The sequence below is a fragment of the Lampetra planeri genome, chromosome 59 (assembly GCF_965212315.1).
Source record: "Lampetra planeri chromosome 59, kcLamPlan1.2.h2, whole genome shotgun sequence".
NCBI classification, from domain to species: Eukaryota; Metazoa; Chordata; class Hyperoartia; order Petromyzontiformes; family Petromyzontidae; genus Lampetra; species Lampetra planeri.
This window is the reverse complement of record NC_136165.1, coordinates 3105435-3177523: the sequence shown is the minus strand read 5'-3', so window position 1 is coordinate 3177523 and position 72089 is coordinate 3105435. Positions and strand designations below refer to the sequence as shown.

Sequence of the window (72089 nt, the reverse complement as noted above, 5' to 3'; positions counted from 1 at the left end):
CACACACAGCAGTGGGTAGAGACTGTCATCACCATCACCACGTGACACACACACACACAGCAGTGGGTAGAGACTGTCATCACCATCACCACGTGACACACACACACACACACAGCAGTGGGTAGAGACTGTCATCACCATCACCACGTGACACACACACAGCAGTGGGTAGAGACTGTCATCACCATCACCACGTGACACACACACACACAGCAGCAGTGGGTAGAGACTGTCATCACCATCACCACGTGACACACACACACACACAGCAGCAGTGGGTAGAGACTGTCATCACCATCACCACGTGACACACACACACAGCAGCAGTGGGTAGAGACTGTCATCACCATCACCACGTGACACACACACACACACAGCAGCAGTGGGTAGAGACTGTCATCACCATCACCACGTGACACACACACACAGCAGCAGTGGGTAGAGACTGTCATCACCGTCACCACGTGACACACACACACACAGCAGTGGGTAGAGACTGTCATCACCACCACCACGTGACACACACACACAGCAGCAGTGGGTAGAGACTGTCATCACCGTCACCACGTGACACACACACACAGCAGCAGTGGGTAGAGACTGTCATCACCACGTGACACACACACACAGAGCAGCAGTGGGTAGAGACTGTCATCACCATCACCACGTGACACACACACACAGCAGCAGTGGATAGAGACTGTCATCACCATCACCACGTGACACACACACACACAGCAGCAGTGGGGAGAGACTGTCATCACCGCCACCACGTGACACACACACACACAGCAGCAGTGGGTAGAGACTGTCATCACCGCCACCACGTGACACACACACACACAGCAGCAGTGGGTAGAGACTGTCATCACCGCCACCACGTGACACACACACACAGAGCAGCAGTGGGTAGAGACTGTCATCACCATCACCACGTGACACACACACACAGCAGCAGTGGGTAGAGACTGTCATCACCGCCACCACGTGACACACACACACACAGCAGCAGTGGGTAGAGACTGTCATCACCGCCACCACGTGACACACACACACAGAGCAGCAGTGGGTAGAGACTGTCATCACCATCACCACGTGACACACACACACAGCAGCAGTGGGTAGAGACTGTCATCACCATCACCACGTGACACACACACACACAGCAGCAGTGGGTAGAGACTGTCATCACCGCCACCACGTGACACACACACACACAGCAGCAGTGGGTAGAGACTGTCATCACCGCCACCACGTGACACACACACACAGAGCAGTGGGTAGAGACTGTCATCACCATCACCACGTGACACACACACACAGAGCAGCAGTGGGTAGAGACTGTCATCACCATCACCACGTGACACACACACACACAGCAGCAGTGGGTAGAGACTGTCATCACCATCACCACGTGACACACACACACACAGCAGCAGTGGGTAGAGACTGTCATCACCATCACCACGTGACACACACACACACAGCAGCAGTGGGTAGAGACTGTCATCACCATCACCACGTGACACACACACACAGAGCAGTGGGTAGAGACTGTCATCACCACCACCACGTGACACACACACACACACAGCAGTGGGTAGAGACTGTCATCACCATCACCACGTGACACACACACACACAGCAGTGGGTAGAGACTGTCATCACCGCCACCACGTGACACACACACACACAGCAGCAGTGGGTAGAGACTGTCATCACCACCACCACGTGACACACACACACACAGCAGTGGGTAGAGACTGTCATCACCACCACCACGTGACACACACACACACAGCAGTGGGTAGAGACTGTCATCACCACCACCACGTGACACACACACACACAGCAGTGGGTAGAGACTGTCATCACCACCACCACGTGACACACACACACACAGCAGCAGTGGGTAGAGACTGTCATCACCACCACCACGTGACACACACACACACAGCAGTGGGTAGAGACTGTCATCACCATCACCACGTGACACACACACACACAGCAGTGGGTAGAGACTGTCATCACCACCACCACGTGACACACACACACACAGCAGTGGATAGAGACTGTCATCACCACCACCACGTGACACACACACACACACAGCAGTGGGTAGAGACTGTCATCACCACCACCACGTGACACACACACACAGCAGCAGTGGGTAGAGACTGCGAGCACCATTACCCCGTGAGAGTCGAGGCGCTATCGAGGAGGATGAGAGTCGCCGGCTCCCATCATCGTCTCGCTGCCGATGTCACCGCCCCATGACGCCATCCTGGCCTGCTGCTCAACATCATCATCACCACCATCCCCTCCATCTCCATCCCCTCCCTCCCTCCTGGTCCAGACCACCTCTCGCCGATCCTGTCCCCCTGGTCTCCTTCGGAGCGATGGGACAGCCTCGCTGCCGGGCTGGGAGAGGGAGCAGAGGGAGGGAGCTGGGGAGAGGGGGAGCAGGTTGGGAGCAATATCTGACAGCTCTCTCGCTCTCTGTCCCCTCTCACTCCCTCGTGTCCATCTCCAACCCTCTCCCTTGCTCCCCTCCCCTCCTCCATCTCCTCCTCCCACTCCACCCCATCGCATCTCCCCCTCCTCCCCGCATCTCCCCCTCCACCCCCACCTTCCCCTCCTCTCCTCCCCCTCCTCTCCTCCCCCTCCTCCCCCTTCTCTCCCCATCTCTCCTCCCCATCTCTCCTCCCCCTCCTCTCCTCCCCCTCCTCTCCCCCCCCTCCTCTCCTCCCCCTCCTCTCCTCCCCCTCCTCTCCTCCCCCTCCTCTCCTCCCCCTCCTCCCCTCCCCCTCCTCCCCCTTCTCTCCCCATCTCTCCTCCCCATCTCTCCTCCCCCTCCTCTCCTCCCCCTCCTCTCCTCCCCCTCCTCTCCTCCCCCTCCTCTCCTCCCCCTCCTCTCCTCCCCCTCCTCCCCCTTCTCTCCCCATCTCTCCCCCTCATCTCCCCCTCCTCCCCTTCCCCATCTTTCCCCCTCCTCCCCGCATCTCCCCCTCCCCCTCCTCTCCCCTCACCTCCCCCACCTCCCCCACCCCCCCCTCCACCCCCTCCTCCACCTCCCCGCATCTCCCCCTCCTCCTCCACCTCCCCCCCACCGCATCTCTCCTCTCCCAGCCCCCCCCTGCCCCCGGGAGTCTCCATCATCCTCCCCACCGCTACCCTCCCTCGCTGACCACACAGCACGAACACAACACCATCACCACCATCACCACACCATCATCACCACCATCACCACCATCATCACCACACCATTATCACACGGTCATCACACGACCATCACCACACCATCACCACCATCACCACCACCATCACCACACCATCATCACACCATCATCACACCATCACACCATCATCACCATCACCACCATCACCACCACCATCACCACCATCACCACCATCATCACCACCACCATCATCACCACCACCATCATCACCACCACCATCACCATCATCACCACCACCATCACCACCACCATCACCATTATCCCGTCCCAGCCACGACGCATCCTAAACACGCGTTAATATTTGAGAAGAGGTTTTTTCCCCTTTTTTTGGCAACAAAAAAACACATTTTACAAGGAATCACGTTTGCGTTAACAACAATGCTTGTGGTCAGAATGCAAACAAAACACGTACTCTGATAATAAATGCATTGCCTTTGAAACTGATTGGTCCACACCAGAGACAGCTTTCTTTAGAGCCTCGTCTCAAAGCGGTGTTAGACCACCAGAGGACGCTCACCCCGAGCTCTCATTACTCTGATAGTATACTCTTCGTTTTTTTCGGTAAATTCTAGATTTGCCTCCGAAACGTCGTGATTTTTTATTTTTTATTTTACTTTTATTAATTTAAATTTTTTACCTACGTGACTTTACCGAAAAAACCTAAGAATATTTTTTGGTAAAGTCACGTAGGTAATTTTTTTAATAATAATAGAAATAAAATAACAATGAATGAAAATAAATCAATTAAATCACGACGTTTCGGAGGCAACACAAGTCTCCGTCTTCAGGTGGGACCGTCACAGCTAAATTTACTGTATCAAGTGAGGAAAAATCCAAGAGACAAGATCTTAAATACAAGTTAAGGGAAGAAGGCTTATCTGAATATGGTAGTCAGGAAATGGAACGGTGGGGGGGGGGGGCTAGAAGGGAGGGTACAATTGGTCAGAGGTCGCAACCGGGTACCCGATACCCGTACCCTACCCGATACCCGGCTACCCGTACCCGGCCGGGTACGGGTACGGGTAGCCGTTTGCGACCCTGGTGCGGCCGGGTACGGGTAAGGAATCAAAACCCGTTTGCAACCAATACTGTGAGGGCGGGCAAAAGCCGGCGTGAGTAGGTTAAACGTTGAGTTTTATAAGGGCACCACGGGGTGACCAGCCCCTCCCCACCCAGCCCCACCCCTCCCACCAACCACTCAGCCCCACCCTCCCCACCCAGCCCCTCCCCACCCTCCCCTCCCCACCCCAGCCCCACCCTCCCCACCCAGCCCCTCCCCACCCAGACCCTCCCCACCCAGCCCCTCCCCACCCTCCCCACCCCACCCCAGCTCCAACCTCCCCACCCAGCCCCTCCCCACCCAGACCCTCCCCACCCTCCCCACCCCACCCCAGCCCCAACCTCCCCACCCAGCCCCTCCCCACCCAGATCCTCCCCACCCAGCCCCTCCCTGCACGACGGACGGACGGACACAATAATCCCCTGTGGGCTGGTGTAACCAGGAGGTTCCTACCATTATAAAGTGTCCTATACATCTTCAAAATCTGAATCTTTATTTTCACACTGGAGGAATACGATGAGCTATAAAGCGCTTGTTCACACGTGCCCAGTCAGGGCCTGGGTCAGAAAGCTACAACAACAAACCTGATAATTGGTTTTTTACCCTTCTATCTGGCAACAAAACTGACACATTTTTTACAAGGAGTAATGTTTGCATAGACCACAATACCTGCAGTCATAATGCAAACAAAAGACATAACTCTGATAATGTATGCACTGTCCTTGAAGTTGATTGGTCCACACCCGAGACAGTTTTCCTTAGAGCCTAGTCTCACATGGTGTTGGACCAGATGACGCCAAAAGGTGCACTGTGTGGACCAATTAACTTCAAGGACAGTGCATATATTATCAGAGTTGTGTTTTTTGTTTGCATTATGGCTGCAGGTATTGTGGTCTATGCAAACATGACTCCTTGTAAAAAAAGGTGTCAGTTTTGTTGCCAGATAGAAGGGTAAACAAACAATTATCATATTTTTTACTGGCAAATGAGATTCCAATGGTGTAAACAACAACCCTGTCAACCTCTTATCACAGTGCCCTCTACCTTATCACAGACCACTTCAGACCGTATGGGTCACCCCGATCCCCTTGTGAATCTCAACGTTCATCCGACAAAGTCACCATGTTTTTGTTTTTTCGTTTGTTGCGGTTGCACCCGATTCAAGAGCCGAATTGCTCACAGGGCGATACCAAATAAATTAAACTGAAAAAAAAACTGAAAAACCATCACAAGGAAGAAACACAAATAGACAAAAACTTTGCTTATGTCCGTATTGAAACGGCTGTACGCCGTATGGACCTCAAAACTCAATGTCCCTGCACAAAAATACGGGGTAATAAACCGTGATAGGTTGTCAGCTATACTACAACAACAAACGAAAACACGATATTAGTGTAAAATATAGGAATGATGAGCAATTAACTCGAAAGATACATTCTTTTCTAAATCATTTATATTAAGTTCACTTGCTTGCTTGCGCGCTTACGACCGTGCAAATCTTTCGGTCGTTTTTTAACCCACTTCCCGTGATCCAATCGAGCTGACATTTTGCACACAGACTCGTTGTGCGTGACAATTTATTTTCGTGAAATTTTTTTTCCATAACTTTACACTTTTTAGGAAAAAATAAATTATATTTAATTACCAATTGCTTAATGGTGGCAGGCAGCCATCTCAAGCCAGAGGACGAGAGGACTCTAGCCGCCACGCATATAAAGGATTTATAGTGAAACACTTTGTTTTTACGGGTTAATGTTTTTATTTTACCCGGTGAAACTCGCTGCTAGCTTCTTTTTCAGAAGCGACCTGCCCACAAATGATAGCTCGACGAATTGGCTTATCGCGAGGACATTTATAGCAGCCAAAGAATCTGAACGAGTGTTTCGGACGCGTCGTTTTATTTATAACTCCATCTCCCCCCCTGGACACCCTTGCGGACGCATTCCAATCTTGAGCTGTCGTCCCGTTATTACTCTTGACCCATCGGCCATCATCATGATCACCACCATCATCATCACCACGATCATCACCACCATCATCATCATTACCACCATCATCACCACCACCATCATCATGATCATCACTATTATCACCACCACATTCATCATCACCACCACCACCACCATGATCATCACCACCATAAAAACCACCATCATCATCATCACCACCATCATCATCATTACCACCATCGTCATGATCATCACCATTATCACAACCACCATCATCATCATTACCATCATCATCATGATCATCACCATCATCATCATTACCACCATCATCATCATTACCATCATCATCATGATCATCACCATTATCACCACCACCATCATCATTACCACCATCATCATGATCATCACCATCATCATCATTACCACCATCATCATGATCATCACCATCATCATCACCATCATCACCACCACCATCACCACCACATTCATCATCATTACCACCATCATCATTACCACCATCATCATGATCATCATCACCACCACCATCACCACCACCACCTTCATCACCATCAGTAGTGTAGTAATGCACGCGCAGCTGATGAGAGTCACGTGTGCAATGGAGTGACGCACGCGCAGCTGATGAGAGTCACGTGTGCAATGGAGTGACGCACGCGCAGCTGATGAGAGTCACGTGTGTTAATCGAGTGACGCACGCGCAGCTGATGAGAGGCGCCTGTGTGCTGGCTGCTGATTGGCTGTCGGGCGGGTCCTGGAAGGTGGGCGGAGTCTAGCTGGGGGTATAAAAGCCGGCGTGCTGGAGTGCACGGGGGTCTTCTTCGTGTGTTTTGGGGCCGTCCATAAATGACGTCACGCACCTAGGGGGGGGGGTGTTTTAGAAATGTGACGTCACGCACCTCAAGTTCATTTATTAGGTATAGCCCTGTGAGCCATTCGGCTCTTGAATCGGATGCAACCGCAACAAACAAAAACATGAACAAAAAAAACATCTTAAAGTGAATATGTGACTGAGTATTTGCTAAGTAGTGGAGTTTGTCTTTGTATCATCCGTGTAAGGGGCTCGATAATTGATGTGCAACGTTGCGGGATGCAATCGCATGAATGACGCTCTATGAAATTACATCATTATTGTTCTTTAGGTAAAGTCACGTAGAATGGAAATAAAAAAATAATAAAAATAAAACATAATAAAATAATTCTCACGACGTTTATTATGTTTTATTTTCATTATTTTATTATTTCCATTCTACGTGACTTTACCGAAAGAACCAAGAAGATGAATCCCTGCAATCACGAAAGCTTTAAATCGAAATCATTATTGGTGGTGAGTCGTCGTGCAGTGCACTAACCACTGCGCCACCGCTCCCAACGCTACCCTAAGCCCCTCCCACACACCGCCGATGACTCCGCCCCCTTTATTATTTGACTCCACCCCCCTTCTCGTCTGGCCCCGCCCCCTCGAGTCACTCCCCCTTCCCCCCTCCCCTCCCACACACCATCGATGACTCCCCCTTCCCCCCCCTCCCCTCCCACACACCATCGAGTCACTCCCCCTTTCCCCCCTCCCCTCCCACACACCGCCGATGACTCCGCCCCCTTTATTATTTGACTCCACCTCCTTTCTCGTCTGACCCCGCCCCCTCGAGTCACTACCCCGCCTACCCCTCCCATCCTCCCCTCCAATTATTCTTTGGTTTTCTTGGTTCTTTCTGTAAAGTCACGTAGAAGGAAAATAATAAAAATAAAACACAATAAAATAATTCTCACGACGTTTCGGCCTTTTCGACAGACCTGTTCTCCACCTGAGGACGGCTGCTTGCGTTGTGGCCGAAACGTCGTGAGAATTATTTTATTATGTTTTATTTTTATTTTTTCCCTTCTACGTGACTTTACCGAAAGAACCAAGAAGATGAATCCCTGCAGTCACGAAAGCTTTAAATCGAAATTTATTCTTTGGTTCTTTCGTATGCTAGTAGTTAATTTTATTTATTATTTTATCTTGATACGTGACTTTACCGAAAGAACCAAATAATAATTCCTGCAGTCACGAAAGCTCCAAATTAAGTTTTTCTCCCCTCCAATGCCAATGCTCGCCATTCGCCACCAAGTGACGGTGACGTCACCACGGCGCCTGTGCCAGGCTAGGTGCACATTGAGGCCACGTGAAGTGTCCGAAGGCTCGCTTAGAGGAGGAGGTCACGGGACAGACCCAGCAGGTGCCATGGGTCGACTGCCTGAGATGACCGGTAGATGCACCACCAGCTGTACCCCCCTACTGTGCAAACGTGCTGCACTTTAGCCGCCCGGCGCTCCGCTCGTTGTTGTGAGCGTCGCTCCACTCTGCCCCTCCGTTGTTGCTGGAGGGCGACTGCCTCCAACTGCCCAGTAGCAGCGTCCTTCACGATCCTCCTACGCAGAGGTCGATCTTGACACCGCTGGTACCGCTCATCGGCAAGTCCGCTCAGCTCCACGTCCTCCCGTAACCGCATCAGCTCCATCTCTTCTCTAGCCCGTGTCGTGCCCCTCTATTCGGTCAAACAGAAGCTGCTTTGGGCACGCGGTGGCCGGGCATGCGGGCTACGTGACCCAGCCAACGCAGCCTCGCCTGCCGGAGGCGCTCACCGATGGGAATGTGTCCAGATCCGTCAAAAATTTGTGAGCGCCTCCACACACGCACAACCGATGACTCCGCCCCATTTGTTAACTGTGACTCCGCCCCTCTCTTGGCCACGCCCCCCTCAACTTCTCCCGGCCCCGCCTACCACTGGCCACGCCTACTTCTGGCCCCGCCCACTCCTGGCCACGCCTACTCCTGGCCCCGCCTACGCCTGGCCACGCCCCTCTCCTGGCCACGCCTACTCCTGGCCAAGCCTACTTCTGGCCACGCCCACTCCTGGCCACGCCCCCCTCCTCCTCGCCCCGCCCCCACCCCTCCGTCTATAAAAGGGTGGCTATCGCCCCCGGACCCATTTGGCTCTGCGCGACACCAAATCACAACGGCGCTACCTTGAGCGCGAAATTCACCGGTAGGTCTAGGGGGTTCACCAACACGTCTGTTATCTTGTAAAAAAAAAACTTTTTTTAATGAAACTATATATTTACTTTTATAGTTAAAGCTGTTTCGTTAATGAGAGCAAAACAACAACAAAAAAACAAATGAATAAAAAATAAAGATTTTTTTTCCTTCTATTAATGTAATCAGCTTGTGTGTGCGCGCGAGAGCGAGAGAAACAGAATAAAACATCGTTAAAATGTAAAACATATACAATGGTTTAACGAAGTTTATTTTCGCTATGACAGAATGTCTCTCTCGTGCGTGTACGGGGGGGCAGAGGAGGTTGAGGGTGCAGCCCTGCAAGTGCATACCTCACGCCACCGCTCACGGATTGCCTCCCTCCGCTAGACCACAATGGAAATAACTTTTTCGAAAAAAAAATCCAGAGCCGTTTTTTTGTTCACGGATGGAACGATGGATGGACTTGGCCCCGTCGTAACAACGTGGAATTACACGTCGGGGGGCGATCAGTGGGCCGGCCACATTCAAATTTTGTGGACCGAGTGGTTTGGAGTAACGCGTTACAAACGACGCATTCATGTAATTGGATTACATAACGGGAACCCGTATTACTGTGCAAGTTACATTACAGATGCTTGCCATGGGGTTATTATCTTAATATATAAAATGTTTTAAGGACTATAATTGTTTTACTACGATGCACGATTTCAAATGATACAACACAGACGCCGTACGGACACACACGCACACACAAAGACAAAGATCCCCCGTATAGCGTCAACAGACTGTCGGGGCAAGTGCTGTTGGCGAGTAGCACCTACGAAGGCCGGAACGGCACACGAGGTGGATGGGTGGCCAGCACCACGCGCGACCGCCTTTGTCTTCCCCGAGTGGCGATGTTTACACACCGCACCGGGGTTCTCATTTGAGGCCGAGTCGACCTAGGGGAGGGTCCAGGTACCGGTTCTGTTGGCCGTGAGCGGGGAATCGAACTCGGGACACACGGACTCGTACACACGGCCGCACAAAGACACTCAAACATGCAGACGCATCAACAGGCACACACACACTCACCGACTCACACACTCACTGACCTACACACACACACCAATCAGACACGGTGTTGCAAGACAGATACCATGCGTACAGACGACGCGTGTACGCACGTTCACACGCGTATACACGCACAACACCACACACGGACATGCGTACACTTTATTACACCCCTTGAACACACAGTCTTGTACACACACTCATCAACGCATGAAGACAAAGATCACCCGTATAGCCTCAACAGACTGTTGAGCACCGCGCCCGGCCGCTTTTGTCTCCCTCGTGCCGATAGTCACACACCACACCAGCTACTTATTTGAGGCTGAATTGACACACTTTCGAATACACACGCGCGCATCAACACGGATACATACACAAAGACAAAGCTCCCCCGTATAGCCTTGGCAGACTGTAGGGGCGAGTGCTGTTAGCGAGCACATATACACACACCCACACACTCTATCACACACCAACATATAATAAGCAGGTACCATCAATACACGAAACACGTACTAGCAAAACACACACACCATTGGAACCTCATTTGCCAGTAAAAATATGATAATTGTTTTTTTACCCTTCTATCTGGCAACAAAACTGACACCTTTATTTACAAGGAGTCATGTTTACATAGACCACAATACCTGCAGTCGTAATGCAAACAAAAAACATAACTGTCAAGAACAGTGCACATTATCAGAGTTATGTGTTTTTTGTTTGCATTACGACTGCAGGTATTGTGGTCTATGTAAACATGACTCCTTGTAAAAAAAGGTGTCAGCTTTGTTGCCAGATAGAAGGGTAAAAAACCAATTACCACACACACACACACTTTCAGTACGCTTACACGGACCCTGTATAAGCGCCCTTTAGCACGCTCATAAATAATTTAATTAGTCAAACGTCGTATTTTTAACCTGTCCAGGAATAGGCGACGGTCAGGCGCCGGCTTCGTCCTTGCCTGGGTCAAACCCATGGGTTGGACCCTTAAAGGATCGTGTCCTAATAGGGTCTTTGTGCAGGAGCTCACCCCTAACAGTCAACGCAGGAGGGCACGTGTGCTACGTACTACATCCGATGGCCGCTGTTTCAAGTCATTGCCCGTGGTAGTGTTGTTGTTGTTGTTGCTGCAATTGGCACGGCTATTTACTCTCCGTATGTTGAACTTATTTGGCTCGGTACGTAGCTAACCGTGCTGGTCGACGGTGCACGGTGGGGGGGGGGGAAGGCCAACAAACGAACAGGGCCTGACGTGCACCTGAGTAGTAGCAGCAGCAGCAGCCCCCCCCCCTCTTCGCCAACCGTCCGCCCCCCCCCCCCACGACAAAATTTGTGGCCAAATTTTTTAAACTAAAAAATTGGGATTCAAAACGGGCAGCAAATGTGTCGTCCCGTACGGCCTCAAGTTCAAGTTAATTTATTTGTTTAAATTTCGATTTAAAGCTGCTTTCGTGACTGCAGGGATTCATCTTCTTGGTTCTTTCGGTAAAGTCACGTAGAAGGGAAATAATACAAATCAAACATAATAAAACAATTCTCACGACGTTTCGGCCACAACGCAAGCAGCCGTCCTCAGGTGAAGAACAGGTCTGTCGGAAAGACAGCGTTTGAATGAAACACCACCAGGCTTGGAGCGTATAAATATGCTAAAATCCTCTTGATATGCAAATTCTTTTGTCAAGGCGCTCTTCCCCCTCCAACGCAGCTTAAATATACGCTCCAAGCCTGGTGGTGTTTCATTCAGACGCTGTCTTTCCGACAGACCTGTTCTTCACCTGAGGACGGCTGCTTGCGTTGTGGCCGAAACTTCGTGAGAATTATTTTATTATGTTTTATTTTTATAATTTTATTATTTCCCTTCTACGTGACTTTACCGAAAGAACCAAGAAGATGAATTTATTAGGTATAGCCCTGTGAGCCATTCGGCTCGTGAATCGGGTGCAACCGCAACAAACAAAAAACAAGAAAACATCTTAAAGTGACTATGTGACTTTGTGCAAACAGAAAATCCAAGAAAAGACAGCAAAACATCGTGAAGGACTTTGCGAGGAGCGATCGAGCGGTGGTCTTCACTCGTTTTCAGTGACAGCGGCGGCGGCGAGGGGGAGGGAGAGACACTTTGGCCGATGAGACATCGTCAGTAGGGCGAGGGTGCCCGGCACGCCACGTCAAGCCACCGTAGGGGGGGAGGGGGGGGTGTAACAGCAGCACGATAATGATGATGGGGAGGGAGGGGTCGTCCTTTTTTTGGCCCCCTCCCCCTCCCGATGCGTTGTACTTAGCACTCCGTGCTGTCTTTGAGCCCCGCCCCCCTCCCTCCCTCCCGATACGTTCCATTCATTGGCTACCACATTCTGATGAGCTCCCCCCCCCTCTCCTCCCCCCTTCAACTTGCTTATAAGGGATTACATCTTGAATCATTGCCTCACTTGATGCAGCTAATTCGGCTGTGACGGTCCCACCTGATGACGGAGACTTGTGTTGCCTCCGAAACGTCGTGATTTTTGTTTTATTTTATTTTATTTTCATTAATTTTGATGTTTTACCTACGTGACTTTACCGAAAAAACCTAAGAATAGGAGGGGTGGGTGTCACATTTGTGTATCGTCGAGTGCAGGGGGGGGGGGCACGCCAGGGGGCACCAGCTGCCCGTGGGACGTTACATTGAAGAAGGACCACTGGGTTAGGCCAGCAATGAGACAAAGAGCTTGAGAGAACAACAGCTGATCATGATTTGTAAGGCTTCACAGCGAGCAACGGGAGCACGAATTCAGTGGAAATAAAGTTGACGATTGGGGGGGAGAAAGGTGATGAGATAAGAAAAACGTGGAAATATTCGTGGGAGGAGGTTATAAGTTTTTGTTTGACCATGTAAGGCCCACTGAGCTATGTAGCCCGCTTTTGGAAGCGACCTAAACACAAATTATAGCGCGATGAAGTGGCTTGTCACGTGGAAATGAACAGCAGTCAAATACTCTAAACGTGTTTCTAAATGTGGATGGAAAAACCGGAGGGCCTGAAGAAAAAATCCACGCGACCACGTGGAGAGAGAGACACGCAAACTAGAAATATACAGCAGCAGGCGTCAGGGTCTGGATTGAAACCCACGACCTCCTGCACACCAGGCGAGGTAGTTAACATCTCCTAGCCACCGTGATGATGATGAGAGAGAGACACACAAACTCCAAATATACAGCAGCAGGCGTCAGGGTCTGGATCGAACCCACGACCTCCTGTACACCAGGCGAGATAGTTAACATCTCCTAGCCACAGTGATGATGATGAGAGAGACACGCAAACTCCAAATATACAGCAGGCGTCAGGATCAGAATCGAACCTACGACCACCTGTATACCAGGCGAGGTAGTTAACATCTCGCCACCGTCAGATCTCTATGGCAAGCAATCGTATATATCCGATTGATGCTGATAGAATATCACACCTGCCAACCCATCACGGTTTACCCCTAATTCTTGTACAGGGAAATTGAGTTTTAGGTCCATACGACGTACAGCCGTTTCACTACAGGTACGAAAAATTGTCTATTTGTTTGTGTGTCTCCCTTCTGATGGTGACTTTGTGGGATGAACGGGGTGACCGATAAGGTCTGAATTGGTCTGTAATGAGGTAGGGCACTGATAAGGGGTTGACAGGTATGTAGTGGTGAGTGTACTAGTGGTGAGTGTAGTAGTGGTGATTGTATTAGTGTAGTGGTGAGTGTAGTAGTGGTGAGTGTAGTGGTGAGTGTAGTAGTAATGAGTGTACTTGTGGTGAGTGTCTATTCGTCTGTGTTTCTCCCCTTCTGACGGTGACTTTGTGGGATGAACATTGAGATGTAATAAGGGGCACGGGGTGACCAATTCGGTCTGAGTTGGTCTGGGGGCGTCTCCGAGAAAACCCGTGTCTCATCTCAACACATCTGAAAGTGGACCCCCCCCCATGCCCCCCCCCTTCCCCAGTAGCGTGTCCGGTTTGCTTCTACGTTTGGAATTACTGTACAGGATTCCCTTTCGAATGGTCTTCACAGCTTTCGTGCTGTGACGGTTCTTCACCTGAAGACGGAAGCTTGTGTTGCCTCTGAAACGTCGTGAGAATTATTTTATTGGTTTATTTTTATTATTCTATTATTTCCCTTCTACGTGACTTTACCGAAAGAACCAAGAAGATGAATCCCTGCAGTCACGAAAGCTTTAAATCGAAATTTAATGTTTAATTTTTATTATTTTATTATTTCCCTTCTACGTGACTTTACCGAAAGAACCAAGAAGATGAATCCCTGCAGTCACGAAAGCTTTAAATCGAAACGAAACAAAGTGTTACGTGCGAGCCTTGAAGTTGGCGCACTATTTTTAGTCGGGGGGGCGCTGTGCCCTGTCCGGAATGCACTCGTGGAGGGATTCCTGAGTGATGCGTACCCTGAGTGGGGAGCGCTCCTGATTGGCCGAGACAACCGGGAACAGCGTGCACACGCACGTGCGCAATTTTTGTTATCGTCACCTCCATGTCCACTGCTGGATGATGAACGCCACCACATGTTGTGTCAGTCACGAGGGTTGTTTGGCTGGCCATACTTCATCACGCCAACGAGTGGTGCAGGGAGACAGCTCAATGGCTGGTTAGGATATCGCCTTGCCACTGGTGTTAAACATTGCCAGGAATATAACTGGAAAAGAGTCGCTGGGTATGTAGGGCACTGGGCTAACTGACCACTGCACCATCATTCTACCCCACCACGGACATATTGACTCGTCTGACTTTTCGATACGTACATTAGATGTTCTCATGTAATATCATACCCGTCAATCCGTACGGTTTACCCGTATTTTTGTACAGGGAAATTGAGTTTTCAGTTCAGTTTCATTTATTTGGTACGAGCTGCCTTTGTCTCCCCAGTGGCGATGTTCAAACAACAGAGCAGTTACTCGTTTGATGCGGAGTCGACCTAGGGGAGGCCCAGGACCGGTAAAAAATAATCGTCACCGGTGGTGGCCGTAAGCGGGAATCGAACTCGGGTCGCCGGGTTTCGTAGCGCGGCTACAATGCGTTACGCTTCCACGTGCGCGGGTCACGTGACAGATGTGACGTCACAGCTCACTTGCCGTGCAAAAAAAAAACATTGAGCTCCCCCACCCCCCTAAAAAAACAAAAGTGTATTTTTATATTTTTTGCATGGTGTACAGTCTGGAAAGTACCCACATGGCAAATTTCAAGTTTGTTGCATGTCGGGAAGTACGCTAAACATTTAGAACAGGTGGGGAGGCGGCGGGGGGGGGGTTACAAACTTGGAATGGCACTGGCTAGAAACATGCAGGGTCACGTGTGCAGAATAATGGACATGTTACCAAGACAGGGGTTGGAGGGACACCGAGGTCGGAAACAATAGGGGAAGACAATGGCAGATCGTGGTGGTGGTGATGAACAAGGCTCTATACAAGACTTTGAACATCATGCATCAACTATGCAAGATGCAGGAATCTGGGACGAGGCAGAATGGTGGTAGCATCAGTCTGGGTGTGACGTCTTCAGCTTGATGTTTTACGTTTACATTAAAGACCAGTTGAAGATTTGGATAACCCAAATTTTGGGGCAATTTCGTGTTTGAATGTATTACATTGGAATAATTGTTTCTCAAAAGTAATTATACAAGTTAAATATTTGAATTATACTAAAAGCTCCATAAAAAACAATGGTATTTATTGGTTTTACAATTTGCAAAAGCAACGCCTATGATCAAAACGGATGCCACGCGACTTCCCTTTTGGCAGGAAGTGACGCCATAGAAGCGACATCACTTCCCGTGATGCCACATCTTCCACGCCTCTCTAAAATTTTGTTTCATTAATCTGAACAGAGAACTCATCCCTCGTGGTCACACGATGCAAACACTCGTCTCGTCTCCTTGCCCAAGCGAGTGCGGGGCATTGCATCTTGATCGGGGGATTCTGTGCCAGTGGTGACAATTCCACATTCCTATGGCAGAATTCAACCAGACTTGAGTGAAGTGTCTTCTTGGTTATTTCGGTAAAGTCACGTAGAAGGGAAATAATAAAACATAATAAAAGAATTCTCACGTTTCGGCCACAACGCAAGCAGCCGTCCTCAGGTAAGGAACAGGTCTGTCGGGACGGCTGCTTGCGTTGCGGCCGAAACGTCGTGAGAATTATTTTATTTTTATTATTTCCCTTCTACGTGACTTTACTGAAAGAACCAAGAAGATGAATCCCTACAGTCACGAAAGCTTTGAATCGAAATTGAGTGAAGTGGTTTCAGTGCAAAGTATAGTATACAGACCTAACTTAGGATCAGCAAAAACAAGAGTCGATAGCATTGATTGGATGACTTTAACTTTAAACATAACTTCCATCAACATTTATATACAAACATTTTCCACTTGTTCAAGCAGGGTGTGACTCATCTCTCTGTTGGCAGACCAGAGTGTCGTGGTAATTCCACATTCATATGGCAGGGACAAGTTTATCCACAGGACACCCTCAAGTGGTGTTTCGATGTTATCTCCCCTATTGGCATGATGGGTTTGTGACCCTCGATGAAAGATTTAACCTCACAACCTTCCTACTGTGCTAGCGGAGAATTTTAAACACAGCAACATGGGCCGATAAAAACAAAGCATTTACAACGTACATTACAGCGACAAATGTAAAATATATCAATAGTGTACGAACATAACTTAAAACAATAACTTTATCGTAAAGCTGGAGTTGATGTAAAAACACAAACTAAAAACACGGAAACAATGACAATAATGGCCGTATCGTGTTCAAATTAATATCATCTTCGGCAGGCTTGTTTTTGCCGGGGTTTTTGGGCCATCACTTTTTCGTACAAATCCACCTGTGAACAGAGAAGATAAACGTTGTGGCACCGAACAAGGATAAGACACCAATAAATCCGTTGTCTGTGTGCAGATTAATAATCGATCATTGAGCCCATTGGCCTAAAAAAAAAACATCGGTATCACCCAGGGTAGAGAAATTGGCAACAGTGATTTTCTCGACACATTTCATCTCCAAATGTAGGTATGTTATGTTGAACATCTTTCGCACCACACACAGCCGATCGTGCTAATCGGAGGTGACGCTGATGTATTCTGTTATGTTGAATTTATTTCGCACGGCACACAGCCGACCGTGCTAATCGGAGGCGACGCTGATGTATGTAGAACTTCTTTCGCACCGTACGTAGCCAAGCGTGCTAAATCGAGCGGCGTCAGCCCGGCACAGCTCGGCAGTAACACGCGATGAACAAGTTCGCGAGATGCGCGTCGGTGTACGTATGTTACGTTGAACTTCTTTCACACCGTACGTGGCCAACCCTGCTAAAAACGGAGGTGCAGAGGTGACGTGGCGATGTTGCTTCCTCAAGAGTGTGCGTGAGCTCGCATCACGCGCGGCGAACTTCTCGTTAACCCCCGGTTCTACTTAGGCCCCCCACACCCCCCCTCGCCGTGCCCCCCACACCCCTCGAGCCAGATTCACTGATAATGAGGCCAGCAACGGCATCATGGTTGGTCGGGGGCTCGGCGCAGCAAAACAGACAATGAAAATACTGAGGTTTTTTTCGGTAAAGTCATGTAGGTAAAAAATTAAATTAAAAGTTAATAATGGAAATAAAATAATACATCACTTGATGCAGTAATTTTAGCTGTGACAGTCCCACCTGATGACGGAGACTTGTGTTGCCTCCGAAACGTCGTGATTTTTTATTTTAGTTCCATTATTAACTTTTAATTTTATTTTTTACCTACGTGACTTTACCGAAAAAACCTAAGAGTATGAATCCTTGCAGTCACGAAAGCTTCAAATCTAGAAGACAATGAAAAAACCACTACGCGTACGGCTTGAATGTCGACGTCGGAAGGGAGGTATGAAAACACTACTCGCCTGCCCCGGAGACGATTCAAACGTCGTGTGTGTGCAGAGTCAGTCTTTGTTTGGTGAGCGCGCTGCACAATTTACCCACGGCGCCTCAAAGCAACGCGTTGAGTCTCTCTTGCACGGCGTTGAACACCTCCGTGAAGAGCGACTCGCGGGAGCTTTTGCCGTCCAAGTGAACTACAAAACACATTTTTTTTTAAGTCACAACGATGCAAGCAAATACATTTTAAAAATTAACCCGTAAAAACAAAGTTTTCACTATAAATCCTTTATATGCGTGGCATCGGTTTTATTTTGTTATTCATTTCTGTTTTTCTTGAGTAAGAGTTTCATTTTTATTACATTGGTATTTTAAATTAAATATGAAAAACAAATTTTTCCTAAAGTGGAAAATTTAGGAAAATTTTTTTCACGAAAATAAATTGTCACGCACAACAAGTCTGTGTGTGAAAATATCAACTCGATTGGATCACGGGAAGTGGGTTACAAAACGACCGAAAGATTTGCACGGTTGTAAGCGCGCAAGCAAGCAAACTTAATATAAAGGACTTAAAAATCACACCGCTGACGGGGGCAACTCTGGAAGTGACTCATCGATTTCGAATGATATTCCAAGGCTCGTGATGCACGGAAAAAATCGTGCGTGCGACGATTATTTTTGGTTTGTGCAAATGTCACCTCTGAGCAAATGGAGCAGGACAGGACAGACACGCAACGCAGTTGGACAAAATAAACAGGGCAAATGTGACGGACATTAATCAGCGCGGTTAACGTGGGATGCCAAGGTGTTTTTTTTTTATGTGGTTGCCTGCCATTTGGTATTTGGATGTCCTATCAGCCCTCTGCAAGGGAGAGGTTGCTCACCCTTACTCTAGATGCACACACCAACATCCCTTTATAGATGTACAGTCTGTTGGGACGAGAGCTGTTAGCAAGCGCCGAATGAAGGTCAGCACCACGCCGGCCACCTTAAGTCTTCCCCATGCCGGTGTTCACACCGCACCACGTACTTATGAAAGCCCGAATCGACGAACTTGGACTCGACTTTTGGCGTCATCTGGTTCAACACCATGTGAGACTAGGCTCTAAAGAAAGCTGTCTCGGATGTGGACCAATCAATTTCAAGGACAGTGCATACATTATCAGAGTTGTGTTTTTTGTTTGCATTCCGACTGCAGGTATTGTGGTCAATGCAAACATGACTCCTTGTAAAAAAATAAAAAGTGTCAGTTTTGTTGCCAAATAAAAGGGTAAAAAAACAATGATCATATTTTGCTACTGGCAAATGAGGTTCCAATGGTAACTTGGACTCGTACATCACAAAGTCCTTGCCTATGTGTATGCATGTTGAACTTCTTTCGCACCGTATGTACGCCAACCGTGCAAATCGGCATTGGTTCAAGCCAAGCCCAGAGGTCGCAAACGGGTTTTGATTCCTTACCCGTACCCGGCCGCACCAGGGTCGCAAACGGGTACCCGTACCCCTACCCGGCCGTACCCGTACCCTACCCATACCCGGCCGGGTAGGGTACGGGTATCGGGTACCTGATTGCGACCTCTGGGATGAAGCCATGTTGCGGGCGCGGGTGGGTTGATTCTAGGAACTTGAATTGTGAGAAGAGACAAGACGTTGGGAAACGAGTGACAAACAGTTACTCACCAGTGATTCACCGTCTACCCGTACCCGGCCGCACCAGGGTCGCGGCCGGGTACGGGTAGCCGGGTATCGGGTAAGGTACGGGTATCGGGTACCCGGTTGCGACCTCTGAGCCAGCCCGAATGCCGACGAGAAACTGAACGTCAAAACCAGTGCAGAGTGCCCAGGACAGGTTCAAATATTCGTCGCCGGTGACGGCTGTGAGCGGGAATCGAACGCGAGTTGCCGTGGTTTTGAACTTTGTAGCGTAGCGGCGCTAACCAGTCCAAGTGTACACGCACGCGTGCACTCAAACACACGAGCCCACGTACCAATATTGGCGTCCAGTACATTCATCTGAGCGCGGTTTTTCAGGTACATGGGCCACACGTGAGCGTCGAAGAGTCCCGGCGGGTCCGGAACAGTGTAGTTGCGAGTGCTGCACGCACACACACACACACGGGAATCGCACAATTGTGATTATACACAGCAATCAGCCTCCTACTGGCAGATTAATACCTCGTGCTTGATGTGTCCCGCGTTCTTACCAAGTTGAACTAAATTGACACTTGAAGCGTATTCTAGATTTGAAGCTTTTGTGACTGCCAAGGATTCATATTCTCAGGTTTTTTCGGTAAAGTCACGTAGGTAAAAAATTTATGAAAGTAAAATAAAAATAACCGAACCTCACAAAAATAATATTCAGGGCCTACCTTGGCTCCTCCCACCCTCAACCAGTATATATACAAGGACTGTTTTCTTGGAATTTCTCACTTGATACAGCAATCGTGCTGTGACGGTTCCACCTGAAGACGAAAGCTTGTGTTGCCTCCGAAACGTCGTGATTTTTATTTTATTTTTATTAATTTTTTACCTACGTGACTTTACCGAAAAAACCTAAGAATATACTTGAAACGTATTTTTACCTTTTGGAAATGGGCATATTAAGCATGCGCTTCGGATTAAAAGGTGTTTTCATCCATTTGAGATCTTTCCCATTTCGCACCGATGTCAAACATATTCGTGCCAGCAACACTGTGGCACGTCACTCAACGCTACGCGACGCCACTTTTGGCGAGAAAAGCTCAGAAGTGACATCATTGGTGCGACGTCGCTTCCGGCGTTTGGGTTAAGCCGAAACGAAACAAAACTCCAGACCACCGCACCCTCGCCACTCTCCCACCTTGCACTGAAGCTCACGGCAGAGGTCGCAAACGGGTTTTGATTCCTTATCCGTACCCGTACCCGGCCGCACCAGGGTCGCAAACGGGTACCCGTACCCGGCTGTACCTGTACCCTACCCGTACCCGGCCGGGTACAGGTATCGGGTACCTGATTGCGACCTCTGGGATGAAGCCATGTTGCAGGCGTGGGTGGGTTGATTCTAGGAACTTGAATTGTGAGAAGAGACAAGACGTTGGGAAACGAGTGACAAACAGTTACTCACCAGTAACTCACGGCGTACCCGTACCCGGCCGCACTAGGGTCGCAAACAGGTACCCGTACCCGGCTGGGTACGGGTAGCCGGGTATCGGGTAGGGTACGGGTATCGGGTACCCGGTTGCGACCTCTGGCTCACGGTAGAATCCCACACAGCGGCAGCAGCGTCACTCACAATCTGCTTGGGACACCGAGCTCTTAAAACTGCCACAGCCTCACGTCGGTTCTCTGCTGTCGCGCCCTCAGTGTGGAGCCCTCTACCCCTTTGCACATCGGCAACGTTAAATGTACCGCTACTTTCAAGAGCCATCTAAAGGCCTCTAACTTTGTTGGGTCAGGCTTTCGAGCAGCCCTGAGCTTGGCTCCGTGCCTCCGAGTTGTTGACTTGGTCTAAGAAATCAGGCGCATTATGAATGCCATTATTATAATTGGAAATGTAAAATCGTGGCCCAATTTTTTTTTATTGGGGGAGGGTAGGAAACACATCCCTAATGGATATCTGAAACGGATCCAAACCAAGGTTGTATGACACAATGTCTGCGAGCCTCTCAGGGGGACCTTCATAAAAAGATCTCACTAGAACTGAGACTGTTACAACAAAATAATCAGACAATTCGCCTCATTCCCATCTGTACCTTCATATAAAAAATGTTTTACACATCGGCCACTCAGCCGTCTGGGAGCGCATAATCACAGCAGAATTGAAAGTTTGGGGGGGGCAGATGTGAAAATATGAACATAGTTCAATAGTTTTTTCTCGCTTCATGCGCGTTGTTAGTGCCATTTCGCGCTGTATGTGCGGCTAACCTATTTCTACCCAAAACGGCAAGCGATTTTAATTAGCTCCTATGCGGCTACGCAGTCCGTCACGGGACGTTGATTGCGTGTTACCGTACGCACTGCTCCTGCAGGCAGTTGTCTCTTGCAAGCTCGCTTCGTGCGCCAATTTTTCTTTGGAACTCGTCCACCACACAAAGCGTGGGAAACCCTGTGCACTCTGCCCGGCACAGCCCCACTGGAGCATCCAACTCCTATTGTGCGTGTGGTGGTCACGAATCGCAAGCCCTGTGCAGGCAACGAACCTAATTAGTTTCCGAGATCTGACGAGATCCCACGTGCAATTCCGGGCGATGCGGTCAACAGGCGGATCACGTAAAGTCAACGTGGCGTGCATTGTGAGGCCAGGCTCATTTCCACATTCGCGTGGCGGCGGGGGCGAGTCTACCCGTAGGACGACTGTTGACTCCTGAGAGGGAATGATTCACCCACGCCTACGCCCCCGACACGCCAATCAGGATTTTGACCTCTCAATCTTCTGTTTGTACTTTGCTCACTGAGCCACTTGGCCAGATAAGTCGGCTAAGCAGTCTGTAATTCAATTGGTAGAACAGATTTAGCCGTCCACATTGTAGAATTAATAAAGCAGGCTGTGTGTGGCTATATAATTGATCAAGGAAATGAGCTGTCTGAGACGACATTGCATTCATAAACTAGATAAGCAGCCCGTGTGCGAGGTGATCATAGAATTGGTAGACTGGACAATCACCTGCGACGCAATTTACACTCTTGGTAAGGAATGCTGATGAAGAACTTCTGGTCAAGGAGATCCATAAGAGGCCTGTGAACGACACAAGAGGGAGACACACTGAAGCACGTCTCTTACAGAGTTTCACCATCACCAGTCTTGGCTTCAGGTGTTACCTACATTTCCCGATTACAACCACAGCGCTCTCCTGCCACGTTCTATTCCAAACCCGCGAATTCATTACCCCATTCTTTTCCATCCGGTTACGCACGTCCCACTCATCACAAACCTTTTTTCCTAAGACGTCGACAAAACTTTCCTACCACGGTCTATTAAGAAGATTCGAAGTTCCTAACCTAAGGCGTCTTTGGTTCCCCAGTGCTGATGCTTACACCAAGTTGTTATTTCATATTTTTAGGTTTTTTCCGGTAAAGTCACGTAGGTATAAAATTAATAAAAGTTAAATAAAAAATAAAATAAAAATCACGACGTTTCGGAGGCAACACAAGCTTCCGTCTTCAGGTGGAACCGTCACAGCACGATAGCTGTATCAAGTGAGAGAAATACCAAGAAAACAGTCCTTGTATATATACTGGTTGAGGGTGGGAGGAGCCAAGGTAGGCCCTGAATATTATTTTTGTGAGGTTCGGTGCGGCTGAAGCACGCTGTTAGGAATGAGCCTTTGTTGTGTAAACTAGGTGCAGATGATTTAAAGGTGCGTGTAAAAGGGACTGAGCCTTTTTGTTGTGTAGAGGTGATGCGGCTGAAATCGCTGCCAGGAAATGAGTCTTTGTTGTGTAGAATGGTTGACTGGGCCTATTGTTATGTAGAGGTGGTGCGGCTGAAATCGCTGCCAGGAAATGAGCCTCCATATTTCATGCCGAGTCGGACCTACTGTGACCCATATCAAACAGAGAGCCCGATAAGCAACTGGAAGCTCATAGGTCCAGGATTTTTGCCGCAGAGATTGGCCACGAGCGGGATTCAAACTCTGGGTCGCCGGATTCATAGCGCAGTGCGACTCGACAAAACAATCACACGACACTCGTGCAGACAAAGACCCCCCGTATAGCCTGAACAGACTGTTGGAGCAAGTGCCGTTAGCAAGCACACGAGAGGGCGGGTGGCCAGCACCACACCCAACCACCTTTTGTGTCCACAGTGGCGATTCTTATACACGCATTTGAGGCCGAGTTGACCTAGGGGAGTCCCAGGACAGATTAAGATTATTCGTCACTGGTGTTGGCCATGAGCGGGAATCGAACTCGGGTGGCCGGATTCGTAGCCCAGCGCGCTAACCGCTGCACCACCGCTCCCCTACATACAAAGATCCCCCGTGTAGCCTTAACAGACTGTAGGGGCAAGTGCTGTTAGCGAGCACCTATGAAGGCCAGAACGGCACACGAGGGGGTGGGTGGCCAGCACCACGCCCGACCGCCTTTGTCTCCCCAGTGGCGATGTTTACACACCACACAAGGTACTCATTTCAGGCTGAGTCGACCTAGGGGAGGCTCAGGACCGGTTCAGATAATCGTCACTGGTGTTGGCCGTGAGCGGGAATCGAACCCGGGTCGCTAGGTTCATAGCGCAGCGCGCTAACCGCTGCACCACCGCTCCCCTACATACACACACACACAGACACACGCGCAGATTCCCCGAGCTCCCCACTCACGGGTAGGTGTAGAGTAGGAAGCCCTCGACGATGAGGATGTGCAGGCGGGAGTCTGTGTCCTTGTCCTCAATCTCAGTCCCCGTGGCCTCCACGCCGTGCGACAGCGCAAACTTGTGTGGGTTCTCCACCCAGGCACGCACCGTCGCCACCATCGCCTCCATGTCCAGGGCCTCCAGGGCTGTGTATGCCCAGTGAAAAGGTGGCGGGGGAAGGGGGGGGGGGTCAGGGAGGCGAGGAGGATGAGGGAAAGGATGGATTAAGGAAGTTAAGGGGGGGGGGGGTTGATGAGAGGAAAGAGGAGGGAGATGTAAGGGGGAGGAGATGAAAGAACGGCAGATGAGTTGGAGATGGATGTGAAGGAGGGCACGCGAGGGAGAAGAGGGGAGAGGGAGATGAGGGGGAGGGAGAAATTAGGGGGAGGGGACCAACAGGGCATAATATTAGAGGTCTTAAAGGCTCTTCAATTGATTGTCATTGGCGAATTGATACACGCCTTTTGAGCTGTGCAAATATGCAAGCACTCACTGTCGTACTGCTTGAATCCATCCGCACCAATGGCAATCTGGTCCTGGGGCTGCAGAGAGACACACCCATCAGACGCATACAACACGAGGTGGGGATATATATTTAGCGTCTACATGCGACCGCATCTCCAGACACTGTCGCGAAACAGTGAGGATATTTATTGTCGTCATAGACAAAGATAAAAAGAATGATTCTAGATTTGAAGCTTTCGTGACTGCAAGGATTCATATTCTTAGGTTTTTTTCGGTAAAGTCACGTACGTAAAAAAACTAATTTAAATTAATAAAAGTACAGCTATCGTGCTGTGACGATTCCACCTGAAGATGGAATCTTGTGTTGCCTCCGAAACGTCGTGATTTTATTTTATTTTACTTTCATTAATTTTTTTTTACTACGTAACTTTACCGAAAAAACCTAAGAATGTAAAAATAATGGTCTTGGGCATGGGACTTAACAAAGAGGGTCGGGTGGCGAGTCGACAACATGGATGGCTGGGCACAGAAGTGGCTTCACAGATGATGGGAGTAGCAGAGCAGACCCACAGAGACGGACAATAATACGTACAGACGGATGCCAAAGAAAGGTGACGGATAAACAGGTACAGTAAAACCTTGGATTGCGAGAATAATTCGTTCCGGAAACGTGTTTGTAATCCACAGCACTCGTATATCAGTTGTGATCACGTGACGCTCGGCAGACAAAGCGTGTACACGTGCTACTCGTATTGCAAGACCCCTCGCTCGTTTATCAAATTAATATTTAGTTTAAAATTTTGCTCGTCTTGCAAAACACTCGCAGACCAAGTTACTCGCAATCCAAGGTTTTACTGTACGCAAAAAAAGGCTTCGTCGTATCGAGGAAAGAGTGATGTTACTCGACAAGACAGACACGGTATAGAGACGTCAAACGGCGATGTTTAAATTTCACAAATCTGAGTGATCAGAGGACTGGAGATCAGCACAGCTGGCTGATACAGATGGGGTCATCCCCATGTCTCACGTCCCTGTTTCAGTTCCATATTTCTGACAACCCCATGGGCTCATATCCATCTCCGTCGTCTCTCGTCCCCCGTGTCTCTCTTTCGTCCCCCGTGATGTCTCTCTCTTCCCCGTGTCTCTCTCGTCCCCCGTGTCTCTCTCTTGTCCCCGTGATGTCTCTCTCGTCCCCGTGTCTCTCTCTTTCTCCCCGTGTCTCTCTCTTTCTCCCCGTGTCTCTCTCTTGTCCCCGTGATGTCTCTCTCGTCCCCGTGTCTCTCTCTTTCGTCCCCGTGTCTCTCTCTTTCTCCCCGTGTCTCTCTCTTTCTCCCCGTGTCTCTCTCTTTCTCCCCGTGATGTCTCTCTCGTCCCCGTGTCTCTCTCTTTCTCCCCGTGTCTCTCTCTTTCTCCCCGTGTCACTCTCTTTCTCCCCGTGTCTCTCTTTCTCCCCGTGTCTCTCTCTTGTCCCCGTGATGTCTCTCTCGTCCCCGTGTCTCTCTCTTTCTCCCCGTGTCTCTCTCTTTCTCCCCGTGTCTCTCTCTTGTCCCCGTGATGTCTCTCTCGTCCCCGTCTCTCTCTTTCTCCCCGTGTCTCTCTCTTTCTCCCCGTGTCTCTCTCTTGTCCCCGTGATGTCTCTCTCGTCCCCGTGTCTCTCTATCTCCCCCCTGTCTCTCTCTCGTCCCCGTGATGTCTCTCTCGTCCCCGTGTCTCTCTCTCTCCCCCGTGTCTCTCTCTCCCCCGTGTCTCTTCTCTCGTCCCCGTGTCTCTCTCTCTCGTCCCCGTGTCTCTCTCTCGCCCCATGTCTCTCTCTCTCGTCCCCCGTATGTCTCCCTCGTCCGTATCGCCCTCTCGTCCCCATCTCGCCCCTCTCGTAACCCACCTTAAAGAAGTCATCCTGGTGGACAACGCAACAGTTGGACAACACCTTCATCAGGTGATTCGTGAGCGTCGTCTTACCCCCGTTAGTCACTCTGTCGACAGGGGGAACAAAGTAGCACAATACAAATTATTTTATATAGCATCTGAAAGCATTTTGAAGACATTTCACAGATTCAACGATAACAGCAAACCGGCAATGCATCTTTGAAGTATTAAAACAGATAAGAAGACTAGATTTGAAGCTTTCGTGACTGCAAGGATTCATACTCTTAGGTGTTTTCGGTAAAGTCACGTAGGTATAAAATAAATAATAAAATTACTATAGTTTTTTCTATTTTATTTCTATTATTATTTGTAATAAAGTAATTTATATTTATATTATTTTTACCTACGTGACTTTACCGAAAAAACCTAAGAGTAGATAATAAGACGTAAATAAAAACCTCTCTCCATTCCCCCCCCCGCCCCCCTTGTTTTAATCATTATTCGATCAAAACGTATTTTATCGAATCTAGAACGTTTACATTTTCCTCAAGAAACACTTAGTTTGGTCAAAATAAACACGTTTTATTTAAACACAAAAGAAACAAGATCTATTTCACTCGGATAGATATTTAATCAAAAGTGAAATTATTTGATCAAACTGTCTCGTCAAAAATTGACAGATTTTAGCAAAAAATAACCACTCGCTATATTCGTATAATATAACGAATATATATCAAACTTATTTGATAAATAAGCCGAATTACCGTCAACCGAAAGTGAATTACAACATCCATTTAAGCGATATAATCACAACGTACGCATTCGCCCTTTAACGCTATTTTAACACAGACACAACTACGAAGGTAAACTTTGTATAAGAGTATCGCTGAAACTAAGTATTATGTCGGGTTTTCCCTCAGCAATGTTGGTTTCAAGTGTCAAAACTTGTACAGTGACACGCTTTGCTTGGCGCCAATTTGAGATAACAATTTCAAATTTGGCGGCAAAATGTCGCAATATCGATTTTGGCGGCGCGTTAATATTACGGACTTGCCAACGTTCAATAACATGTTTGGACACTGTTGCTGTTAAAACTATTCCGCGCTACGCCTATTTGCTTACAATTTGAGGTAAAATATCGCTAAATTATAATCACTTTCTCGTTCGTATCGATTCGATTATCTCGACATCGATTACTTCCAGCGCGATAACGCAGGCGACCTTAGAGGAATCGATTCTTATCTCGATTACACCACTAACCGATTCCTCACATTGCGGGTGAGCCGAGTCGATTCCTGTATCGAAACACTTAAACGCGCTAATGGAATCGCCGGAAAGCCAACTGTAATGCATAACCGCGCTTTGTGTTAACTTAAATTGTACGAGTTATTACAATTAACAAGCGGACTTTGACAACCTGCTAACACTTCACAATACGTCGCAAGGTTAACCTGAGACGACGAAATTGAAGGGCGCGCTCACTTACCCGCCAATAGCAATGATGAACTTCATGATGAGAATGTATGAAACTTTCGATTTAAAGTTAATAATTTACAAAACACTTAACACAACAATTTAAAAAAAAAACGCAAACAGTCACTGCTTACGTTTAAAGCAAAGGCTACCTACTACTTTCACTCATAGCTGTAAGTTTAAAGTATACACTTTATATACTTGGCTATAATTAAGGACTTCTAAGAGCCACAAAACCGCCTTAAACCTGACGCAACTGCACAATGTCAGGGGAGGGTCCCCTATTTATACCGGCGGCGTGACGTCACCCCGCTGGGCGTGGCTATGACGTAGAAGCCCCGCCCCCTTCCTCAGGCACGTGCGTCGGATATAAATAGACCGCGTGGCAAAATCATTAATGTACTGCTGGGACCCTATGGAGGGGGGGGTATTCACACGTGCTAGGATGCCCTTTTGAGAGCCACCTGAGGTGTCTGGGTTATGGGTTGCGCGTGGTGGGCGTGTGAGGAATGGGGGCGGCGGGGGGGGGGGGTGTTTGGGGTTAGGCGGAGAAGATAGATCGGTTCTGATCGGAAATAGATGTTCCGTGTCTGGTTTGGCTGGTGTGGTTAGGGTTAGAGCTAGTGGCTGGTTGGCTGGTGTGGTTAGGGTTAGGGCTAGTGGCTGGTGTGGTTAGGGTTAGGGCTAGTGGCTGGTGTGGTTAGGGTTAGGGCTAGTGGCTGGTGTGGTTAGGGTTAGAGCTAGTGGCTGGTTGGCTGGTGTGGTTAGGGTTAGGGCTAGTGGCTGGTGTGGTTAGGGTTAGACCTAGTGGCTGGTTGGCTGGTGTGGTTAGGGTTAGGGCTAGTGGCAGGTGTGGTTAGGGTTAGGGCTAGTGGCTGGTTGGCTGGTGTGGTTAGGGTTAGGGCTAGTGGCTGGTGTGGTTAGAGTTAGGGCTAGTGGCTGGTGTGGTTAGGGTTAGGGCTAGTGGCTGGTGTGGTTAGGGTTAGAGCTAGTGGCTGGTTGGCTGGTGTGGTTAGGGTTAGGGCTAGTGGCTGGTGTGGTTAGGGTTAGGGCTAGTGGCTGGTGTGATTAGGGTTAGGGCTAGTGGCTGGTGTGGTTAGGGTTAGAGCTAGTGGCTGGTTGGCTGGTGTGGTTAGGGTTAGGGCTAGTGTGGTTAGGGTTAGACCTAGTGGCTGGTTGGCTGGTGTGGTTAGGGTTAGGGCTAGTGGCAGGTGTGGTTAGGGTTAGGGCTAGTGGCTGGTGTGGTTAGGGTTAGGGCTAGTGGCTGGTGTGGTTAGGGTTAGAGCTAGTGGCTGGTTGGCTGGTGTGGTTAGGGTTAGGGTGAGTGGCTGGTGTGGTTAGGGTTAGGGCAGTGGCTGGGTGGCTGGTGTGGTTAGGGTTAGGGCTAGTGGCTAGTGTGGTTAGGGTTAGGGCTAGTGGCTGGTGTGGTTAGGGTTAGGGCAGTGACTGAGTGGCTGGTGTGGTTAGGGTGAGTGTCTGAGTGGCTAGTGTGGTTAGGGTTAGTGCCAGAGTCTGGTTTGGCTGGTGTGGTTGTGGTTAGGACAGTGTCTGGTGGCCGGTGTGGTTAGGGTCAGGGCCAGTGTTTGGTTGGCTGGTGTGGTTAGGGTCAGGGCCAGTGTTTCGTTGGCTGGTGTGGTTGTGGTTTCTCTCAGCGTCTGGTTTGCCTGGTGTCTGATTTCTGACGCACCCTGACTGGACATCGGTGACAAAGAACTTCAAAGGTCATCAAATTCTTCCAAGATAAATAAAGATTCTGCTTCTGCTTGGCTGGTAATGGTTAGGGTCTGGGCTTGAAGCAAGTGGTTGGTTGGTGTGGTGAGTGCCAGAGAGACAAGGTTAGGGTCGTACGTACACGCACCTTGAACTTCTTTCGCGCCGTACGTAGCCTAACCGTGTGCTAATCGCAGGGTCTAGATGGGACTTGAGCATGGCATTTAACATCAGCCCCGACCAAAAAAAGCACCACGCAAAATTCCTCGCTGTCAATGAACAATCCACCCTCTTCCCTCCTGCTCCAACCGGCTGTGTGATGATGGATTGTCGGAGGAGCGTTGGAAAAGTTCCCGAATCGGTGGCCAACTCTGGCTTGAGGTCGGAGGTCAAAACGATAAATGGGTTGCGAAAAACAAAAGCCGCTTCATCATTTCATCGGCCGCCTAAATACCGAGTGGAAACTTCGACACGCAGTCGTAATCGTAGGGCTTTCGCGGCCGAATATTATCCACAGTAGGTTTTCTTTTTGGGGGTTTTGATCGCCTAAATATAAAGGCGCCGTTCAACCCGCCAACACCCCGACACAGCTAAATTAGTAAAGGGTTTTGTCGCGTCACGCACAACATGCCAATCCGTTACTCGCACAGCACTAACCGGTTGTGTGTCGCAGAGTAAATCCGCGACGACATTTACAATTCTAGTACTACGGAGACCTCGCCGGTAAAGTGCAGCTCTGGCAGAAAGCTGGTCAACAAAAAAAAAACATTTTTTTATGGCCTGGACTTTTGCAGCTGTTTTAGACTAAGTTCAGGGTGCTGATTCTAAATCTGATCTCAGATTTGCTCTATCACATCTCATTTTTATGCTATCGGCATACCCCATTTTCATTGATTTTACCCGAAATGAACTCAGTCACTTATGATTGCAAGTTGTTGCGAGTCAGTGACTGCTTTAGTGTTAAATATGGTGCTGTATTTTTAGGATAGTGTGTTTATAATATCATTTTATGTAGATATCCACATTTATTTAATATTTTTCTTCTGCAGTTTTTATTGAAAATGCAATATTTGATATCTCAAAAACCTGATGTGATAGACAAAAACTGATGCCAGATTTGGAATCAGCACCCCAAAATTACCTTAAACCCGTTGGAATACCTTATACCAAAAAAAGTGTGTTGACCAGTGTAATGAAGAAGTCTGTGGAGATTGCAAGGCACCTACCAAGGCCAGCACGCCAACACCACGCCCGGCCGCCTTTGTCTCCACCAGTGGCGATGTTAACACATCTCATCAGGAACTCAATTGAGGCTGAGCCGACCTAGGGGAGGCCCAAGGGCCGGTTCAAATAATCGCTCCACTACCGCATTGGAGACCACCACCGGGACAGCCACCACGCATCCTGCACAGATAGCAACGCTGTGAGCAGTTGGACAAAATCCATGGTTGTAGTGTACGTCTATGTCACCCTCACCAACCCCTCCCCCCCTAATATCTTCACCAACCCGCAACGGCCTGGCTGGTGAAGTTACGATCCGAAATCCAAATGGCAGGCACACGGTGTGTGGGGTGCAGGCACTCACTCATCCAGCAGTGCATTGACGGGAACAAGGGGTGTTCGCACGCGCTGTTTATAGAACGGGCCTTGTTACCATTCTGTCGATGTCTCGACGGCGTCGTCACGCCGCTCGTTGGCACCACGTGGCACGATTTACGTTGACGAAACTCGAGGAGGTCATTGGTACGAGCAGTGCCGGATTATCGTAGTGGCACAAGTAGCTACATATGTAATAGTAGCAGCTACTACATATGTAGTAGTAGCTGCTACATATGTAGTAGTAGCTACATATGTAGTACTACATAAGTAGCTACTACTACATATGTAGCTACTGCTACTACATATGTAGTAGCTACTACTACTACATATGTAGCTACTACTACATATATAGTAGCTACTACTACTACATATGTAGCTACTACTACATATATAGTAGCTACTACTACTACATATGTAGCTACTACTACATATGTAGTAGCTACTACTACTACATATGTAGCTGCTACTACATATATAGTAGCTACTACTACTACATATGTAGCTGCTACTACATATATAGTAGCTACTACTACTACATATATAGTAGCTACTACTACTACATATGTAGTACTATTACTACTACTACATATGTAGTAGCTACTACTACTACATATGTAGTAGCTACTACATATGTAGTAGCTACTACATATGTAGCTGCTACTACATATATAGTAGCTACTACTACTACATATGTAGCTGCTACTACATATGTAGTAGCTACTACTACCCACCCACTCACCCACCCACCCGTGTTGCGACCCGTCTCGGTTTGACCCAGTCGGTAGGAATTTGCATCTCTGTGTGTCGGGTGGCAGCAAGAATTAATTTGTACCGAGATCTGCGATCCGCTATGTACGCAAGTTGAACTTCTTTCGCACCGTACGTAGCCAACCGTCGGAGGTGCAGTGTTGAGTCTATGGGTAGTGTTGAGTCTATGGGCAGTGTTGAGTCTATGGGTAGTGTTGAGTCTATGGGTAGTGCTGAGTCTATGGGTAGTGTTGAGTCTATGGGTAGTGTTGAGTCTATGGGCAGTGTTGAGTCTATGGGCAGTGTTGAGTCTATGGGCAGTGTTGAGTCTATGGGTAGTGCTGAGTCTATGGGTAGTGTTGAGTCTATGGGCAGTGTTGAGTCTATGGGCAGTGTTGAGTCTATGGGTAGTGCTGAGTCTATGGGTAGTGTTGAGACTATGGGTAGTGCTGAGTCTATGGGTAGTGTTGAGTCTATGGGCAGTGTTGAGTCTATGGGCAGTGTTGAGTCTATGGGTAGTGTTGAGTCTATGGGTAGTGTTGAGTCTATGGGCAGTGTTGAGTCTATGGGCAGTGTTGAGTCTATGGGTAGTGCTGAGTCTATGGGTAGTGTTGAGTCTATGGGCAGTGTTGAGTCTATGGGCAGTGTTGAGTCTATGTGCAGTGTTGAGTCTATGGGTAGTGCTGAGTCTATGGGTAGTGTTGAGACTATGGGTAGTGCTGAGTCTATGGGTAGTGTTGAGTCTATGGGTAGTGTTGAGTCTATGGGTAGTGTTGAGTCTATGGGTAGTGTTGAGTCTATGGGTAGTGTTGAGTCTATGGGCAGTGTTGAGTCTATGGGTAGTGTTGAGTCTATGTGCAGTGTTGAGACTATGGGTAGTACTGAGTCTATGGGTAGTGCTGAGTCTATGGGTAGTGTTGAGACTATGGGCAGTGTTGAGTCTATGTGCAGTGCTGAGTCTATGGGTAGTGTTGAGACAATGTGCAGTATGTACGTTGAACTTCTTTCGCACCGTACGTAGCCCTACCGTGCTAATCGGAGGTGCAGTGTTGAAGTTTATTGCAGGAAACCGCACAGTTTGATAGACCTACTGCGGACTGAGACATTACGGCCTGCCTTGATGTGTGGGAGATATAGCGAACCAGGCAATGCGAAGTGCCGTGTTGAAACCATTTTCTTCCGAGATTTGTTCACATTTTCTTTCAGCGTTCCTACCCGAGCCATTTTCAGTTCGGGGCCGTCCATAAATGACGTCACGCGATTTTGGACGATTTTTGACCCCCCCCCTCGTCACACGGCGTCACAAAGCTCTGCCCCCCCCCCCCCCCAAAACAACATTTCCATTTTGAAAATAAAACATGCTTCAAATCGCTTTAAACTATTGTCATTGTAGTGCGTATTTAATGTGGCTCTGCACTCTGATGTTGTAGGAGAAAACATTTATTAAAAAGTCTATTTAATTAAGTAGAACGTGTTGTCTTTATTTTATTAAAGTTGCGCATTTTGATGTGACGTCACATTTCTCAAACCGCCCCCGCCTCGTCACACATCGTCACAAATGTCTGACCCCCCCCCCTTAGGTGCGTGACGTCATTTATGGACGGCCCCTAAATACACAGAACGAGGTCACCTCGAGAACACGAACAACGAAACACTCGTGATCATAATACAACTACGAAGTCAATTGCACAACTTGGTTAATCCACTGCTGGATGAAGGCCCTCCCCACGCCACGTCAACAATGGTGGTGGTGGGAGCGATTGACCATACTTCACACGCTGTTGTCGGTAAATAGAAAAAGAAAAAAAAATGCAATAAAAGAAAAATTATAAATATTCTTGGTTCTTTCGGTAAAGTCACGTAGAAGGGAAAAAAAGAAAAAAAATGCTTTAAATAAAAAAAGAATAACATTTTTATTGTAAATAATAAAAGAAAAAAATGAATAAAAATACATTTAAAATAATAAAATTAAAATTTTAAATAATAAAATATTTTTTTTTCATAAACATAAATTTTAAATAATAAAAACAAAAAACCCACGACGCTTCGATCGCAACACAAGCGGTCTTCATCAGGCGGAGAGAACAAAAAAAAAATTTTCCCCACGCTGTTCAAATCAATGCGAGGCTTAAAGTAAAATGGATTGTAAAGTAAAATGAAAATGGACAACAGCAGCAACAACAACAACAGCAGCCGTCGCCAATAGCCACTAAGTGGTGCCACCAACCACCACGTGACCTGCGAAAACCCCGAGGGTTGTCCACTGATGCCAAGTGAATGGGAGGAGATGATGGCACACAGACAGGTCCCGGGCACAAAGACAAAGATTCCCACCACCGTGTAGGCTTAACAGACTGTGGGGGCAAGTGCTGTCAGCGAGTAGCACCTATGAAGGCTACCGGCACACGAGGGGGTGGGTGGCCAGCACCACGTCCGGCCGCCTTTGTCTCCCCAGTGGTGTTGTTTTTTACACACCGCACCAGGTACTCATTTGAGGCCGAGTCGACCTAGGGGAGGCCCAGGACCGGTTGAGATAATCGTCACTGGGTGTTGGCCATGAGGAGGAATCGAACTCGGGTCGCCGGGTTCGCAGCGCAGCGCTAACCGCTGCACTACTGCGTACAACAAACGCGGTGACGTCACCACGACGCTTGTGCCAGGCTAGGTGCACGTTGAGGCCACGTGAAGTGTCGAACGCCCGCTGGAAGGTCACGGGGCAGACCCAGGTGCCACGGGTCGACTGACTGAGATGAGTGGCTGATGCACCACCTGTGCCCCCTACTGTGCCAAACCACGTCTAAGATATCTACTGCGTACACACACGCACTCACACACACGCGTGTGCACACACACACGTACACACACGCACTCACACACTCACACGCGTGCACACACACACACGTACACACGCGTGCACACACACACACACACACGTGCGCACACATACATACACACGTGCGCACACACACACGCGCTCACACACACACGCGCTCACACACGCGTGCACACACACACACGCGCACACACACACGCGCTCACACACACGCGCTCACACACACACGCGCTCACACACACGCGTGCACACACACGCGTGCACACACACACGCGCACTCACACGCGCGCGCGCACACACACACACAAGTCCGCACACACACGCGCAAGTGCGCACACACATACACACACACAAGCGCACACGCACACACGCATGAATGAACGGTTACGAGATTAGGGGACACACACACACACAAATGCGAGCCGGCCAAATTTGCACCGCGTGTGCTCCGCGCGCCGTGGGGCATCCGAATGAAAACTCGCGGCACGCGCGCGCCAGCCGCTCGCTCCGCCAACTGCGTTGGGCACCGGTCGACTGCGTTGATAGCAGAGGTCGCAATCGGGTACCCGATAGCCGTACCCTACCCGATACCCGTACCCTACCCGATACCCGTATCCTACCCTATACCCGGCTACCCGTACCCTACCCGATAGCCGTACCCTACCCGATACCCGGCTACCCGTACCCTACCCGATACCCGTACCCAACCCGATAGCCGTACCCTACCCGATACCCGTACCCTACCCGATACCCGTACCCTACCCGATAGCCGTACCCTACCCGATACCCGGCTACCCGTACCCTACCCGATACCCGTACCCAACCCGATAGCCGTACCCTACCCGATACCCGTACCCTACCCGATACCCGGCTACCCGTACCCGATACCCGGCTACCCGTACCCTACCCGATACCCGTACCCTACCCGATACCCTTACCCTACCCGATAGCCGTACCCTACCCGATACCCGTACCCTACCCGATACCCGTACCCTACCCGGCTACCCGTACCTTACCCGATACCCGTACCCTACCCGATACCCGGCTACCCGATACCCGTACCCTACCCGATACCCGTACCCTACCCGATACCCGGCTACCCGTACCCTACCCGATACCCGTACCCTACCCGATAGCCGTACCCTACCCGATACCCGTACCCTACCCGATACCCGGCTACCCGATACCCGTACCCTACCCGATAGCCGTACCCTACCCGATACCCGTACCCTACCCGATACCCGGCTACCCGATACCCGTACCCTACCCGATACCCGTACCCTACCCGATACCCGTACCCTACCCGATACCCGGCTACCCGTACCCTACCCGATACCCGTACCCTACCCGATACCCGTACCCTACCCGATACCCGGCTACCCATACCCTACCCGATACCCGTACCCTACCCGATACCCGTACCCTACCCGATACCCGGCTACCCGATACCCGTACCCTACCCGATACCCGTACCCCACCCGATACCCGTACCCTACCCGATACCCGTACCCTACCCGATACCCGTACCCTACCCGATAGCCGTACCCTACCCGATACCCGTACCCTACCCGATAGCCATACCCTACCCGATACCCGTACCCTATCCGATACCCGTACCCTACCCGATACCAGTACCTTACCCGATACCCTACCCGATACCCGTACCCTATCCGATACCCGTACCCGTACCCTACCCGGCTACCCGATACCCGTACCCTATACCGTACCCGATACCCGTACCCTACCCGATACCCGTACCCTACCCGATACCCGTACCCTACCCGATACCCGTACCCTACCCGATACCCGGCTAACCCGTACCCGGCCGGGTACCCGTTTGCGACCCTGGTGCGGCCGGGTACGGGTAAGGAATCAAAACCCGTTTGCGACCTCTGGTTGATAGCCGTCACGTGAGGCGGTCGTCACAGGAGTCACGGGGGAGGGAAGAGACTGCATGACACGACACGATCCAGCCCCCACGCCACCGCCACCCACGGGGCTAATAGCCCACGTGGTTCGATTTTACACTCCCGTTCAGTTTGTGCTAAAAACAAAAAAATGATCGCGAATAGCCGAAGCGCTGGGGGGGTGGGAGGAGGGAGGTCCCGAGGTTTGCGCGAAACGAGTGTCACGTGAGAAAATGCCGAATGCGTTCTTGCGTCTTTCGTATCGACACGGGCGCACGCACGGAGCCAACGCTCTGAACACGCGAGCGCACACGCTCGGAGCGTTGATAAACACGAGCGCGCACCCACGCTGGTGAGATGCGCCCGGTATGCAGGAAGTCGTGGGTTCAATCCCGACGCCTGCTGTATATTTGGAGTTAGCGTCTCTATAATACTGGTAGGAACCCACTGGTTCCACCAGCCCACAGGGGATTATTGTGTCCGTCCGTCGTGCAGGGAGGGGCTGGGTGGGGAGGGGCTGGTCACTCTGTGGTGCCCTTATAAAACTCAACGTTTAACCTACTCACGCCGGCTTGTGCCCGCCCTCAGTCGGGCATATTTGCGGAATACACCACGCCTCCGTTGACCCTGGCCATTGACCGAGCAACCCAACGTTCCTACCAGCTCCCTCCGCAGGAATGTGTTTATCATCACGGTGGCTAGGAGATGTTAACTACCTCGCCTGTGTACAGGAAGTCGTGGGTTCAATCCCGACGCCTGCTATATATTTGGAGTTTGCGTGCCTCTCTCCCCATGGTTGTGTGGTTTTTTTTTTCTACGGGTCCTCCAGTTTTTCCTTCCACATTAAGAAAAATGCCTTTCGAGTATTTGGCAGAAAACGTTCCTTCGGAGTGGGCAGGTAGGAACTTGGTTGGACAACGCATTCGTGCACGACAGACAAATAATCCCTGGTGGGCAGTGTGGAAGCTGTTGTTCCTACCTGTATAAGTGTAGTGTGTTGTGTCGTGTATAGTGTAGTGTGTAGGTGAAACGTTGAGTTTTATAAGGGCACCACGGGGTGACCAGCCCCTCCCCCACCCAGCCCCTGCCTCCCTCCCTCCCCCACCCAGCCCCTGCCTCCCTCCCTCCCCCACCCAGCCCCTGCCTCCCTCCCTCCCCCACCCAGCCCCTGCCTCCCTCCCTCACCCACCCAGCCCCTGCCTCCCTCCCTCACCCACCCAGCCCCTGCCTCCCTCCCTCACCCACCCAGCCCCTGCCTCCCTCCCTCACCCACCCAGCCCCTGCCTCCCTCCCTCCCCCACCCAGCCCCTGCCTCCCTCACCCAGCCCCTGCCTCCCTCCCTCACCCAGCCCCTGCCTCCCTCCCTCCCCCACCCAGCCCCTGCCTCCCTCCCTCCCCCACCCAGCCCCTGCCTCCCTCCCTCACCCAGCCCCTGCCTCCCTCCCTCCCCCACCCAGCCCCTGCCTCCCTCCCTCCCCCACCCAGCCCCTGCCTCCCTCCCTCCCCCACCCAGCCCCTGCCTCCCTCCCCCACCCAGCCCCTGCCTCCCTCCCCACCCCTCCCCATATGCACGACACAATCCCTGGTGGGCAGTGTGGAACCCGTTGTTCCTACCTGTATAAATTTCCATGCGATGAGCCACTTTGTTGAGCGATCGTTTGTGGCCAGGTCGCTTCTGAAAACGAGCTACATATATCAGTGGACCTTGCCTGGTAAAACAATTAATAGTTTAGTAAAAATACTGCGGGGTTAACGACCCGTAGAATGCTGCACGCGGTTCTGCTTTCCCCGTTAAGGACTTGAGAAATCGCGTGACACAAGTCGAAAAATGGTAGGCCACCTCCGATTAGCGCGGTTGGCCACGTACGGTGCGAAAGAAGTTCAACGTACTTACATGCGAACATTCGCCAAGAGTAAGGGCCATTCATTGCCCGCGTCAGCGTCCACGACTTGCCAAATTCTAAAATTACATCGCAAACGATTCCATTGCGATTACACATCAGCAGCAGCCATCGCCCCCTACTGGCAGATTAATAGTCTCAGTCACTCTCGGACTCATCCCGGTCGCTCATCACCGAGGTTCAACGAAATCCACATTAATCGTTTGACGTAATAACCGTTCGGCTTCGGCAACTGTTGCAAGTACGGTTAGCGAGCGCCTATTAAGACTAGGAGGGCACGTGCGTGGTGCTTGGGGTGGTTGGGACCAAAACGCATTAGGGGAGCACAGGCGGTCCGCATCGGGCCGGTCATCTCGGTCAGTCAACACACGGTACCTCAAGTCTGTCCCGTGACCTGCAAACAGCGAGCCATTGACACTTCACGTGTCCTCAAAGTGCACCTAGCCTGGCACAAGAGCCACATTGACGTCAGGGCCACTTGGTGGCGAACGGCGGTTGTCGATGCTGTTATTCGTGGCGTGGCGTGGGTGGGTGCCTTGGTCACAACACATTGCACTCCAACTGGCAGTCACTATCTTCTTGGTTCTTTCGGTAAAGTCACGTAGAAGGGAAATAATAAAATAATAAAAATATAAAACATAATAAAATAATTCTCACGACGTTTCGGCCACAACGCAAGCAGCCGTCCTCAGGTGAAGAGCAGGTCTGTCGGAAAGACAGCGTCTGAATGTCTTTCCGACAGACCTGTTCTTCACCTGAGGACGGCTGCTTGCATTGTGGCCGAAACGTCGTGAGAATTGTATTTTAGTGTTGAATTTTTATTATTTATTTATTTCCCTTCTACGTAACTTTACCGAAAGAACGGAGAAGATGAATCCCTGCAGTCACGAAAGCTTTAAATCGAAATGGCAGTCACCATTTTACACAACCGTTCACCAACAACATCATTCGCAAAGAGACTACGAAATGTGAAACAAATACAATAACAATAAACCTTGCCGGCATATATTTTAGTTTATTTAAAAAAAAAAATTCCCTCTCACAATTTTATTTATCAAATCACGATGGTCGTCGCGTCCACGCAAACTGTGAAACCAGCCTGTGCAGATTTCGCGAGGCCCCCGAAGTTGGTTTGATGCCCAAACAGCGTGGGCCAATACGAACTCCCAAGATCATCCCCCGACTTCAGAAATTCCAGGCGCAAAGTCTTCACAAAGACTCCTCTTGATCTAAAAACCTGTCCTCTCAAAAGTTGATTCTCTCAAGACACCGACTCCGAAGCCGGGTCTCAACTCAAGACGCTGATCTCATGCCTCCTAAGCCTCAAGTAACTGGATCTTGAAACCCAGTCCCGAGAGACGCTGGTTCCTGAAACCCAATCTCGAGCCACCAGCACTCTCAAGACAACGACCTTGACAAACAAGCTCCAAGACAACGTTGCTCGGACCTGGTCTCTCTCTCTCGCTCTCTCTCAAAATAAACGTAGACAACAATAACAACACAAAACCTGGATCAGAGTCTTTTGAGACGAAACCAATCCTTAAAAAACAAAAAACGCATCTGAAATTCCCCCTCCCCGTGACCAGCCCAGTCTGCCCCCCCCCCCCCCACCTTCACCCCTCACTCATCTCCACATCCTGCACTTTCTCCGTACTCCCATTCTGCTTATTCTCCGTTTCGGTGGCGGCCTCCCCGTTGTTCCTGGCGCCGCCATCTCCCTCTCTCCGCGTCCCCGCATCTTTCCCGGCGTCTTTCTCCGCGTCCCCCCCCTCCTTCTTGGCATCCCCCTCCTCCTTCTTCGCGTCTCCCTCCTTCTTGGCATCCCCCCCCTCCTCTTTCTTGGCGTCCTCCTCCTCCGCGTCCCCCCCGCCTCCGTTTCCGCTCTCCGCGGGGGCCGCCGTGTCCATGTCGTCTTGGGCGCTGGCGGAGGCCGCGGGGGTGGTGGCGCTAGCGGCGGCAGCCGCTGAACGGACGGACACAACAGCGAGTGCGCGCGCGTTAAGAGACACAGAGGCGGCGGTGCAGAGGACCTGGGTTCAAGCCCTGAACCAGGGCGTCGCGGTGGCTGGTTTAGAGGAGGTCGTGGGTTCGATCCCAACCCCTGACGCCTGCTGCTGTATATTTAGAGTTTGCGTGTGTCTCTCTCTCTGTGGTGAAATGTTAACTACCTCGCCTGGTACGCAGGAGGTCGTGGGTTCGATCCCGACCCTGACGCCTGCTGCTGTATATTAGGAGTTTGCGTGTCTCTCTCTCTCATCATCATCACGGTGGCTGGGAGATGTTAACTACCTCGCCTGGTATACAGGAGGTCGTGGGTTCGATCCAGACCCTGACGCCTGCTGCTGTGTATTTGGAGTTTGTGCGTTCTCCCAGGTTTTCCCTCCACATTTAGAAACATGCGTTTAAAAGCATTTGGCTGCTATGAATGTCCACGTGATGATAGGCTACTCTGTCGAGCAATCATTTGTGAGCCAGGTCGCGTCTGAAAATGAGCTACTTAGATATCTCAGTGGGCCTTACCTGGTAAAATAAACACTTTAGATAAGTTGAGTCTAAATCTTTAACTCGGCAGATTCATAATGGCCGTGTTAAAAACACCGAGCCAGCAACACTAAAAAATCCTGAGTTCAAGGCCTGTGCGTCTAAATCTGTATCCAAGTGGGTTAACAACAGAGGTCGCAACCGGGTACCCGATACCCGTACCCTACCCGATACCCGATGCCCGTACCCTACCCGATGCCCGTACCCTACCCGATGCCCGTACCCTACCCGATGCCCGTACCCTACCCGATACCCGTACCCTACCCGATACCCGATACCCTACCCGATACCCGGCTACCCTACCCGATACCCGTACCCTACCAGATACCCGTACCCTACCCGATACCCGTACCCTACCCGATACCCGTACCCTACCCGATACCCGATGCCCGTACCCTACCCGATGCCCGTACCCTACCCGATGCCCGTACCCTACCCGATGCCCGTACCCTACCCGATGCCCGTACCCTACCCGATACCCGTACCCTACCCGATACCCGATACCCTACCCGATACCCGGCTACCCGTACCCTACCCGATACCCGTACCCTACCCGATGCCCGTACCCTACCCGATACCCGGCTACCCGTTTGCGACCCTGGTGCGGCCGGGTACGGGTAAGGAATCAAAACCCGTTTGCGACCTCTGGTTAACAATGGCTGTGCCAGAGATACCGAGATTCCGGATTTGAATCTCGATGTTGACCCTCCAGTGGTTAAACCAGTCTGACGTCTCTCATCTCAGTCGCCCGTCCCAAACGAGACGGCACAGAAGAGGCAAGATATGAGGAAACAGGATTGGTGGAACGTCTAAGACTAACAGAACAACACGGCAAGACACACCATGTGAGAAGGCGCGAATGTATACGAGAGGATCTTCTTGGTTCTTTCGGTAAAGTCACGTAGAAGGGAAATAATAAAATAATAAAAATAAAACATAATAAAATGATATGCGAATTCCGTTGTCAAGGCGCTCTTCCCCCCTCCAACCCAGCTTAAATATACGCTCGAAGCCTGGTGGTGTTCATTCAGACGCTGTCTTTCCGACAGACCTGTTCTTCACCTGAGGACGGCTGCTTGCGTTGTGGCCGAAACGTCGTGAGAATTGTATTTTATTATGTTTTATTTTTATTACTTTATTATTTCCCTTCTACTTGATGACTTTACCGAAAGAACCAAGAAGATGAATCCATGCTGCATTCACGAAAGCTTTAAATCGAGATATGAGAGGACTTGACGGTGAAAATGCGACAGGCAGTACGAAAGAGACGGACAAAACGAACAGGACAGTACAAACGAGACAGGGGGGGGGGGGGGACAAGACATGACAGAACACGAGTGCGGAATAAAACTTAAAGACATCCCAGGCAAAAATAGACATGGCAAAAAAGGCAGAACGAGACAGTAGAGAACGAGCCAGGCAGAAGCAACAATAAGGACATTCTCAAATCCAACGGAGGCAGCTCATTGCATGACAGAAGGGGAGTGAATGTTTACGAGGCTATTTGCGTGTGTGCGTGCGTGCATACATGTGCGCACGTGTGTGGGCGTACGTGTGTGCGTACATGTATGCGCGTGTGTGTGGACATGGACTCAGCCTCAAATGAGTACCTGGTGCGGTGTGTAAACATCGCCACTGGGGAGACAAAGGCGGCCGGGCGTGGTGCTGGCCACCCACCCCCTCGTGTGCCGTGCTGGCCTTCATAGGTGCTCGCTAACAGCACTTGCCCCAATAGTCTGCGCAGGCTATACGGGGATCTTTGTCTTGTGGGCGCGTGGGTGTGTGTGTGTGTGTGGGGCACGCGTGTGTGTGTGTGGGCACGCGTGTGTGTGTGTGTGGGCACGCGTTGTGTGTGTGTGTGTGGGCACGCGTGTGTGTGTGTGGGCACGCGTGTGTGTGTGTGGGCACGCGTGTGTGTGTGTGGGCACGCGTGTGTGTGTGTGGGCACGCGTGTGTGTGTGTGGGCACGCGTGTGTGTGGGCACGCGTGTGTGTGTGTGGGGCACGCGTGTGTGTGTGTGGGCACGCGTGTGTGTGTGTGGGCACGCGTGTGGTGTGTGTGGGCACGCGTGTGTGTGTGTGTGTGGGCACGCGTGTGTGTGTGTGTGTGGGCACGCGTGTGTGTGTGTGGGCACGCGTGTGTGTGTGTGGGCAGCACCTGTTGGTTTCTCCTGGCCTGGAATGTGTCCGGCTTGCAGGAGGCTCTTCAGCCTCGTCACCTCCTCGAGAGACGACGCGTTTATTATCGCAGTCTGAGAAGAGACACGCGCGCACGATGACACACACACACACGCCGTCGATATCTGCCAACGTTTCAGTCACTCTCAACACGTGGGTGACCGTGAAGAGGGCCATCAACATCGGGTTCGAGGTTCGGGCCTCGATACACACACGGCCGCCCTGAGTACTGACCCACTACACGCAGTCAACCGTGCGAATCGGGAGGTAACTTTATCTATAGTTACACCGCAATTTGCTCTATCGCAACACACGGCGATCGCGAGTAAATCAAGCCCCTCCCCCCCGCCCCCCGTGTCCCTGGCTACTTTGACAAAATTGTCACGATCCCTCCTGGAAAAGGATCTTAAAGAGTCGGCGAGGCTTCCATGGGTCACCACGCGGAGCAAGAATAGAAAAACTATAGCAGCTCCTTGTAATCTGGCGTAGGACGGAAGTGGGGAGATGTGCCGTGTGTTTGGTGACACGAGGGCAACGGGTGGGTGTCGTCAAGGAGCATAAACCGTGGCGGCGGTGTGGTGGTGGTGGCATGGTAGTGTGGTGATGGTGTGGCGTGGCAGTGTGGTGGCGGTGTAGTGGTAGTGTGGAGTGGTGGTGGTGTGGTGTGGCGTGGTAGTGTGGTGGCATTGTGGTGGTGTGGAAGTGACGCAGTGTGACCGTGTGGATGCGTGGCAGTAAGGCGGTGTGGCGGTGGTGTCGCTGTGGTGGTGTAACAGGGTGGTAGCGTGGTGGTGTGTCTTAGCGGCCGGTCGTGCGGCTTAGTGGCATGGTTGCACGACAGGGCGTCAGTGCGGTAGTTTGTGCCGGTGATCCAGCACTGCAAGGGGCGAGGGGAGGGGGCAGGTGGACCACACAACTTTGTGAACACTCCCAAAACCACCGGGACTGTGCGTTGCCCAGGAGATGGCAGCACAGCAAGCGCGCGCGTGCAAACACGCATGTGCGGACCGCCGAGTGTTACCCTGCTAATTTTTCACGGTGGGCAAGTCTCCGGATACTCTGGTCATCACCGGCACAAAGCGCGACTCCACCGCCGACAACGTCTTGCCCCAAACATTCCCAGCGCGGGAGCCTCCCCCGCTTGGCGACCCTCGCCCCGGACAAACGAGAGACGTCACGACAACTGCACAACACGGCGGCCGCCCACCTTGATCGCCTCCATCTCGGCCGGCGTGGGTCCCGCCTTCTTCTTCTCAATCACCAACCCGGCACCCGGAGTGAAGCTTTGCGGCGGGGAGACACGGGTGGGAGGGGGGGGGGAAACACAAGGGGGAGACACGGGGGAGGGAGACACGGGGGGGGGGGTAGACACGGGGGGGGGTAGACACAAGGGGGAAACACGGGGGAGGGGGAAACACGGGGGAGGGAGACACACGGGGGAGACACGAGGGGGAGACACGGGGGGGGGGGAGACACGGGGGGGGGAGACACGAGGGGGAGACACGGGGGGGGGGGGGGGAGACACGGGGGGGGGAGACACGGGGGGGGGGAGACACGGGGGGGAGACACGGGGGGGGGAGACACGGGGGGGGAGACACGGGGGGGGAGACACGGGGGGGGGAGACACGGGGGGGGAGACACGGGGGGGGGAGACACGGGGGGGGGAGACACGGGGGGGGGAGACATGGGGGGGGAGACACGGGGGGGAGACACGGGGGGGAGACACCGGAAAATACGGTAGGACACGGGGACACACGGGGAGACACGCAGCCACACGCGGAGACGGGGAGAGAAAAGGAGACACGGGGGGGAGACACGGGGGGGAGAGACACGGGGGGGAGAGACACGGGGGGGAGAGACACGGGGGGGAGAGACACGGGGGGGAGAGACACGGGGGGGAGAGACACGGGGGGGAGAGACACGGGGGGGGAGACACGGGGGGGGAGAAACGGGGGGGGAGACACAGACACGGGGGGGGAGACACGGGGGGGGGGGGGGGAGACACGGGGGGGGGGGGAGACACGGGGGGGAGACACGGGGGGGGGGGGGGGGGAGACACACGGGGGAGACACACGGGGGAGACACAAGGGGGAGACACCGGAAAATACGGTAGGACACGGGGAGACACGCAGCCACACGCGGAGACGGGGAGAGAAATGGGGAGACACGGGGACACATGGGGAGACAGGAGGATACACGGACAAGGGGACAAAAGAGGTAGAGGTGTGGACACGCAAGGAGATAACGAGACACGCGGACATCCAAGGAGGCAATGGGACAAACAAAGACACACGCAGACATCCAAGGGAGCATGGAGAGACATGCGCACGAACAACAACAACAAACTAATTAGTCAACACTTTAGTGTCAGCAGCTTTCCAGCCCGAGGCAATGACCACGTGTAGCATCTGTTCATAGCTGAAGTTTAATATCCGAGCGAAACTTTATTATCCAAATCCGCTGTGGTTAATTTGTGGTTCAGAAAGGAGGGGTGGGGGGGGGCGGTTCCCAGCTTTGTAACATGTGACAACTTTTTCAGGAGCAGTCTCAAGACGAAGCCAACACAGCAACTGTCCTCGTAAATGTTTTAACGACGCCAATTCACAAGCCTCGTCCCTTGGAGCCCAGTGTCTCGAGCCAGTGATCCTGAACCCCTGGTTTTACGGGATCAATTCTCAATCAAGACTCGGATTCTCAAACCCGAGCCTCCTTGAATCAAATCTCAAATCGAGAATCCGATCATTAAAGTGGGTTTCAAGACATTGATCCTGACACACAGTTTCCTGAAGCTACATTTCAAGACACCGGATCTTCAAAAGCTGGCCCCCTTCTGGGGCCGAGACACTTAATCGAGACTCCGATCCTGAAAACCAGGTCTCCAAGAACGCCGATCTTGAAAAAGCGGGCAAAGTTTTAAGGTGCAAGCAGCCCAACCCGTCACGGAGCGGATGTACGAAATCCCATTCACCGCAGCGTGATGCATCATCGTGCCAAAACCTCGGTGGCTAAATAAAGTTTCGCTTCCGCATCGCACTGTGGTAATTGTGTAGTGTCTGTTTTTATGTTTAATGTCCGATCGTGGCGGGCTGTGGCAAGGCGCGGAAGGGCAAGCGAAACTAAACCTGAAAACTTTAAAAAAAGTTAAACACGCGCAGCCCAATCTGCAAATTCTCCCCCGCCGCTCTGTGCCTCTCTGATACAATTTTACCCGACGATTTCGACGGCCAATCGGATTGCTTAGAAATGACGTCGCGCCCCGTTGCTTGGAGCAATCTAGCCTCTCCTGCGCGCTCGGTAACGAGCGGTTACGTCGCGTGCCGAACGTCCGATGTAGATTCGTACATTTTGGTCCCTTTGCAGAGGTCGCAACCGGGTACCCGATACCCGTTTGCGACCCTGGTGCGGCCGGGTACGGGTACGGGTAGGCCGTGAGTCACTGGTGAGTAACCGTTTGTCACTCATTTCGGGTAGGGTACGGGTAGGGAACGGAAACCCGTACCTGGCCGGGTACGGGTACCCATTTGCGACCCTGGTGCGGCCGGGTACGGGTAAGGAATCAAAACCCGTTTGCGACCTCTGCCCCTTTGTAGGTCGAGATTGGAAAATTCGGCCTCGTTTATGCGCTACGGACTGGCGCCTGCAACCGACCGAAGGATCTATCCGGCGGTGATTTCGTTGGCTCCGACAGAGCCCATCTCTGCGTCAACTATCACGTGTGTTCGACTTGCCCCTCTCACCAGCCACGGCCCAACCACGGCCATCGCAAGCTTCCCATTACCAGCGCCACCTTTCCGAAAATCAACTTGAACTTTTGATGGATTTGGCGTCAATCACGTTCCAGTCGTGTTGACGTTGTGGGGGGCCAAACATTGTCACGACGCGCAGGAGGTAATTTCTGCGCGTAACCCTCGAAAGAGAATCGGAGCCGCCACCTTGCGTCAGGGGAGCTTTCGTGGGAAGATGACGTCGCAGAAATACTTCAGCTGCCTCTCCGATCCACACTAGAGGCGCCCGTTACCTTTGCAGATGCCCCGCTACGCAAGAATCGAAACCCCGGTTTTAGTCGGACTTTGCCGAAACCCGGCAACCTCCTACGAACGATCCGCGGCACGGTGGCAAAAGGTGGCACGGATTGTGGGGGGCGGCCTGACGATGGTCGACAGTCAATGCATCTTACGTCTTTGCCGTGTTCACTCCTTCCTTAGTGGAGAGAAGAACGGATTTCTTTCCCTTAAACAACCTCTCAGCCTCCTGTCTCTCCTGTGGCTCAGGGCCACAGCGCACACACAACACGCACGCACATGAACACAAAAGCACACGAACACACACACACACGCGTGCACCATCACAGTCGTTTCAAAGTCGAGTGGTTTCCTGCTCGAATCGAGCAAAACACGGAGCTCTCGTCGCCCATTAAACACAGAAACAAGAACAATAGCGCGCACGGATTCTGTAAATGCTTTCGCGCGAGTGTTTTGTTTGTCACCAGAAGCATCATCGACGGATACGATACATTTCAAGCTGCACGAAACATCATATATAAGTGACAGCGACAACGACATCGTTAAGCGTAATCAGGTCATCATCTTGACCGGCCACGTACAAATAAATATTCTGATCCTGATCCTTCTTGGCGCTGGTCGCAAATCGCCAAAGTTGTGGGCAACCCTTTTTCCCAGTTGCCTCTAGGAGGCAACTTTTACGCTCAAGTTGAATTCGAATCGAATCTTCACGAGCGTTACCACATTCCATCGTCTTCTCTGCACCGTCTCGTACGTGTCCGTCTGTCTTGATTGTACCGTCCCGTTTCATTCTGACCTTCTTGTGTCTTGCGTGTCTGTCTCGACTGTATTCATCATAATCGCGTCAACTTGCCGTGCCGTCAGTGTCTCCGAGAGAGAGAGGACGACTCAAGAGGCATCAGAGTTGACCACAGTGGAGCGGAAGGGGCAGCAGCAGCAGCAGCCAGGCAGTGAGTCGGTGCCAAATCTCCTCCCCACCCAAGCTCTGTGGCCCTCTATATATTAAGATGTTATCGGCCAATTTAGTGAACGTTTACATTGTCGCTAACATTTGTTTTCATATTCTTGGTTCTTTCGGTAAAGTCACGTAGAAGGGAAACAATAAAATAATTAAAAAATTGAAAACAATTAAATTATCACGACGTTTCGATTGCAACACAAGCAATCATCATCAGAACCAAGAATATGAATCCCTGCAGTCACGAAAGCTTCGAATCTAAATTTCACATTTGTATTGCCGTTCCGAGTCGATGCTTTTAACAGCATTGTCACACGTGTCTGTACAGTCTCGTTCATACGCTCCACGAATCTGAATGCGACACGGGGCATGTCATCCTCACTCAAAAAGTATGGATCCTTGCAGTCGTGAAAAAATTCTAATCTAGAATCATTTCATCCTCGTCATCAACATAGTTTTCATCAGCCGTGATCAATCCACTGCTTGAAGGAAGGCCTCACCCCCCCCAGGCCTAACGAAATCTTTCACGGCCCTGTGACCGCAACAATCCACCAAGCGACTAAGAAAAGGTGAGACGCAGGCAACGTGGAACCGCTCCAACTCACCTTGAGTTTCACCTTCTGGAAGTCGAGGACCCGGACCTGCGGGAGTTTGTAGACGGTGTAGAGGCGGTAATTTTTCTTGGTCGTCACGGGATTCCTGAGTAGACTGAATGAACAAAGCCGCCGTGATTCCCACACGCGCACGCACGCGCTTACAATGCCACTGCATATCCCCTCCCTTTGATGCTGCTAATCCTGCATAATGCATGGGCATAAGTAGTACTAATCACATACCTGCATTTCCCATAAATATGCTAAATTCCTCTTGATATACAAATTCCTTTGTCAAGGCACTCTTCCCCCTCCAACCCAGCTTAAATATACGCTGCCAAGCCTGGTGGTGTTTCATTCAGACGCTGTCTTTCCGACAGACCTGTTCTTCACCTGAGGACGGCTGCTTGCGTTGTGGCCGAAACGTCGTGAGAATTATTTTATTATGTTTTATTTTTCATTAGTTCATTATTTCCATTCTACGTGACTTTACCGAAAGAACCAAGAAGATGAATGCAACTGCAGGACGTGTGTACGTGTGTTGAAACTTCTTTCGCACCATACACAGCCGACCGTGCTAATCGGAGGTGCGCGTTGACGCGTCGCATCTACAATCGACCACGTCTCGCGACGCCGTTTCACACAGCAGGAATCGCGGGAACGTGGGGCATCCTGGGTAAATGAGGCACACTAGTTTTATTTTAACATGCTAGAATTGCGGCTGCCTGTGGACGTCTTATTCTAGCTCCCGCGAAGGGCTTTTCGGCGCCTCGCCCCTACCGATGTCTTCTTCTGTATGCCTACAAAACATTTGCTTTTGGGGGAGGGGAGTGATATTTTTTGGGTGGAGGGTCAACAATTGTTGATCACCTGTTGGATCAAGTTTTGACCCATCTCATCTAGGAGGGGGGGGGGGGGTCCACTTTCTATAACTGTTCAATTCAGGCCTTCTGAAAGGCTCTTATCGTTTAGTTGACGTGCAAACGGAACGCCGGGCTTTTATGATGGAAATGTTCAATAAATGGAGAATTGCGTATTTCAGGATAATGCACGAAACCATTGACAAAACAAGAATTTGATTGATCATATTGGTTCAGAGGCCTCTTATAATTTAGTTGACGGACAATCGAAACGCCGGGCTTTTACAACAGATACAAAGAGGCAGTCGGTCATAGGCCGAGGGAAAGAGGATGATATTGAGCCTGGACTTTAAAATCAGAATCTTTATTTAGACTGGAGGAATCCGATGAGCGATGAGGCTCTTTTTCACAGATGTCCAGTAGGGGCAGGTCAGCTAGTTGCATAAACAAAAAATATAAGAGAAAGAAAAGGTAAGCAAGTCGCCGAAATAAAATAAACGTAAATAAAGTACAAAAGTACAAATTGAACAAGTACACAAATTCCTGCCGATCTGTCAACACCAAATGCAAGCTTGGGACAAGGCAGCAAAGCAACGACGACTTCAATAGGCAGGGAGTTGGCAGGGGGGGGGGGGGGGAAGGGCCGAAGGTTCGCAGCCAACACGAGGCCACGGAGCGGAGCACGCACCTGAGGAAGCGTAACGACTTGAGGGAGGACAGAGGGTCCAGTTCCGTCTGAAAAGATTCGAGAGGAAAACAAAACGCATGGCGACCCGAATGTTAAGTTTGCTGACAAATTATCATATTATTGACTTGTAGTTCCCTCCCCCCTCCCCCCCACCATGTACATTAAAGGGAACGTTAAGGGGCGTTTGTCTTAGAATCCTAAAAAAACTGTTCCTCCACAGAGGAACACAGAAGATTAGAGACAGAAGACACCACCAGCCACTCAGAATCATCAGAATCATCAGAATCATCTTCCAGAATGCATCTCTCCACTTTATCAGCTTCTGGAAGACGGCTTTTACATCGCAATATGTGATTTTCCAGGAGACACGGTTTAACTTGGCTATTCCCAATAATCTTCCAGAAGACATCTTTCCCCATTTTCAAGTACCATGTCCATCATCATCATCTTTTGGAATGCAGCTCTACGTGGTACTGCATTTTACTGGCAGGAACCTCCTGGTTACACCAGCCCACAGGGGATTATTGTGTCCGTCGTGCAGGGAGGGGCTGGGTGGGGAGGGGAGGGTGGGGAGGGGCTGGGTGGGGGGTGGGAGGGGAGGGGCTGGGTGGGGAGGGGCTGGGTGGGGAGGGTGGGGCTGGGTGGGGAGGGGCTGGGTGGGGAGGGGCTGGGTGGGGAGGGGCTGGGTGGGGAGGAGCTGGGAGGGGAGGTGCTGGGAGGGGCTGGGTGGGGAGGGGCTGGGTGGGGAGGGGCTGGGTGGGGAGGGTGGGGTGTGTGGCTGGGTGGGGGGTGGGAGGGGTGGGGCTGGGTGGCGAGGGGCTGGTCACCCCGTGGTGCCCTTATAAAACTCAACGTTTAACCTACTCACGCCGGCTTGTGCCCGCCCTCACAGTCGGGCATATTTGCGGAACACACCACGCCGCCGTTGACCCTGGCCATTGACCGAGCAACCCAACGTTCCTACCAGCTCCCTCCGCAGGAATGTGTTACACCATATTCTCAGTTGTTCACTCTATATATCACGAATCTCTATTAAACACCCGTGTTTCCCGCCTCACCGAGACGTCATACTATTTGAAGAATGCTACGTATTACATGTTTGTTTAGAGACAAAAACATTTGGGCTGCGTCTGATTTGCCGGAGCATCTCACAACCTTGGAGAATACGGTAAGAGGTAAAAGGTACTCTCATTTCAAACGGAGTTGCACGCCAAGTCCCGGAGTGGGGTCAGATATCGTTCGCCACCGAGGGTGAAAAGTCATGGCCGGGAATCAAACTCCGGTTGCATAAACAAGACTGCAGCGTGCCAACCACTAGGCCCACCTCACCGACCCCGCGGTGAAAATATGTCAAGCAACTCCCACAATTATCACTCCGTGGGGGGAGGCCTCGGGTGATGGGTTGGGGGTCAGGGGTTGGGGTCAAAACCGTCGTGGATAGCGTGGGTTTAACGGATGGCATCTCACCAGCTCCTGTAGGTTGTTGTTTGTAAGGATGAGCTCGTTGAGGCTTGGCAGACTTTGATCCAGGCTCTCAGAAAAACGGCTGCACGCGCGGACAGGGAAGAAACAGACAAACACACGGAGAGAAACAGATCCACCATTAAGCCCTTTAAGACTGTTCAGGCAAGTGCTATTGCCATGCAGTTACAATAACAATAAGGAATTTTAAAAAGCGCAATTCAATCAAACAACAACGCTGCACAATCGAAAAACATGGAGGTGCAAACAAACTCTTAGGTTTTTTCGGTAAAGTCACGTAGGTAAAAATAAAATTAAAAGTTAATAAAAGTAATAATGGAAATAAAATAAAATTATAAATCACGACATTTCGGAGGCAACACAAGTCTCCGTCATCAGGTGGGACCGTCACAGCTAAAATTACTGCATCAATATTTTCAAATCTAGAATGGAGGTGCAGGTACATTTAAATGTTTCAAAGCCAATTAATGAGTGTTCATACATGTGCGAGGAATCCGGAACGCCAGGAGAAAACCCCACACACGTTTAGAGCAATACTCATATACTGGTAGGAACGAAGTGAACCAGCCTTCAATAGATTATATCGTCCGTCCGTCCGATGTCCGATTAGGTGTAGCAACATCGCCCCCTACTGCAAACACTTGGCAGGACCCTACAAAAACCTTTAGACTCATTGAGGCTTTCCTGGCTAAACAAGTGTAACGTTCCCTTATAATTCCCTGAGATAGTTTTTAATTAAAACATTTAAATTAAAAATTAACTCACAGCGGCCTAAAGCCTACAGCTAGGCCTAAAGCCTAGAACTAGGCCTCAAACTCTCCCTTCGTATCGTATTTGTTCGTTCCTACCAGCCCACCCCGCAGGGACCTGTTATCACACAAGACGGAACAGACGAAGAATAATAATCCACACTCTGCTGTACCGCCCTGTCCTGGCGAGCCAGGGTATTTCACCTCGACACCCACGGGAAGGGAAGTTTATACAGGTAGGAACAATGCTCCACACTGCCCACCAGGGATTTTTTGTCTGTCTGTCGTGCATAAATATATATATAATACACACTTTGATTGGTGGAGACCTACTGCCGGGTACGGAGAGGGGAGGTGCCTAAGGGAGGAGGGGTCAGGGGAGGGGCCTAAGCGAAGGGGGATCAGGGGAGGGGCCTAAAGATATGGGGGGGGGGGGGGTGGTCAGGGGAGGGGCCTAAGGATATGGGGGGGGGTCAGGGGAGGGGCATAAAGATATGGGGGGGGGGGGTGGTCAGGGGAGGGGCCTAAGGGAGGGGGGGGTCAGCGGAGTAGCCTAAGGGAGGGGGGGTCAGGGGAGGGGCCTAAGGATATGGGGGGGGGGTCAGGGGAGGGGCCTAAGGATATGGGGGGGGGTCAGGGGAGGGGCCTAAGGATATGGGGGGGGGGGGTCAGGGGAGGGGCCTAAGGATATGGGGGGGGGGTCAGGGGAGGGGCCTAAGGATATGGGGGGGGTCAGGGGAGGGGCCTAAGGATATGGGGGGGGGGTCAGGGGAGGGGCCTAAGGATATGGGGGGGGGGTCAGGGGAGGTGCCTAAGGGAGGGGGGGGGGGGTAAGGGGAGGTGCCTAAGCAAGGGGGAGGGGGCCGATAGTTAAGGGGGCTGGCTGCCTGGCTGCCTGGCTGGCTGCCTGGCTGGCTGCCTGGCTGGCTGCCTGGCTGCCTGGCTGGCTGCCTGCCTGGCTGCCTGGCTGCCTGGCTGCCTGGCTGCCTGGCTGCCTGGCTGGCTGCCTCAAGTCAAGTTATCTTGTACACAGGTAGGAGGAACAACAGGTTCCACACTGCCCACCAGGGATTATTTGTCTGTCTGTCATGCACGAATGCGCTGTCCAACCAAGTTCCTACCTGCCCACTCTGAAGGAACGTGTTCAATATTCGTGTGACCCACCAACCATCATCTCGTCATTGCCGAGTTACAGGTACTCATTGTGAAGTAGTCAGCACTGCACGCAGCCTTCCCCGTTTCCCGAGTGCTGACGCTGTGTGCATCTGGTACTTGTTTGAGAACGATTCGGTTTCGGGAAGGCCCAGGAATTAATTGTTTACGCGCCACTTGCCACTAACGTTGGTCATGGCATGGAATCAAACGTCTTTATTTTCATATCGGTGTGTGTGTGTATCTGTGAATCTGTGCGTGCGTAGTTATCTGTAGTTGTGTGTATCTGTGTGTGTATTATCTGTATGTGTATGTATCTGTATGTATGTATCTCTAGCTGTGTGTGTATTTATCTGTAGCTGTATCTGTGTATTTGTCTGTAGCGGTGTGTATCCGTGTGTATGTATCTGTAGCTGTGTGTGTATTTATCTGTATCTGTGTGTGTATGTATCTGTATCGGTGTGTATCTGTGTGTGTATTTATCTGTAGCGCTGTGTGCATCTGTGTGTGTATGTATCTGTAGCGCTGTGTGTATCTGTGTGTGTATGTATCTGTAGCGCTGTGTGTATCTGTGTGTATTTATCTGTAGCGCTGTGTGTATCTGTGTGTGTATGTATCTGTAGCGGTGTGTATTTATCCGTAGCGGTGCGTATCTGTGTGTGTATGTATCTGTAGCGGTGTGTGTATGTATCTGTAGCGGTGTGTGTCTGTGTGTATGTATCTGTATTTATCTGTAGCTGTGTGTATCTGTGTGTGTAAGTCCCTACCACACACGGTTGTTGTTAATGATAAGTGACTTGAGCCTCCTGAGCAGAGGGAATCCGTCAATCTTGCGGATCTCATTGTCCGAGAGGTCGATGGTGTCGAACTGATCCAGAGTCGCTCCAAGGTTTTCGATCACCGGGATCTTATAGCCTAGGGGTCAAGGGTTAAGCACCTTTAGCATCAATATTACACAACCCTCCTCACCACAACACCACCGCCACCATCATCACTGCAATGATTATTAGGCATCATTGCTATCAACAGAGTAACCGAATTCACTTTGATCACCCTTCTCACCACAACCACTTGCATCGCCATCATAATTACATTCATCAGCATCACAAATCGCCACAATCCTCACCACCAACTTTTCACTGTTACCGCCATCAGTACTGCATAAAAAGCACCTTACAAATAATCACCTTCGTAAATAACATCGTGTTATTATTACCGCCAACACAAGCAATGTCACACCACGTTAACGTCACCACTAACATCACATTACAGACATTGCCTCAAATTAATCACTCCCTTTTCAGTAACGCCAAAGTGCGGCCAACCTACACACCTGGGGCGAACGCAACCGTGCCACACTGTGGATGCAGCAAGCGACAATGTGGCACACTGCCTATGAGTGCCCCCTCCCCCCCCCTCGGGACTGGACACAAGACGGTGGTATTTGGCCTACTCTTCCACGCTGGTCAAGTTTTGGAAGCGGTGGGAATACCCACACTCTGCCCGAACGTATGGCACCTTCCAATCGACAAACTGTCAAGCATCAATTTCCACTCCCTGGGTCGACAAAGAGTCGGGGAGGAGGATTTAAGGAACTTGGACCATTGTTTTGGCTGCCGCGCAGAGAGATCCGGCGGCGTCCGTATTGCGAGTCCAGTGATCCAAGCAATACTGCCATGGCAGCATCCCATAACCATCGCATCAAGACCATAATCGTCAACACCACTTCTATTATAACAATCAAAGATCCCCCGTGTAGCCTTAACAGACTGTAGGGGCAAGTGCTGTTAGCGAGCACCTATAAAGGCCGGCACGGCACACGAGGCGGTGGGTGGCCAACACCACGCCCGGTCGCCTTTGTCTCCCCAGTGGCGATGTATACACACCGCACCAGGTACTAATTTGAGGCCGAGTCGACCTAAGGGAGGCCCAGGATCGGTTCAGATAATCGTCACTGGTGTTGGCCCTGAGCGGGAATCGAACTCGTGTGGCCAGGTTCGTAGCGCAGCGCGCTAACCGCTGCACCACCGCTCCCACATAACAATAACCTCTATCATCTTCAGGACGCATATCAACACCACAAACACCCCCGTCAACAAGCAAATCACCACCACCGCCATCAGCATCACCAACAGCAAGGCTCGACTCCTCCTCACACGCCGTTATCAACAGGACCATCATAATACAAACATAATATAAGAATTAGGTTTTGACCTTTCTGGAAATAAAACAGGTGTTAACGATATTCGGAATAGAAACCTTTAGCAAGGAATTATGTCTGCATTAAGCAGAGACAGCCTTACTCTTTGGTTCTTTCGGTAAAGCCACGTAGTTAGAAATACATTTAAACAAGTATAGGATCCACATACTCTAAACGTGTGTTAATTCTCAATGTGGACGGGAGGACCCTGACAAAAATCAACGGGACCACGGGGAGAGAAGGAGACGCAAACTAAAAATATACAGCAGCAGGCGTCAGGGTGGGGATCGAACCCACGACCTCCTGCACACCAGGCGAGGTAGTTAACATCTCCTAGCCACCGTGATGATGATGAGAGAGGGAGACACGCAAACTCCAAATATACAGCAGCAGGCGTCAGGGTGGGGATCGAACCCACGACCTCCTGCACACCAGGCGAGGTAGTTAACATCTCCTAGCCACCGTGATGATGATGAGAGAGAGACACGCAAACTCCAAATACACAGCAGGCATCGAGATCGAACCCACGACCTCCTGCACACCAGGCGAGGTAGTTAACATCTCATAGCCACCGTGATGATGATGAGAGAGGGAGACACGCAAACTCCAAATATACAGCAGCAGGCGTCAGGGTGGGGATCGAACCCACGACCTCCTGCACACCAGGCAAGGTAGTTAACATCTCCTAGCCACCGTGATGATGATGAGAGAGAGACACGCAAACTCCAAATACACAGCAGGCATCGAGATCGAACCCACGACCTCCTGCACACCAGGCGAGGTAGTTAACATCTCCTAGCCACCGTGATGATGATGAGAGAGAGACACGCAAACTCCAAATACACAGCAGGCATCGAGATCGAACCCACGACCTCCTGCACACCAGGCGAGGTAGTTAACATCTCCTAGCCACCGTGATGATGATGAGAGAGGGAGACACGCAAACTCCAAATACACAGCAGGCATCGAGATCGAACCCACGACCTCCTGCACACCAGGCGAGGTAGTTAACATCTCCTAGCCACCGTGATGATGATGAGAGAGGGAGACACGCAAACTCCAAATACACAGCAGGCATCGAGATCGAACCCACGACCTCCTGCACACCAGGCGAGGTAGTTAACATCTCCTAGCCACCGTGATGATGATGAGAGAGGGAGACACGCAAACTCCAAATACACAGCAGGCATCGAGATCGAACCCACGACCTCCTGCACACCAGGCGAGGTAGTTAACATCTCCTAGCCACCGTGATGAGAGAGAGACACGCAAACTCCAAATACACAGCAGGCATCGAGATCGAACCCACGACCTCCTGCACACCAGGCGAGGTAGTTAACATCTCCTAGCCACCGTGATGATGATGAGAGAGAGACACGCAAACTCCAAATACACAGCAGGCATCGAGATTGAACCCACGACCTCCTGCACACCAGGCGAGGTAGTTAACATCTCCTAGCCACCGTGATGATGATGAGAGACACGCAAACTCCAAATACACAGCAGGCATCGAGATCGAACCCACGACCCCCTGCACACCAGGCGAGGTAGTTAACATCTCCTAGCCACCGTGATGATAGAGAGACACGCAAACTCCAAATACACAGCAGGCATCAGGGTCGAGATCGAACCCACGACCTCCTGCACACCAGGCGAGGTAGTTAACATCTCCTAGCCACCGTGATGATAGAGAGACACGCAAACTCCAAATACACAGCAGCAGGCAGCAGGGTCGACATCGAACCCACGACCTCCTGCACACCAGGCGAGGTAGTTAACATCTCATAGCCACCGTGATGATGATGAGAGAGGGAGACACGCAAACTCCAAATACACAGCAGCAGGCAGCAGGGTCGACATCGAACCCACGACCTCCTGCACACCAGGCGAGGTAGTTAACATCTCCTAGCCACCGTGATGATGATGAGAGAGGGAGACACGCAAACTCCAAATACACAGCAGCAGGCATCAGGGTCGACATCGAACTCACGACCTCCTGCACACCAGGCGAGGTAGTTAACATCTCATAGCCACCGTGATGATGATGATAGAGAGACACGCAAACTCCAAATACACAGCAGCAGGCATCAGGGTCGACATCGAACCCACGACCTCCTGCACACCAGGCGAGGTAGTTAACATCTCCTAGCCACCGTGATGATGATGATGAGAGAGAGACACGCAAACTCCAAATACACAGCAGGCATCGAGATCGAACCCACGACCTCCTGCACACCAGGCGAGGTAGTTAACATCTCCTAGCCACCGTGATGATGATGAGAGAGAGACACGCAAACTCCAAATACACAGCAGGCATCGAGATCGAACCCACGACCTCCTGCACACCAGGCGAGGTAGTTAACATCTCCTAGCCACCGTGATGATGATGAGAGAGAGACACGCAAACTCCAAATACACAGCAGGCATCGAGATCGAACCCACGACCTCCTGCACACCAGGCGAGGTAGTCAACATCTCCTTGCCACCGTGATGATAGAGAGACACGCAAACTCCAAATACACAGCAGGCATCGAGATCGAACCCACGACCTCCTGCACACCAGGCGAGGTAGTTAACATCTCATAGCCACCGTGATGATGATGAGAGAGAGACACGCAAACTCCAAATACACAGCAGGCATCGAGATCGAACCCACGACCTCCTGCACACCAGGCGAGGTAGTCAACATCTCCTTGCCACCGTGATGATAGAGAGACACGCAAACTCCAAATACACAGCAGGCATCGAGATCGAACCCACGACCTCCTGCACACCAGGCGAGGTAGTTAACATCTCATAGCCACCGTGATGATGATGAGAGAGAGACACGCAAACTCCAAATACACAGCAGGCATCGAGATCGAACCCACGACCTCCTGCACACCAGGCGAGGTAGTTAACATCTCCTAGCCACCGTGATGATGATGAGAGAGAGACACGCAAACTCCAAATACACAGCAGGCATCGAGATCGAACCCACGACCTCCTGCACACCAGGCGAGGTAGTTAACATCTCCTAGCCACCGTGATGATGATGAGAGAGAGACACGCAAACTCCAAATACACAGCAGGCATCGAGATCGAACCCACGACCTCCTGCACACCAGGCGAGGTAGTCAACATCTCCTAGCCACCGTGATGATAGAGAGACACGCAAACTCCAAATACACAGCAGGCATCGAGATCGAACCCACGACCCCCTGCACACCAGGCGAGGTAGTTAACATCTCCTAGCCACCGTGATGATAGAGAGACACGCAAACTCCAAATACACAGCAGGCATCGAGATCGAACCCACGACCTCCTGCACACCAGGCGAGGTAGTTAACATCTCATAGCCACCGTGGCGTTCTGGCCTACCCCGTTTGATACTCGCTCACGGCTCAACATCAGTGGCCATCGAAGAACTCGGGCAAGTTCGATTCCCGGACACGGCGAACATCGTTGGCGAGAGAGATAATCTGTTGAGTCCTGCTCCACCAAACCGTAGCGACCAGCGCGGTGAAGTATGTGAACCACCTCCCCCACCACCACCACCACTATCGACACGGCCGGCGTTTTATCCAGCAGTGGATTAACAACACCCACAGCCGTCTACGATTGCCAAGTGAAACTCCACGTGGCCGAAAAACCGCGAACGCACGACAACGCTCACGCCACTGCGAGCGGCTACTTTAAACAAAAAAAAAACAAATCAACCCCCGAAACAATTGCACACTTTAAAAACAACAGCACACCTCCTCCACAGCGTTATTCTATCGAAAAAAACACTTCAAACCCGCACTTTTCTTTAACAAGTAAACACAAAATTAATGATAAAAACCGCGGGCCTTGGCTTTCGCGAGAAGCCTGCCGTCGCCTAGCCACCCCCCCCGCCGTCACCTCTGAGGTCCAGTTCCCGGTCGCGCACGGGGTTCGTGAACTGCGCCGCCTGCTCGATCAGCTCCGCCGTCAGCTTCACCATCGCGAGGTCGTTTCTTTACAGCGCTCTGACTGAACGCCTCCACGATTCGGGGGTTTCGTTTAGGAAAAGTCGCTGACCCCGTGCAAGAGGCCTTTCAATTCGATTGCGCGCAGCGTGGGCCAAGTCTCGCGAGACTCCCGTTCGGTCTTCCGGTCGTTTTTTATTTATACCGGAAGACTGCTTCCTCGTCTTCCGGAAGATGAAGTTAGCTTCCGGAAGATTAGGAAGACGTCTTTCGAACTTCTGGAAGACGTATTCTTTGGGAACCGGTTCCGTATTTCTTAACATTGCCCCATAGACTTTCTATTGGAACCGGTTCCCTATCTCTTAACATTGGCCCATGTTAATAGATAGGGAACCGGTTCCCTACCTCTTAACATTGCCCCATAGACTTTCTATGGGAACCGGTTCCCTATCTCTTAACATGGCCCCATAGACTTTCTATGGGAACCGGTTCCCTATCTCTTAACATTGCCCTATAGACTTTCTATGGGAACCGGTTCCCAATCTCTTAACATTGCCCCATAGACTTTCTATGGGAACCGGTTCCCTATCTCTTGACATAGCCCCATAGACTTTCTATGGGAACCGGTTCCCTATCTCTTAACATGGCCCCATAAACTTTCTATGGGAACCGGTCCCCTATCTCTTAACATGGCCCCATAGACTTTCTATGGGAACCGGTTCCCTATCTCTTAACATTGCCCCATAGACTTTCTATGGGAACCGGTTCCCCATCTCTTAACATGGCCCCATAGACTTTCTATGGGAACCGGTTCCCTATCTCTTAACATTGCCCCATAGACTTTCTATGGGAACCGGTCCCCTATCTCTTAACATGGCCCCATAGACTTTCTATGGGAACCGGTTCCCTATCTCTTGACATAGCCCCATAGACTTTCTATGGGAACCGGTTCCCTATCTCTTAACATGGCCCCATAGACTTTCTATGGGAACCGGTCCCCTATCTCTTAACATTGCCCCATAGACTTTCTATGGAAACCGGTTCCCTATCTCTTAACATTGCCCCATAGACTTCTTATGGGAACCGGTTCCCTATCTCTTAACATTGCCCCATAGACTTTCTATAGGAACCGGTCCCCTATCTCTTAACATTGGCCCATAGACTTTCTATGGGAACCGGTTCCCCATCTCTTAACATTGCCCCATAGACTTTCTATGGGAACCGGTTCCCTATCTCTTAACATTGCCCCATAGACTTTCTATGGGAACCGGTTCCCAATCTCTTAACATGGCCCCATAGACTTTCTATGGGAACCGGTTCCCTATCTCTTAACATGGCCCCATAGACTTTCTATGGGAACCGGTTCCCTATCTCTTAACATTGCCCTATAGACTTTCTATGGGAACCGGTTCCCAATCTCTTAACATTGCCCCATAGACTTTCTATGGGAACCGGTTCCCTATCTCTTAACATGGCCCCATAGACTTTCTATGGGAACCGGTTCCCTATCTCTTAACATTGCCCTATAGACTTTCTATGGGAACCGGTTCCCAATCTCTTAACATTGCCCCATAGACTTTCTATGAGAACCGGTTCCCTATCTCTTGACATAGCCCCATAGACTTTCTATGGGAACCGGTTCCCTATCTCTTAACATGGCCCCATAAACTTTCTATGGGAACCGGTCCCCTATCTCTTAACATGGCCCCATAGACTTTCTATGGGAACCGGTTCCCTATCTCTTAACATTGCCCCATAGACTTTCTATGGGAACCGGTTCCCCATCTCTTAACATGGCCCCATAGACTTTCTATGGGAACCGGTTCCCTATCTCTTAACATTGCCCCATAGACTTTCTATGGGAACCGGTTCCCTATCTCTTAACATTGCCCCATAGACTTTCTATGGGAACCGGTTCCCTATCTCTTGACATAGCCCCATAGACTTTCTATGGGAACCGGTTCCCTATCTCTTAACATGGCCCCATAGACTTTCTATGGGAACCGGTCCCCTATCTCTTAACATGGCCCCATAGACTTTCTATGGGAACCGGTTCCCTATCTCTTAACATTGCCCCATAGACTTTCTATGGGAACCGGTTCCCTATCTCTTAACATTGCCCCATAGACTTTCTATGGGAACCGGTCCCCTATCTCTTAACATTGCCCCATAGACTTTCTATGGGAACCGGTTCCCTATCCCTTAACATTGCCCCATAGACTTTCTATGGGAACCGGTTCCCTATCTCTTAACATGGCCCCATAGACTTTCTATGGGAACCGGTCCCCTATCTCTTAACATTGCCCCATAGACTTTCTATAGGAACCGGTCCCCTATCTCTTAACATTGGCCCATAGACTTTCTATGGGAACCGGTTCCCCATCTCTTAACATTGCCCCATAGACTTTCTATGGGAACCGGTTCCCTATCTCTTAACATTGCCCCATAGACTTTCTATGGGAACCGGTTCCCAATCTCTTAACATGGCCCCATAGACTTTCTATGGGAACCGGTTCCCTATCTCTTAACATTGCCCCATAGACTTCTATGGGAACCGGTTCCCTATCTCTTAACATGGCCCTATAGACTTTCTATGGGAACCGGTTCCCTATCTCTTAACATTGCCCCATAGACTTTCTATGTCTGACCCCCCTCCCCCCCTTGGTGCGTGACTTCATTTATGGACGGCCCCAACACGTCATTATCTATGTTTTATTACGTCATTGATCGCATCGCGTGACGTTTCATTCGCGTGTTACCATTTGCTAAATGACGTCATGAACTGAACTACCCTTATTACGTCATCATCCATGTTTCATCACGTCATTGATCGCATCGCGTGACGTTCCATTCGCGTGTTACCATTTGCTAAATGACGTCATGAACTGAACTACCCTTATTACGTCATCATCCATGTTTCATCACGTCATTGATCGCATCGCGTGACGCTCCGGGGTCAAAAGTGCTTCCATTCTCCTGCCGTAGTAAGTGAGTCTCCGTCTCCTCGTGTCGTCCCTGTGTCTCCCTAGGATGTTTACGGGAGTCCCATGGCCCCAGGGGATGCATAAGAGCCCAAATTTGCGGCTGTGGGAGAAAATACCCCCCCCCCATTCCCGCAAAACGAGAAAAAAAAACGAGCGGCCTAGTGTGAAGCCTGCCTCGCCTGTCAGCGCTGCCGGGATTTAGTGGCCGCGCCCGGCACGGCCCGAGGCCAATACCGAGGGTCGGGGTCTTGGGACTTTTTTGCTGCATGTTGTTGTGTGTTTAAAACAAGTGTCCGTAATGTATTCCCTTGCTCGGAATCTGTGCTGGACGTTCCACATTTACTGTGGCCCGAGATGGGAGGAAAGTCGTTCCATTACAATCAGATGTTGTTCGTGGTGGTTGATACTCGATTTATCGGCCCAGAACACATGCCGATGGTGATGGATGGATGCTTTGATGGTTATTGATAGCGGTGTTGATCACTGGCGTTGATAACTAATGATGGCTGATGGTTATGGCTGGTGTTCATAATTACAGACCGGTTCACGAACCAGCTTGCAGCACTGCCAGGTTCGATGGTTTAAAAAAATGTTTTAATTGCAATTAACTATATATGCCAAAATAAGTTAAAATGTATGGACGCTTATTCTTAGGTTTTTTCGGTAAAGTCACGTAGGTAAAACATTAAAATTAATAAAATAAAAATCACGACGTTTCGGAGGCAACACAAGCTTCCGTCTTCAGGTGGAACCGTCACAGCCACGACAGAAGCTTGTGTTGCCTCCGAAACGTCGTGATTTTTATTTTATTTTACTTTTATTAATTTAAATGTTTTACCTACGTGACTTTACCGAAAAAACCTAAGAATATGAATCCTTTCAGTCACGAAAGCTTCAAATCTAGAATGTATGGACGCTGCCTCGGTGGGACAGTTCGCACACTGAACTTGCAAGCCAGAGATCGCCTCTTCAATTAAACATTTCGGCGCAAAATTTGAAACGGTGGGTGCAAGTTCCTTAAAACGACCCACCACGTCTGTCCACCCAAAACGTCGTGGCGAGTGTGGAAGAGTAGGCCAAATGCCCCCTCCAGGGAAGAACATTCTGCTAGGATGGCATAAGTAGTTGTAGAGATGCACCTCGGGCTAATTGAGTGACCCAAAACTGTACGTACAAAAAAAACAAGACGAAAGCACATACAAAACAAGTATAACCCGTAAAAACAAAGTTTTTCACTATAAATCCTTTATATGCGAGGCGGCTAGAGTCCTCTCGTCCTCTGGCTTGAGATGGCTGCCAGCTATGGGTCAGATGATTGCATTGCACCATTAAGCAATTGGTAATTAAATATAATATTTTTGTCCTAAAAAGTGTAAAATTTTGGAAAAAAATTTCACGAACATTAATTGTCACGCACAACGAGTCTGTGTGGAAAATGTCAGCTCGATTGGATCACGGGAAGTGGGTTAAAAAACGACCGAAAGATTTGCACGGTCGTAAGCAAGCAAGCGAACTTAATATAAAGGATTTAATAAAAAATCAATCTTGAATTGCGAAAAAAAATTAATTCATTTGGCAACTCAATCGATTCCATGCCCGTTGGGCACCCACCAGACCAGTTCCGCTGGGAAGCTGCGTGGGCTGGGTGTGCCCATCATCAGGAGACTCACCGCTGATGCAGGAACCAACTGGCAGTGCATTCCATTTCTCAGTGTATCTCTGTGTGAGTGTGCTCCTCTGTTAAGTATGCGTTTCCGTGCGAGTCTGTTGGTCTCGTATGTGCCAGTGGTTTCTTCTCGTAAGTCTTTGTGTCTATAGGGCTCTGCAAATCTATGGGTCTCTGTGGCTGTTGGTCGCTATGCGTCTGTGGTCCCCAGTGTAAGTCTATGGGTGTGTGTGTCTTTAGGTTTCGGTGTAGGTCTATTAGTTCCTCGTTGTCATGCAACATATTTCACCACTGCCAATCCTGCCCCAGAAATTCGGTCTTACTATTCAGAGTCGCAGTTATATTCAATATGTTTTGTTTGGCTTGTTTTGTTCATATAATTATTCCTGTCTGTAATTTCCCCATTTTCCCCATTAGTCTAAATGTACATTGGCACGTAATGAATATAGATTGTAATGATCAATCTTTAGATTCATGTATCATAATTGATTAATCTGTGCGTTGTTACATGCTGAGATTGTCAACAAATTGGCTTGCTCAGATGACTCAAGTGCAGTGAGTTAAATGATTCTCAACCCAGTCACCAATGACTGCACCAAAATAAATCTAATTAAATGTGGTGCCACATTTAATTTAGTTTAACACGTAGCAGGCTTTCGCGACCAATATTATTCATAATCAACGTTTCTGGGTTTAGATCGCGTTATTTATAAATGTGTCGTAACCTTCCACCACCCAACACGGCCAATCAGTAAAAAAGTGTCACGTTGATAAAAGACAATTAGTTCACTGCTTTAGCCCACCGGTGTGTTGAAGCGTGAAACCACAACATTTGCAATTTGAGTAGTACGACGTTTCGCTGGTAATTGCATCCAGCATCATCGGGTAATTCGCCAGAATGGTGAGGCTCTGCTCTGTCTCCCGTTCTTATATAGAGCAGCAGCAGCAGGGTGATGTCATCATTACATTTAATTTGTTTTAATTTCTGCGCCGAGGTTTAAATTTCTTTTTTTAATGCCACGAACATTACTCTCATGGCAGAGCAAGCAAGAAAACTCTCTCCTGTGCAGACCAGAGGTCACTTGATGGGCTCTCAGGAGGTAGCTCTCTGGGACCCGGTCCCACGTTCCCGTTGAGTTGCACGTTTCTGCGCGAGTTTGGAATGGATAAATCATCTCGTTCTAGATTTGAAGCTTTCGTGACTGCAAAGATTCATATTCTTAGGTTTTTTTCGGTAAAGTCACGTAGGTAAAAACATAAAATTAATAAAAATAAAAAATAAAATAAGTATAACCAGTAAAAACAAAGTTTTTCACTATAAATCCTTTATATGCGTGGCGGCTAGAGTCCTCTCGTCCTCTGGCTTGAGATGGCTGCCACCTATGGGTCAGATGATTGCATTGCACCAGTAAGCAATTGGTAATTAAATATAATATTTTTGTCCTAAAAAGTGTAAAATTTTGGAAAAAAAATTTCACGAACATTAATTGTCACGCACAACGAGTCTGTGTGGAAAATGTCAGCTCGATTGGATCACGGGAAGTGGGTTAAAAAACGACCGAAAGATTTGCACGGTCCTAAGCAAGCAAGCAAACTTAATATAAAGGATTTAAGAAAAATCACGACGTTTTGGAGGCAACACAAACTTCCGTCTTCAGGTGGAACCTACGTGACTTTACCGAAATTATCTCGTGACGCTACTTTGAGAGGACAACATGGGTGACGGGGGGGGCGATGGTGGGCGGAAAATGACAAAACCTATTTTGCGATGCTCTCACCTCTTCCACTTCAGGAGGTGAATGTCAACCTCGCCAGGCGCAAACGTGGCAGAGCAGCGGAGCTCAGAGACGACGACAGAAATGGAAGCGGTGAAAGAGGCGATTCAAGGTGAGGAGAATGAGGAGGAGCAGGTGGAGAGGAGCGAAGAGGCGGAGAAGGAAAATAAAGAGGATGAGGACGGGGAGGGAGACGCGGGTTGCGACGACGATTACAATCGTCTGTTCGCCCATCGCTTCACCGCGGAGGACAAGGACTTCCAAGAATTTCTCAGCCGCCCGGCGGAGTTGCCGCCCGTCGTGTGGAACTGGAGGTCGCGAGGCGGTCGCAACGATCGCCGGTTTGACCGGTCAGAGCCTCGCACGTCATCGTTAACGTTTCCTCATTTAGCCATCGGACGCAGCGTCACCGCCGCCGCCGTCACGCCGTTACCGTCATCATTCCATCGTATATCCACAATCGCGAACATCGCCGTTCTATCATCTTTGTCTCACCATCGTCATCAACATCTCATTGTTGTCTCATCATTGGCTCATCACCACCACCACCACCACCTTATCGTCATTTCTTGGGTGTAATCCCATGATCATTCCGTCAACATAAAAAACGCAAAATGTCGATGATGGAATGATCGGCACTTTTAAATCTAGATTGAGAATGCATTTCTTTTTAACTGCTTTTTGTGTTTGTTTTTTTGTCCTTACCTTGCACCTCCCATTAGCACGATTGGCCACGCACGTCACCGCCACCGCCGCCATGTCGTTACCGTCATCATTTCATCGTATATCCACAATCGCCAACATCGCCGTTCTATCATCTTTGTCTCGCCATCGTCATCACCATCTCATTATTGTCTCATCATTGGCTCATCACCACCACCACCACCTTATCGTCATTTCTTGGGTGTAAACCCATGATCATTCCGTCGTCAACATAAAAAATGCAAAATGTAGATGATGGAATGATCGGCACTTTTAAATCTAAATTGAAAATGCATTTCTTCTTAACTGCTTTTTGTGTTTGTTTTTTTGTCCTTACCCTGCACCTCCCATTAGCACGATTAACCACGTACGGTGCGAAAGAAGTTGAACGTACATGCGCGCACGCACAACATCAACTCCTCGTTATCTCGCCCCCTCCTACCTACCCCAGGCGTGACCGCGATGGCCGGCGCGGCGAGGGCTCCGACGGAGGCTGGGCGCGGCACGGAGAGGGGGGACGCGGCTCCTATCACCGTGACGACCGTTTCAACCCGTACAGACGCAGCAACCCCCACCCATACAGATGAGGGGGTGCCATGGCAACGGCCTGGTTGCCCCCCCGCCCCGCCCCGCCCATCCCCAGATCCTCGGCACCACCCCCGCGTTTTCCTAGCCTCCTCTCACCAGCATCCAACGCTCATTCCCATGGTCTCACCCACCCCGGCTCCTTCACTTCTCCCACTGAACTCCTGGGCTTAGCCGACCTCATCCCTCGGCATTGGAGGGTCGCTCGTCGTACGCACGTTGTGTGTTGGAACTTCTTTCGCACCGTACGTGTGGCCAACCATGCTCATCCGGGTGGCGTGCGGGGGAAATCCCGACGGCGGTTTCGAATCCCGACCGGCCGCCCCGGTTATTACCGCGGCGTGTGCCGGCTGTTTAAAACGCCGGCGCCGCCCGCCTCACGGCGGACGTTGAAAAATCCCGCGACGGCTTTCGTGGCGGCGGCGGCGGCGTTGGCGTTGCAGTCCGACCTTTTGGCAAAAATTGTCCGCGGATCACTCGCGTGGGATTATTCGTGGCGAGTGTCGGTAGACGACGGAGCTCGCGCGGTCGTTGGTCGCGTCGGTTCTGGCTGCTTCCCCCGCCTGTCCGTCCGCGGTTTTTTCCGCGGGCCTCCGAGTGCTGCGCGCACGTTCCAAATTGCGCATCGGAGGATTTCCAGCCCTCGCGTGAACGACGCTGCGCAAACTTGACGCGTTGCCCCGAACCGCCACCAAGCTCGTTGACCCACCGGCGCCTCCCTTCGTGTCACCGATCTCGTCAACAATCGCCGGGGGAATTCCTCGCCTGGATGAGGCCGAGTTGAGGTTGTGGTCGGGTCCCACGATGGTGACGTCGCGAGACGTGCAATGGGGGGGGGGGGGGGAGGGCCGTGTCGACACCGCTCGGATCTTGAATATTCGGATCTTGGGTGAACCTGCCCAAGGCCACTTTTTCCGTAGCGGCTCGAATTGCGTCTTTAACCTGCACACGGGTTTAAAATCCACGCGTACGTTCCTCCTCCGCCCCCTCTCAGAACGTTAAATTCCAAACGCGCAGCTCTCTCTCTCTCAACGCCGGTCATTTTCCCACCCTCGTCAGCTTTTGTTCCATTTTTTTGGTTTTGGTTTGTTCGGTGACGATGTGTTTCTGGACCCCCAGGTGTCACGGCAGGTAGTGCGCACTGACCTTGTTCGTTCGTCTCCGATGATTGTTTTCTTTACTCCTCTTTGGTTCTTTCGGTAAAGTCACGTGGGTAGAAATAAATAAATAAATACAACTTTTCTTGCAGCGAAAACGGCGTCATTCGTTACGCGCACGGGCGGCTAAAGGCCCGAACTGCTAACGCGACTTTTCGATTGAAAGCTTTCGTGACTGCAGGGATTCGTCTTCTTGGTTCTTTCGGTAAAGTCACGTAGAAGGGAAATAATAAAATAATAAACATAAAACATAATACAATTATATAATAAAATAATATTATCTAATACTCTAATTTAATTTTATTATGTTTTATTTTTATTATTTTTTTATTTTCCTTCTACGTGACTTTACCGAAAGAACCAAGAAGATGCTAACGCGACCTCAAGTTTCGGCCAACTGGCAAACGCGTGTAGAGAGCGCCCCGGCCTTTGATCGTCATGCACAAGAACATCGGCAGTTCCTGAAGGAACAGTTTTGTGGTGGTCCCCCTTGTCGTCATGCTACAGTCAATATAAATGTGACCGCCAGACGGCAGCGGCGATGCAGAGATAGACAACTGTGGACCAGTTTCATCCTCGCTGGGACTTATGACCACAGTGTAATCGCATATCAGTACGGTTGGCTACGTACGGTGCGAAAGAAGTTCAACATAATCATCGCGTCAGTCGGGTCAATTTGCTGAATTGTATTTTCATGGTAACCTCGGTGGAATGAGAGGACCACAATGCAGTTCATCAGGAAATGCTGATGGATGTTTGCATATTGCACGACGTCTGCATCTTGCCGTTTCGAGGTGCCGTTTGTACTTTGGGCAAGACATCGCCGCATCTTGCAGTCTGCCAGTTAGTTTGTAATACAGCAAGAATTGGTGGAAGCTGCCCTCTGCTAGGATGGAGGACCTTGCGATCTCTTCGTAAATGTTGATAGTATGCCGTTGTGCGTTTATTTTTTTTTATCTACAAATGTTTATATTTTATACCGTGGTTCTTTTTCATTTACAAAAAAAAGCATCTTGGCCGTTTTTGGTTCGTAAATTAGAAGCATTGAATAAAATAAAACTTTAAATTAAAAGTGCTCGGCAAACGTTGAGTTTTTTTTTGTTTAATCCGAGCTGTTAAGCTGCTTATTGCGTCCGTCCCGTGTATCTCCCCGTCCGTGCGTCTCAGGCTGTGCATGTGGCCTCTAATCCAGCAGTAGAGGCGGCGAGAGTTGGTGGATCCATCTTCTTGGTTCTTTCGGTAAAGTCACGTAGAAGGGAAGTAATAAAATAATAAAAATAAAACATAATAAAATAATTCTCACGACGTTTCGGCCACAACGCAAGCAGCCGTCCTCAGGCGAAGACCAGGTCTGTCGGGGAGACAGCGACTAAATGAAACACCACCACGCTTGGCAGCGTATATTTAAGCTAGGTTGGAAGGGGGGGGGGAAGGGCGCCTTGACAAAATAATTTACATATCAAGAAGAATTTAGCATATTTATGGGAAATGCAGGTATGTGATTAGTACTACTTGTGAAATGCGTAGGAGGTTTTGGCGGGGGGATCGCCACAAAAAGATGTGAAACTCCCCGTGGGCGACGAGTAAGAGCCGCATCATGGCTCGCCAGGAGATGGCAGCACTGCGCAGCCGGTGGACTGATCTCCATCTGTCTCCATCTGTAAGGGGATCGAGCAGCGGTCGGGAACCTATGGCTCGCGAGCCATATATGGCTCTTCCGGTGACGGCATGTGGCTCCCAGACAATTGAGTTGAAAAAAAAATGAAAAAATCAGTTTGGAACTGATTTTCAAATACTTGTGATATTGCTTAATAATACTGTGTCATTTTAAAGTAAACAGAAATTAGTTTTGAAGATAAATTTCACGGGTCACGGGGCCTCAACGCCTGCATGAAGCTCAACCTCACCACGTACGAACCAGACTACTACAAGGCCAGCAGCAAAACCATGCAGCACCAGAAGTCGCATTAAAAGTAAGACATTTAATTTATGATACGTTAAAAATACTATATGGCTCTCAATGCAATATATTTAGAAATATTTGGCTTTTATGGCTCTCCCAGTCAAAAAGGTTCCCGACCCCTGGGATAGAGCGTTGCCCCTTTGCGCAAGGCCTGGGGTTTTCACGCGGGTGCTCCGGTTTCCGCCCGCGTGATTAATAAACATGACTCATTGTCTGAAATGTTAGTTTTTCTTTAGATAAAAGCCCAATGCATCGGCGGCAGCATCAGGGACCCCTCTTGGCAAAGAGCTGGACCGTCCCCGTTCTGCGGTAACGTGCACTGGTGCCCACTTTGTCGAGGGCAATATTGGGACGTGCATTAAATAATTAACAGGTCCCTGCGGGGTGGGCTGGTAGGAACGAACAAATGAATGGCTATAATAAAATGGAATGGCGGGGGTACGATACGAAGGGAGAGTTTAAGGCCTAGTTCTAGGCTTTAGGCCTAGCTGTAGGCTTTAGGCCGCTGTGAGTTAATTTTGAATTTAAATGTTTTAATTAAAAACTATCTCAGGGAATTATAAGGGAATGTTACACTTGTTTAGCCAGGAAAGCCTCACTGAGTGTAAAGGTTTTTGTAGAGTCCTGCCAAGTGTTTGCAGTAGGGGGCGATGTTGCTACACCTAATCGGACATCGGACGGACGGACGATATAATCTATTGTAGGCTGGTTCACTTCGTTCCTACCAGTATAAGAGTTACATTTATAACGCGCGCAAATTTGCGGACGTAATGGCCGCAACTCGGAGGCGCGGAGCGGAGCTCAGAGTCGCTCGAAAGCGCGTGGTTTGTAGAGGTGAGTTTGTAAGTGTCTCTTGAAGGAGGCGATTGA

At 50.3% G+C, this 72089-nt stretch overlaps 3 protein-coding genes across 4 annotated transcripts; 1 reads left to right on the top strand and 2 right to left on the bottom strand.

Moving 5' to 3' along the window:
• Positions 1-16661: 16661 nt before the first annotated feature.
• On the bottom strand, positions 16662-28610 carry LOC144736235 (nicotinamide riboside kinase 2-like). The gene is made up of 8 exons (XM_078618859.1): positions 28353-28610; positions 26883-26973; positions 25029-25077; positions 24504-24681; positions 22853-22924; positions 20199-20305; positions 18312-18407; positions 16662-17187 (listed from the first exon to the last, which is right to left on the bottom strand). Exons 1-7 carry the CDS (start codon positions 28376-28378, stop codon positions 18322-18324), a joined length of 609 nt encoding a protein of 202 aa, XP_078474985.1. The 5' UTR covers positions 28379-28610; the 3' UTR covers positions 16662-17187; positions 18312-18321.
• Positions 28611-40031: 11421 nt separating this feature from the next.
• On the bottom strand, positions 40032-60583 carry SNRPA1 (small nuclear ribonucleoprotein polypeptide A'). Its single transcript, XM_078618857.1, has 9 exons — positions 60341-60583; positions 55026-55173; positions 52343-52421; positions 50876-50922; positions 49340-49442; positions 47932-48014; positions 44962-45037; positions 43735-43828; positions 40032-40999 (listed from the first exon to the last, which is right to left on the bottom strand). The coding sequence occupies exons 1-9, from the start codon at positions 60420-60422 to the stop codon at positions 40650-40652; spliced, it is 1062 nt and encodes a 353-aa protein (XP_078474983.1). The 5' UTR covers positions 60423-60583; the 3' UTR covers positions 40032-40649.
• Positions 60584-63252: 2669 nt separating this feature from the next.
• On the top strand, positions 63253-69341 carry LOC144736130 (RNA guanine-N7 methyltransferase activating subunit-like). 2 transcript variants are annotated; one of them, XM_078618689.1, is made up of 3 exons: positions 63253-63371; positions 66830-67162; positions 67966-69341. In XM_078618689.1, exons 2-3 carry the CDS (start codon positions 66837-66839, stop codon positions 68099-68101), a joined length of 462 nt encoding a protein of 153 aa, XP_078474815.1. In that variant the 5' UTR covers positions 63253-63371; positions 66830-66836; the 3' UTR covers positions 68102-69341. The 2 variants fall into 2 exon arrangements, with proteins under 2 accessions (XP_078474815.1, XP_078474816.1); XM_078618690.1 differs by having other exon boundaries at positions 63267-63375.
• Positions 69342-72089: the final 2748 nt, after the last annotated feature.

Excerpts from the sequence above, each read along its gene's own strand:
- LOC144736130 (XM_078618689.1), top strand. The coding sequence starts at position 66,837 with ATGTCAACCTCGCCAGGCGCAAACGTGGCAGAGCAGCGGAGCTCAGAG. Across the intron at positions 67,163-67,965 it reads AACGATCGCCGGTTTGACCG|GCGTGACCGCGATGGCCGGC; the intron begins GTCAGAGCCTCG and ends TACCTACCCCAG.
- SNRPA1 (XM_078618857.1), bottom strand. The coding sequence starts at position 60,422 with ATGGTGAAGCTGACGGCGGAGCTGATCGAGCAGGCGGCGCAGTTCACG. Across the intron at positions 50,923-52,342 it reads ACAACAACCTACAGGAGCTG|ACGGAACTGGACCCTCTGTC; the intron begins GTGAGATGCCAT and ends GAATCTTTTCAG. Across the intron at positions 43,829-44,961 it reads CCGAGATGGAGGCGATCAAG|ACTGCGATAATAAACGCGTC; the intron begins GTGGGCGGCCGC and ends GTCTCTTCTCAG.
- LOC144736235 (XM_078618859.1), bottom strand. The coding sequence starts at position 28,378 with ATGAAGTTCATCATTGCTATTGGCGG. Across the intron at positions 25,078-26,882 it reads ACCAGGATGACTTCTTTAAG|CCCCAGGACCAGATTGCCAT; the intron begins GTGGGTTACGAG and ends GTCTCTCTGCAG. Across the intron at positions 22,925-24,503 it reads TTCCTACTCTACACCTACCC|GCCTCTTATGGATCTCCTTG; the intron begins GTGAGTGGGGAG and ends TGTCGTTCACAG.